Here is a 60,948-nt window from a genome sequence, read left to right as displayed (position 1 = left end):
AGTCCCTAACAATTTTTTCACTCATGTTTACTTTTTTATGCTTCTCTTGAGTTTTGTATTTGAACATCAGATGCTTTGTTTAGCTCTAGTCTTTTCTTTTGGAATGTCTGAAAGTCCTCTATTTCATTAAATATCTTTTTTTTTAACCTGTAGTATTACACTGAGTTTTGCTTGGCAGATTGTTCTTGGTTGTAATCTTAGCTCCTTTGCCTTCTGGAATACCATATTCCAAGCCCTCCATTTCTTCATAGAAGTGGCTGCTAAATCTTATGTGATCCTGACTGTAACTCCAAGGTACTTGAATTCTTTCTATCTGGCTGTTTGCAGCATTTTCCTCTTGATCTCAGTGCTGAATTTTGTCAACAATATTCCTGGGAGTTTTCATCTTGGAGTTTCTTTCAGAAAGTGATTGGTGAATTCTTTTGATTTCTACCTTGTCCTCACTCAGGTTCTAAGATATCGGATCTGGGCAGTTTTCCTTTCTAATTTCTTGAAATATGATGTCTTGGCTCTTTGTTATTGTTGTTCATGGCTTTCAGGTAGTCCAATACTTCTTAAATTAGCTCACCTCAATCTATTTTCCAAGTCAGCTGTTTTTCAGACATTTCCTATTTTCTTCTATTTTTTTGTCTTCTTGACTTTGTTTTATATTTCTTGATGTGTCGGAGTCATTCAATTCTATTTGGCCAATGATCATTTTTAAGTTGTTTTCTTCAGTGAAGTTTTGTACCTCTTTTACTGAACTCCTCATCTTTCTTCATAACTTACTTAATAGCCCTCATTTCTTTCCTCATTTTTCCTCTACAGCTCTTATTTATTTTTAAAGATAATTTTTGCTCTTTTAAAAAATCTCTTTCTTTAGGTCTTGCTTTAACTCTTATAGGAGTTCTTATTGGGCTTGTGTGCAACCTGAATTTTTTTCCTTTGAGACTTGGCTTGTAGATGTTTTCAAGTCATCGTCTTCTTCTGCCTGTGTGTTGAGCTTCCCTGTCACCATAATAGCTCTTCATGGTTGGGTTCATTTTTTTTGTTTGTTCATTTTTCCAGCCTACTCCTTGACTATGGACTTTGTGTTAGGGTTGGGCTCTGCTTATCTCTGTGGGAGAATGTCTGGCCTGAGATTGTTTTTTTATATCTTTCTGCTGTTTTTTACAGCTTGGTCTGGAGGTCTACAAGTTTTCAGTGCTTCTGAAGTAGTGTGATCTTGGGAGAGATCTGTTCACCATCCTCCTGGTCTGAGCTCTGGTCTGACCCAGGTTTGGGTCTGTCACTTTGTATGTGGTTGAGTTTCAGGAGAGTACTATTGGACTCAGTCACTGTGAGCCTATTGGGAGGTTCTGCAGGGTCAGAGCTACAAAATTGCTAGCTCCCCTTTGGCCTTGGTCTCCTGCCCTGGTTATTACACTGAAGACTTATGTGCTAAAGGCTAGAACTGAGTCATTGCTTTCCTTCATGTTCAGAACCACACAGTTAAGTTTCTGGAATTTGTTTTGAGCTCAGTATATAGCTATGGCCCAGTTTTGAGTCCTGATCACTCCTCTCTGACCTGGATCTATGACCTGAAACTGGGTAATGGGTGACCGAGCCACCAGGTGGTACCCATTCCTGTTCCTAGAGTTAGTTCAGGAGTCCCTTGGGATCTCATTCTGTCCCATGGCTTCCTTCCCTGGGGCTTTCTTATCTATCTCTGGGCACTAGAATGCTCGCATTGCTACTAATTTTTCTTGGGTTTACCAACCAGAATTCACTAGGGTACATTTTCTAGGCTATTGTGGAAGAGGTGTGTTGGGAGAGCTAGGCAAAAATGCTGACTTTCCTTCATCTTGAATCTGCCTTCCACAAGCATTTTTGTTTACATATTTTTATTTATTTCATTAAATATTTTTCAATTACATGTAAAAAAATTTTAAACCTTCACTTTAAAAAATTTTTGAGTTCTACATTCCCTTCTTCCCTCCTGCCCAGTGAGAAGGCAAGAAACATGATATCAATTCTACATGTGAAATCATGTAAAACATATTTCCATATTAGCCATGCACAACAAGCATTTTTTAAAAGCACATACTACGTGCTAGCTAGGCACTGTGCTCAGTGCTAGGGATACAAAGAAAGGCAAAAAGAAGGGCAATTTTGTTGCTACTTTGTTAAATGTAATATGCACTTTTAAAAAATGCACGTAAGTTCATGGTTTTACATATAACCCTCTTTTTTGTTCTTCTTTGGATATTGAAATGTTTGGGTTTATTCACAATTGTTCGTTCACGTTCATTCATTCGTGATTCAAGGTTGTAGTAAAAAATAAAAATTAAAGAAAAAGAAAATGACTTCATCTGTTGGGCAATCAGGAAGGAGCCAAGAGGAGGAAACTTCTCTAGGGAATTTATACCTTGTCAAGGAGACAGAAAAGGAAGTAGGAGCTTATCTGCTTTCTCCTGGGTCATACCTGAGCATGCCCTTGGCCATTATCCCACTGATCCTCACAACAATCCTGTGGAGTAGGTACCACGGGAGTATTATCCTTATTTTACAGGTGAGAGGAGAGGAAAAGAGATCTGTAACAAAATACGAGCTGCTCAGATGGCTCAGAAAGTGCAGGGCTCAGTTCTGGGCACCACATGCGAAGAGAGACATTGATAAGCTAGCTTCAAAGGAGGTTGACAACTGTGATCTTGAAGGGTCTTGTTAAGGATGGGTCAAAGGAACTGCAGATGCTCAGCCTTGAGAAGAGAAGACGGGGGCGGGGCAGAGGGAAGGGTTCAGGGTGACAGTGGGCATAATCAACCAATCAGCAAACATTAAGGTTTTTTTTTTATTCTGAACTTAATGAACACCAAATGAAATTAGCATTTCCACGTACATAGTTGACAGAGGATCACACATGGAACTGTAGTTCTCTTTTATGTACAGCTTGCTTTAAAAAAAAACGCTATATAATAAACACATAAATAAGGAGATGTAACAAATAAATGTAGGTGTCTGGGTAGTGCAGTAGATAGAGTGCTGGGCCTGGAGACAGGAAGACTCATCTCCCTCAGTTCAAATCCAGTCTCAGACACTTATTAGCTGTGTGATGATGGGCCAGTCACTTCACCCTGTTTGCCTCAGTTTCCTCATCTGTAAAATGAGCTGGAGAAGGAAATGGCAAAGCACTCCAGTATCTTTGCCAAGAAGACCCCAAAATAGGGTCATGAAGAGTTGGGCACCACTGAAATGACTGAACAACAACAACAAAACACATAAATATATATATATTTAAGTATAAACAAATTCAACATATAGCTTTTAGAGCTCTCCTACTTGTTAGAGATTCCTTCTAGGAATTTTAAAAAGATGGTTTAATAGTCCTCTTTTCTTTCTTTCCCTTTTTTCCTTTCTTCCTTTCTCTTTCTTCCTTCCTTCCTTCCTTCCTTCCTTGCTTGCTTCCTTCCTTCCCCCTCTCTCTCCCCTCTCGTCTTTCCTCTCCTTTCTCTCTCTCTCCCCTCTACCTCCTCTCCTCTCCTTTCTTCTTCTCCTCTTCTCTTCTCCTAGCCTCTTCTCCTCTCCTTTCGTCTTCTCCTCTTTTCTCCTCTCTTCTTTTCTCCTTTCCTCTTCTCTTCACTTCTCTTCTTTTCTCTTTTCTATTCTCTCTCTCTCTCTCTCTCTCTCTCTCTCTCTCTCTCTCTCTCTCTCTCTCTCTCTGTCAACAATCATTTCCTCAGGCCTGCACTTCCTGGCTTGGTAGAGACTACTAGAACTGCTGTGGCTCTAGAGAACCAAGACTCACCTTCTGTGACAAAATCAATAATCAATCAGCATTTATTAAGTACCTACTATGTGCCAGTCACTGTGCTAAGTGCTGGTGATGCAAAAGGAGGCAAAAGACAGCCCCTGCCCTCAAGGAGCTCACAATCTAAAGGAGGGGAGCTTACATGCTGAATCCTGGGTTAGCTTGCACAGTGATTACCTCATAAGGGAGTGTTCTCCCCTGGGAGGACAGATGGGTCATTCAAGGCAGAGACTGTCTCTTCTCTTCCTTACAACTCCCTGTAGAACTGAGTACAGTGTGTAATTATGCCAAGCAAGAGCATTCCTTGGGCAAGTCTCATCACTTCACTGGACCTCAGTTTCCCCATCTGTAACAGTGAGAGGGTTTGGCTAGATGGCCTCAAAAGTCCGCCCAGATCAAAGTCTCCTGCAATCCTGATTCCTATGATGATTATAAAACCCTGTGATGACTGCCCTCAGTCATGAGACCATTTTTAAAATTCTCAATTTATTTATTCATAGTTTTCAACATTCACTTCCTCAAGATCTTGAGTTCCAAATTTTCTCCCCACCTCACCCCCCCCCCATTCTGAATAGCCCTTCCCCTAATCTGCCTTCCCTTCTATCAGGGACCATTTCCCCAGAAACCTTGGGTCACCTCCTCTTGCTCCAAATGGCTCAGCACCTCACCTGGCTGCCACCTGTTATTCCCATTACGGATCTGGTCAGACAGCTGCGTCCAAGGCTGAATGGGGTTGGTTTATTTACTCTTTCTAATTAAAAGATTTCTCCCTTAAATGCTCTTGTTGACCACCTCAATTTACCTTCCCCATGCCCTTCCTTCTTACATTAAAGCCCTTTAGTTTTCTAACTTAACAGTGATTTTCTCTGTCCCCTCCCACTCAGGTTCTTAGTGCTGGGAGGGACCTTCAACGTCTAGTCCAATGCCTTTGCTTTACAAAGGAAGAAGCTTAGACCTTGTGAGTATCCTCTGGCACTGGAGTATGTGACTGAACAATAGTGTATTTACTGGATCAGAGGGTATATACTGTTCGATGACTTATAGTCCAATCCCACATTGTTTCCCAGAATAACTGCATCAAAATTCACAGCCCAGCCACTAGTGCTCTACTGTACCTATCATCCCACAGCCCCTCCAGCATTCACCATTTTTATATTCTGCCCTCTTTGACAATCTAATGGGTTTGAGGCAAAACCTTGCAGTTATTTTAATTTTTATTTCTCTTATTACTAACCATTGAGGACATTCTTTCATACAGCTGTTAATAGTTTGAATTTCTTCTTTTGCAAACTATTCTATCTTTTGATCATTTTGCTGTTCTACTACAAGACACAGCAACCTGTACAAATCACGAACAGTCAGATGTTGTCTAGTGGGCTGGCCCTAGAGTTGGGAATGACTTAGAGCTGGGTTCAAATCCTACCTCTGGCATAGTCTCACCCTGTGACAATCACTTCACTTGCCCTCTCCACTCTCAAACACTATATCATTACAGAGAGACTCTAATCAAATATAAATCTTGAAGGCAGAGACAGGCTCATTTTTATCTTTGTATCCCTAATTCCTAGTACATAGTAGGTACTTAATAAATGTTTGCTTGTTGGCCTGCTTTGGTGGATGGCACTTCCATACAGAGAGTTCTTTACATGAATGGAATCACAGATCTGAACAACATGTGGGCACCAAATTCCAATATGTAACAAAAATCACTGAGAACTCTAAACACAATTAATCAATTTATTAAGTGGTCTGGGGGTCCCTAATTAAATGGATCCAAGATCTTCCTCCCAATCAGGGACCCCCTCTTTGGTTGCTAGCTACTTTTATACACTTAGCAGAGCACTAAAAATAGAAGGAGGTATTATAATTCACTGAATGGTCAGTTCCAGAAGTGGGGAAATCTTATGGCTGACTAAAGGTAACGTCCATCAATCATAACCCCTTTGTCAACACGCTTTCCACAGGTCGTCAACTCCTGGTCATCTCATCAGGGGCATCTCTGGGCCTTCTATAATTCATAAGACCCTAACGTCTGACCATCAGTATCCTAGGGTCCAAGGAAGTTGTGGGTTTGGAGCAAAGGTCACAAGGGAGTGGACAGTAGTGATCCATAGGGGTGAAGGGTATGGTACCAGCAAATGAACTTCATTTCATTTCTCACTAACAGTATGAATCTAGCTGATATATAAATATTTTAATCATCAATAAATGGTGGATTAATCGTTCATAACTTTTACCCTAACAGCATTAACATACATAAGTAACATAAACCTAATCCTATTCTGCTTAATTCACTAATACAATCACTGATACCCATCATAAAAATAAACCGAATACTAATTAATTAATACTAATTAATTAGGGGATCAAAATTGTTATTGTCCCAAATAACAACAAAGTGCTCTAATAAATATCAGCTATTGTTATTATAACAGATAAGGAAACTGAGCCCATATTAGGGGAGAAACTCATCGAAGGTCATACAAGTTATGAACCTAAAATTGAACTAGCTCCAAATTCAGCATTGTTTGTACTACACCATCCTGCCAGGCTATGGTTGGATACCTCCAGAGACAAAGAGCTCACTTCTTGCCCAGTCACTTTGCCTTCTTACTTGCCCTGATGGCCATGGCTTATTTTGATCCTATTCAACTTCTCTGATTTCCACAGTTTACCAAAGGAAGATTGTTTTGTTTTGTTCTGTTTTTTTTTAAACCAGAAGACCTCTTTCTCTATGGAAGGCCAGTCTTCCATCTGACTTAGTTTCTGTTAAAAAAAGACTCCTTTTTTTTCCTCCTTAGCGTCCGTAACAGCCTGCCATGATGTGAGGGGCTTTCCAATTCTTGTTACTTCAGAACCTGCTTTTTTGTATTCAAGCTGAAACGTAAGCAATTTCTGAGTCGGGCCGGCGCCCTTCAGTGGCCAACCCTGAGATGTTTGTTTTCTGACACATGCACCTGGGGCTCTCTCAGGGAGCAGATGGTGGCCTAATTACCTTCCGTGTTGGCCAACAGGCAACAGGAACTCAAGCAGGTCATTGGTAATCACTGCCTGGCTGTAATTCTATCTCAGATCCTCTTTGTAAGGAGTTCAGGGCCCTCACCCAAGGTGCTACTCCATTCCATCTGTACACCAGCTTCCAGGTATCGGAAGCAGTCCGTGCACATTTGTCATCTCATCAGGGTAGAAGAACAAGGACTCAGAAATTTTCTTTTTGACAAAATAGCTAGCCAATTTCATTAAATTTTATATTTTCAATCATTAAAAGTCCAACTTTTCTCTGTCCCAAGTCCCCTCTCCCACTTAGAAAGAAAAACAAAGCCCCTATCATAAACAGATAGAATCAAAGAAAAAAATTCTACATTGTCCGTGTCCAAAAAAGAAAATCTCAGTCTACATTCTGAGTTCTTCCCCTCTCTGTCCAGAGGTAGGTAGCATGTTTCATCATGTGTCCTCGTTCAAATACTTTTACAAATGAAGAAGCCAGTGCTATAGCAAGGGGAGGGCGATGGGGACTTTCCTCCAGGGCACTGAAGTCTGAAGAGAACAGAATTTTAATACATGCTCTGATTCTGTCACTGGGGTCTAGCTCTCCTGTCTTTAAGATGAGCACTTGGGGCTTCGACAAAGCCTTTGTTAAAATGGAGGTGGAGAAGAAGAGGAACCCCAACATGTAATAGAAGAGTGGGTCCCATATGTAGAGAGAAAGCCACCTGTGGCAAGGGGGCCTGTTGTGTGGCTTCAAGGAAGGCAGAATAATCATCTCTAGCCTCTTCTCCCCCCACCTTTCATTCCTGCCAGGAAGGGAAACAGGAGGTGGAGGCCAGAGGTGATTCTGCTCTCCTCAGAGAGAGGGGATACTAGCCTAGAGGTATAGCTATCTGTTCCCTCAAAGATCATTAGTGTAGGAGATATAATTGGGTTCCGTTTGACTTGTGATCATTTTGTCATTTGGGGGGGAAGGAGGACCCCAGGCTCTATATGCAGGGATTGACCTTTTCCCCACAATGAACACAGTTCCACAATGAACCAATGAACACCCATAGTGAATAGTAAAAATACCCATTTATTCACATCATAGCAAAATAGAAATTAAGTTTAAGAAATTATATAACAGACAATAAAGAGTGAAGGAACTCTCCCATTGGCAATAAGACAACTCAGTTCAAGCAAGAGAGATTGTCTCTGATCTCACTCAAGACCTCATCTGCAGGGAAATTCTCTGCAGTGTCTAGTGCAGTATGCTGGAGATGGGTACGTGATGGGGATAACTGGCTCCTCTCATGTCTTCCCCATCTTTTCTTTCAGCATTCTGAAGTGGGGCTGGCTTCTTTCATGTTTCTTGAAACTGGAAGCCAGAAGTACCCAAAGCAACTCACTGCCTGAAGAGTCCTGAAAAAGACCATCACTCCAATAGTCCCAAAAGTGTCGCAAAGGGGACTGGTAAAGGCTGGAGATTTCTGCCTTTCCCAATGCTGCCCCATCCCTCTACAGGGCAGGGACTTCATCTCCACCAATAAGAAGAGAGTTCCATAGCAATGGGCTCCAGGATAGGGACTGCATAGGTAAGCTGTCTCTGTCAACATTCCTCTGATGGGCTGGTCTAGTGACCCCAAGCAAGAAATGGAAATAAAGTGACTTGGTCATGACCTTGTTCTAGATGAAGCCACAATGATGACTCTTTGTGATCATCACTAGACAGTAGAAGGAAAGATGCTAATTTTACCAATATCATGGGAATTCTACCATGTTTTCTTGTCTGGTAAGAGTGTACTCCTTTAGTCAAGAAACATACGAAAGTGCTCACTGTGTGAAGAGAACCCTGCTAGGCACTGGGAGAGGCATAACATTTCAATAAGACACAGAATGGGAGCACCAGTTACAGAGATGAATGGGATCTTGGAAGCCGCTGAGCCCAACACTCATTTACACCTTGCTGTCCATTGTCACTTGCAGGTCTTCCTATCACCGCCATCTCTATCCCGCCCGGTAACTTCTGCTCTTTGGAGAGTCACCTTAAAATTCTGGTAGCTATTGTTTGCCGTCCTCCAGGAAACGGCCCTTCTTTCTTAGTCTTTCTCGTTTCTCTGGCTCTTGCCTTCAAGCTGGGGACTTCAATATATATATATATATATATATATATATTATGATACTTCAAACAGCCTAAACTCCAGCTCCTCAAACTTCTAAATTCCCATGGATCTTTCTCCATCCCACCTCAACCAAACACAATGATGATCATAAGTTTGAGCTCATCGTCACCCCAAATTCCCGTATCTGATCACAATCCATTGTCATTCCACCTCTCTCCCAGCCCGTAACCCCAAACCCTGTTCTTCATCCACATCATGACCTCTAATCCCTTGACCCCTCAATTGTTTCCAAGGCCATCACCCTTGCGCTAGCTGTGCTCTTCTCCCTTCCCCATTTTGACGACACATTATTCTCTTCACTTGAGTCTCTTTCCCTTATCATGTTGCAGACGGACCTATAAAGTCTCAACTCTGGACCACTCCCACCATCTGCTGCTGCCTGTGCTCCCACACACTTGCTGTTGATTGAAACTAGACCCTAAAACCATGCTGACTGGGTCTGCTACAAATTGATGTTTCACCACCTCAACTGGGCCCTCACTACTGCTCAGCAATCCATGTACTCCTCTTTCATTGACTCAGTAGCCCTCTCTCCACAGTGGCTCTTCCACACCTCCTCCCTCTTCAAAATCCTCACGGCTCCCTCTCCCGCGACCATTTCAGCTGAGATGCTTCCTCATACTTTACCGAAAAAATAAGGCTATTCACCATGACCTCCTTCTTTTCCCCTTTTCAACTCAAATCTCCCAGATCTCGTCTGACACTTTGTTCTCCTTCACCATTGTATCATAACACAAGGCCATACTTCTCCTTGCCAAGGCAAATCACTGTACGTGCACAAATGATCCCATTCTATCCCATCTTCTCCAGCTGATCGCCTTTATCATTCCATTCTCATGGCTCTTTGATCTCTCTTTGTCTGCTGGCTGCTTCCCTATGGTCTACAAACATGCCCATGTCTTCCCCATCCTTGAGAAACTCACTTGATTTTTCCATCCCCACTAAGGAGCACCCTATGTCTCTTCTGTCCTTTGTGGCCAAACCCTTGAGAAGGTCGTCTACAGTAGGTGTCTCCACTTCCTTTTCTCTCACTTTCTCCTAAACTCTCTACAGTCTGGCTTCTGACCTCATCATTCAACCAAAACTGCCCCCACCAGGGAACCAATGATCTTTTCAGTGCCAAACCTAATTACCTTTTGTCTCTTCTTGTCCTCCTTGACCTCTCTGCAGCACTAAACATTGTTGATCACCCTCTTCTCCTTGAGACTCTCTTCTCTCTTTCCTGGTTCTCCTCCAACCTGTCTGACCACTCTTTTTCAGTGTTTCTTTTTCTGGATCTTCATCCAGGTCATGCCTACTAACCACAGGTGTCTCACAGAGCTCTGTCTCTGATTCTCTTCTCTTCACCTTCAATTACTATTTCATGTGGTGATCTCATCAGCTCCCATGAAATCAATTATCTTTTCTATATAGATGATTCTCAAACCTATTTATCAAGCCTTAACTTCTCTGCTGACCTCCAGTCTCACATCTTCAACTGCCCATTGGACATCTCAGACTCGATGTCCAAAGTGGAGATGTCCTTAAACTTAACAGACATCTTAAAGTCAGCATGTCCAAAACTGAACTCAATATCTTCCTCCTGACTCCAACTCTTCCCTCTTCTGAATTTTCTTGTTATTGTTGAGGGTACCAGTCACCTAAGCTTGAAACCTAGGTATCATTCTGACTTCTTACTCTCTCTCCCCCTCCATATCCAATCTGTTGCCAATATCTATCAATTTTGCCTTTGTAACATATCTTGAATATGCCCCATCTCTCCTTTGACACTGCCACCATTCCAAGCCTCCATCACCTCACTCCAGGATCAAATATAAAGCCCTGTGTTTGGCATTCAGATGCCTTCATAATCTGCCCCCTCCCCAACCTTTACAGCCTTCTTACACTGTAACTCCCTTCCCTCTCTCCCCTCCCTATTCACTCTTAAGCCTGCTAGGCAGTCTCCAGGCATCCTGATCTATATCTGGCCACTGGACCCAGATGGCTCCAGAGGAGAAAGTGAGGCTGGTGACTTTGCACAGCCCTCCCTCCCTCAAATCCAATTTACTTGCAAGTCATAGCATTATCTTCCTGGTGTCAGAGTCCTCTTCCAGAATGAAGGATAAGCCAAAATGCTTAAACCTAGACACTGACCTCCTTCTTGTTCTTAATGTGTGACACTCTATCTCCCAGACACCTGGCATTTCCCCTGGTTGTCCCCTGTATCTAGAATGCTTTCCCTCCTCATCTCTGCCTCCTGTCTTCCTTCAAGCTCCTTCTAAAATCCCACTTCCCACATGTAGCCTTTCCCAAGCCCCCTTAGGAAGAGTACCCTCCCTCTGTGATTATCTCCAGTTGATCTCATATGTACTTTGTACCTAGTTCTTTCTCATTAGACTGAGCTCCTTGAGGGAAGGGGGCTGTCTCCTTACTTTTTTTGTATCCTAGAGCTAAGCACATGGCCTGGCACATAGTAGATACTTAATACATGTTTATTGGTTGACTGTCAGAAAAAGAAACTAAGGCAGACAGAGGTAAGTGACTTGCCTGGGGTCACATAGCCAGGAAGTGTCTGAGACAGGATTTGAGCCCCAGCCTTCCTGGCTCCAAATTCATTTTCCTAACCTGCCTTCAAGTAGCTCACAGTCTAGCAATGTGTTGGGTCACACCCGTCAGCTCATCGATGAAATGGGGATAAAAATGCCCCATTCATTCATTGAGATGACACAGTGACAAAAGCCTTGAACTTGTAATAGGAAACCTTAGTTCCAGTTCTGATGCTGATATTGACTGGCTGCATGACCCTGAGTAAGTCTCGGCACATCATAGGTGCTTAATACATGTTGGTTGACTTGATTTGATTTCTCTCTGAGCCTGTTTCCTCATCAATAAAATGGGGGAAATGTTCTTATCCTAGCCCCCTCCTAGAGCGGATGGGAGGGTGGAATGAGGGAAAGGATGGAAAGGCAGCAGAAATGGGAGCCCTTATTATTAGTTATTCTTGACCAGCGGGTTCTGTTAGCTCAGGCACCTGAACAGAGGAGGAAGTGGAGGCTGGAGGGTGGACAGCTCCCAGAGCAATGCTATGCTGAGCTGGCTGTCTTGTTGGTGAGCTGGCTGGTGGGGGCTCAGCATCCCTTCTGCCCTACTCTCTGGTCTACACCTTTCATGGGCACACTGGTGTAGTGCAGGGGTATCCAACTCAGATAGAAATGGGAGGCCACTAAACCATACATAAGGATCCTGGCAGGCCACATATTGACTTAGAAAACCACGTATTAACATTATCTCAATCATGTTTAAACATTGGAGGCAGCAAAAGCTTTGAAATAAGTTACATTATTGGCCAAAAGTAGTTTTGGTGAAGGTTGGTCAGTCTGTAGAAACAAAAAAATGCATCCTCCCCCCTCCTCCCACCCTGCCCCCAGCTCCTTGCTTTGCCTGGGAACCTGGTTATAAAAGTTAATCATTGGATCACAGATTGTTAGAGCAGCATTATTTTGCGCAGGTCTTTGTTGACTCACCTAATATTAGCACCAGGAAGGACTTGAGAAAGCGTCATTCTATAGAGGAGGAGACTAAGGTTCCTATCTGCATGCCTTTGAAATAGTCATGCTCATAAAACAGAAAAAGACACTTGTTGACGGGGCTATCGGAGGGCAGGCACACTAATGCACTGTTAGTGGAGCTGTGAAGTGGGCCAACCATTCTGGAAAGCAATCTAGTCCATATCCCCCAAATAACTAAATTATGTCTCTGCTAGGCATGGATCTCAAGGAGATCAGAGAAAGAAGAAGGGATCTCTAAGTACAAAGGTAACCAGCACTTTTTTATCACTCAATTGGCCAGGTAAGCTTTTATCGTGCTGGGCAAGGAAGATACAAATACAGTGACTGAAACTCCCACTCTGTACTAACTTATATTCTAAAAGGAGAGAAATCAAGGCTAGACATGTTTATGCAAAATAATTATAAAGAGAATCAATTATTTCAAAGGCAATTTGGGAGGAAGGACAGCAGCACTTGAAGGAATCAATAAAGGCTTCATGTAAAGGTGGTCCTTGAGCACCTCTCTTGAAGAGAGTGGTTCTATGAAACTAAGGAGGGCCGATCAGCTGGAGGATGGTTAAATAAATTATGATATATAGATGAAATGGAATATCATTATGCCATAAGAGATAATGAAAAGGATGGTTGAGGCAACGTGAGAAGACTTGTATGAACTAGTGCAGAGTCAAGTCAGTCAACGAGTATTTATGAAGCACCTACTGTGTGCCAGGCAGAGAAAGGTAAAAAACATGGTCCCTGCCCTCAGGGAGCTCCCAATCTAAGGATGCAGGGCTGATGGAAGGAAACCATTCACAGCTGCCTCATCCCACCCCCTGGCTACTCGTACCCTGTGCTAAAAGCTTAGAATCCCTAGCTTCCCTCCATGCTCCAAGGCTCAGATCACAGGCCCTCTCATTCGGGAAGCCTTTCCTGATACCACCCCAGGGGTGAGCGCAGTCTCTTTGCTTAAATTACCTGGTGTTTACATGTATTCACTTTTATCCTCCCCTCCTCCCAAGTGTCAATACTCCTAGATTAAATCCAATGACAGCCTGAAGGGTGGACTGGTTCATCTGGGTAAACAGTCATTGACTGTGTTTGGGGTAGGGGGAAATGAGGGTTGTTTTTATTTGCCCCGGGGACTCTGCAGCATGGAATCAGGTTAGATTTCTTCCAGGTTCCTTCATCCTCCTCCAGGTTGGCCCCATGGCTTGCTAATAACTCTTCCTTCGTGTTGGAGACAAATCCGATAGTCCGTGAAGAGAATGTCAGCCTTTCCTTCCTTGGTTCCAAATTGCCGCAGGCTGAATACTTCTTGGGGGTGTTAGGCACTAACCTAGGAGGCGCATTCCCCCTTTTTAACTGCTTCTACTCGATATCCATCATTTCAAAGCAACTAACATTTAACAATAATTTGAGGATATCAATAATTATGTTGCTGTAAGAATTATTATTTATTATCTCTATTGTTTATTTCTCTTAAATTAATAGTGCTAGTTAACAGTAAAACAATTAGAAGGTCATTGCTTTAAGTACTATGAACACACCTAATAGTTTAAGCTAATATCTACATAGTGCTTTAATGTTTACAAAAGGATTGACATGTATGATTTCATTTGATCCTCACAATGACCTTGGAAGGCAGGTGCTATTATTATCCTCATTTTACAGATGAGCAAAACAGAGGTTAAGTGACTTGCCTAGGGTAACATAGCTAGTAAGTGCCTAAGGAAGAATTTGAACTCAGTTCTTTCTTTGACCTCAGGTCCATTCTAGATGTCAAGATGAGCACTGGGCCAGGCATTGGTGGAGAGTCAAGCCAGGGTGGATGGGACATGGCCCCTGTGACATTGTAGCAGTGCACAGGGGGTTATGGCAGAGACCCAAACTCATGGAGTTGACAGTGACCTTGAAGGTCATTCAGTCCAACATCCATCCAAACCAGATTAAATGAGTGGTTAGCCTTGGGGGGATGCCCTCCTGCCACCTACCTAGGCCTCCCATTCCACTTGGGGACAGCCCTTTTAGGGAGTTTTTCCTGACATTCACCTGAGACCAGCCTCTGCAACTTCCCAGCCTTGACAGAGCTAGATTTCGGGTGAAGGCAGCAGGAAGGGAAATACTAGTGGTTGTCGGAAACAGGATTTGAACTCAGATCTTCCTAACTTTAAGTCAAGGGTTCTATCCACTATACCAGAGAGGTGTCAAACACAACTATTATTGCAGACAACACCCCAGAGTGCAGAGCTGAGCCAGATTATAGAGTCAGGAGGACCTGAGTTCAAATGTGGCCTCAGACACTTGAAACTTTCTAGCCGTGTGACCCTGGGCAAGTCACTTAACCCCAATTGCCTCACCAAAAAGAAAAAAAAAACCCAAAACCCAATGTATATAATTTGGAAATATTTAACAAAATAAAATATATTTTCAGTCATTCTCCAGTCATATCTTAGTCTTTGTGACCCCACGTGGAGTTTTCTTGGCAAAGATGCGGGTTTGCCATTTCCTTCTCCAAATCATTTTACAGATAAGGAAACTGAGGCAAACAGGGTTGTTAGGTGACTTGCCCACAGTCACACTGAGAGTAAATGTCTGAGGCTGGATTTGAACTCAGGAAGATGGGCCCAGGACTCAATCCCTTTTCAATTTTAAAGACATGATCCTAAGTCAAATCTGTGGCAAGGCTAGAAATTTTTAGATGGCTTTGAGTGAAATTCAATTGCTCTGTGGCCCTAGGTTGGTGTGTAACTTTCATTGGTGGTGTTTTGGCAAATACTTGTCATTATTATGCACTATGAGATGACCAGCTAGATATCCCAGGAAATGTTTCTTGTCTTTGGATAGAGAATAAACCTGATTCCCCCAACTCCTATGATCCTCACTCCAAGGACGACCGGTGAGCCATCTTTCTCTTGAGTGGCAAATTCCTTATTTCTTTGTAGCAAGAATGTCAACTGACGTGATTCCGTTCCTTCAGCAACACACCCACCCATTAATCACTGGACAAGGCTCTCACATTCAGACCTCTAAGTGCTCTCTGGAAAGGAGGAGGAGGGATGCTGTGGGACACATAAGTGATGTTGAGATTACTCTGCAGACAGTCCAATTCTTAATATTCCCTGCCCCTTGCCCCAATACTGCAGCCGTCCCTGCCACACAGGGTTAGGAGACACTTTGTGGTGGGAGGAATATCTAGTGCCATTTAAGGGAAAGCTAAATCAAAAACCACGTGGGCCGTTTGGGGGCATCTACAGAGATCATGAGAGGGCACATGAGAGGGCACAGGTTCAGAATGACCCCAGGTTGTAAGTCTCCTAGGGAGCCTCTGAAATTGTTCATTTGGGATTTGGAGCAGTTTTTCAAATTGTCCTCACATCTCAGGGAGTTATATGCAGCCTCATCTGCAATGATTGTAGTGATCACGGAACATCAGAGCTGGAAAAACCCTTAGAACACAGAATATAAGGTCTGGGAAGGACCCTAGCACAGGTGTCAAACTCAAGGTCCAGTGGCCAGCAGTGGCCGGCAAAACTCCCCGGAGCAGCCTAAATCAGACTAAAATGTAATTGGCCAACAGCAAAATATACTGCTGCTGTTCAGTCGTTTCCGTCATGTCTGACTCTTTGTGACCCCATTGGGGGTTTTTGTGGCAGAGATACTGGAGTGGTTCACTAGTTCCTTCTCCAGCTCATTTTACAGATGAGGAAACTGAGGCAACTGGGGTGAACCGACTTGCCTAGGGTCACACAGCTAGTAAGTGTTAGGTCAAACTTGAACTTGTCTTCTAGACTCTAGGCATGGTGTTCTATGTGCTGCACCATCTAGGCACCCCTATAATACAACGTAGGTAACGTTTGTTTGTGTTTTTCTAAGTCAACAGGTCACCTGCAGGGATAGAACAGAGACTACCAAAGCTGGAAGGTATTTAGGAAATTATCTGTACACACAAGGAAACTGAGGCTGGTGACTGGCATCGAGTCATTAAAAACGTCGACTTTGGTGACTTCCTAACTCGAGCACTATGGGAAAGGGTAACGTGGTTTAAAATAAAGAAGCAGTGATGCTACGGTGCATATCTGTGGCCCTGTGGCCCCTGCCCCGCGAACTGAACGCCATGCCCCAAGTCTGAGGGCACCCCGCGGGAGACTGGTCAGATTAGCGTTCCCTTGGATTGCTGCCGTCTTGCAACACGTTTGGGGAATCCTTGCCAAGCATTTGCAAAACAAGGAACCAGTCATGCTGGTCGCACTCCTCTGGGGTGAGGCCTCAGCTCTCCTGGGAAGAGGCAGCAGGGGAGATTTGCAAGGCTAATTCTCCCACAGCCTCTATGACCATAAGTTCCTACCAGGCCCTGGGGCCCAATTCAGCCAACATTCATAAAGGACCTACTAAGTGCCAGAGTGAGCTGGTCTGAGTCAAGAAAACCTGGGTTCAAATCCCATCTCTTACCTATCCTGGCCGGGAGACCCTAGTCAAATCACTTAATCTCTCAGGGTCCCAGGAAAGTCTCCATGACCAACTTGCAGGATGGCTGCTCAAGAAGAATCTCCTCACCAAGGATTTCCTACATTGGGGTCCTTAAAGGGCAACTCTTGGGGATGGTTCTCGAGACCCCTTCAGGGGGCCCTCAGGATCAAAACCATTTCCATAATAATATGAATACATTTTAATTTTGAATGTGGTAAATGCAGAAGGAAATAAACCACAAGAATGTGAGGGGTTCTCAATAATTTTTAAGCATATAAGGGGGTTTCAAAACAAAAAAGTCTGAAACTGCTGTTCTCCATAGCTAATCCAGAAATGTCTGCATGCCTGTCTGTGTAATGGGTATTGTATTTCTTGTTTTCTCAATGGGTGGGGGAAGGCAGCGGAGGGAGAAAACACAGAACTGAAAATACAGATAAGTAGAAATATTTTTAAAAACAGGCCTGCCTAACACTAATGAAGTCACATATCTGGACAAAAAAAAGGGCAAAGCACTGTGGTAATCATGGGATACGGAGGCAGAAAACCACCGGTCCCTGACCTAAAGCTTGCCATCTTATGGGGGCGACAGGACATGCCTGCTGACAGGTGTGACATGGGGGCTGGGGATGACAACGTCCGGGTGTTTGAAGGAGTATGTGAGGACAGGAAGAGCTTGGGAGGAGCAGAAGGCTCAGGGAAGGCTTCCAGCAGAGGAGGCCCCAAAGCTGACCCTTGAAAGAAGAGGAGTCTAGGGGGCCTGCACAAAAACAAGGAGGTGGGCCAAGAGGGGCTGAATGCCAGGAAGAGTAACTAGCCCAGCTGGGCTGGGACACGACCGGGGAGAAGTGTGAACTAAGGCTGGAAGGAGGGCTGGGAGTCAGAGCCACACTGAGGAGGCACTAGGGAGACATGGAAGGTGTTTGAGGAGGGTGGGACAGTCAGCCACACACCAGGAAGGTAACTTGGGCAGCTGTGTGGAAGGTGGCCTGGAGAGGGAGGCCAGGTAGGGGGAGGAAGCCTGTCATGACAGTCCACATAAGCAGTGGGGAGGGCATGCACTAGGAACGCTGCCACGGTGGAGGGGGCATCAAACCACCTTGGCAACGGACGGATGTGGGAGGAGAGGGAGGGAAGAGTCAAAGGGACCCCGAGGTGGTCAGCCTGGTCACTGGCTCGAGCCTGGTTCTGGTTTGTTCCCATCCCTTCTTGCTAGTGCCCCAGGCTCCCCCTCTCACTGCTCCATGGCTGGATGGAAACGTGCTCACTTCCCTGGCCCAACTGGCATGCCAGCGCCTGCCCCAGCAAATGCAGACTGACCCCCAGGGCCCAGCAGGGACCTGGCTGGAGTTTGCTTTGGGGGGATAAAAATATAGGCATGTTTGGCTCCCCTCTTTCAAATGAGAACCGAGAGATGGAGGACTGGACTGGAACTGCAGAGGGGCACCCCAAGGGCTGCCTGCTCTGGGGGACAATGGCACCTCCTGGGGGGTGGAGGCAGACCCACACGGGCCTGAGGCAGGAGACAGTACAAGTTATATTTATTGGGAGACAGAAAGGTGGTGGTCCCCAGAAATGCCAGGCTTCGGGGGGGGGCAGCTATTTGCTCCCAATGTCCAGTCTTCCTGCAGAGCTCATTCGTGGGACTTGAGGGCCACCGCCTCACCAGGGACAGGCCCAAGCCTTGGGGAGGCAGGGCCTAACAGCAGGCCCCAGGTGGACATACCCGGGCCATTTTTCCTTCCGGGAGCCGTGCTCTTTGGCACTAAGACACTGGAAGGGCCCCCTGCTCCCCATGGTCCATATTCCAGAGACGGTAAAACTCGGCAAAGTCTACATAGGGCTCAACCCGACCGTCCTCATCGGGCTGCAGGGAGTGGGAGGGGCGGGTGCGGAAGAGACCCCCATCAGAACTGGAGCTGCTGCTCTGGGTGTGAGTGTTGGTGGACTGGAGGGTCATGGTCGGGCTTTGGCTGCAAAGACAACAGGACAAGAGATGAACCCATTTTCCCAATGCGGGCCTTCTGCAGCACGCAGAACCCAAGCCTCCCCAGCTGCGATGAAATGGCCTAATGCTTTCCCAGGGTCCTCCCTAAAGGAATTCCAAGCATTTGTAACCTCACAGAGGAAGGGAAGTGGGAGGAGGGGACCAAAATGGCAGAACTGATGGACTTTTCCTAGAGAAGTCAGGTTTCCTCACCCATCTAAATGCTCTTCCCACCACATTCTACCTTCTTTGATGGCAGACAATCCCAGGACCACCCCAGAGACTACCCAGTCAGAGGGGATTGGGGGGGAAGGGAGTGCAAATGCCCTGGGGACTGTCCCTCTACACACAGAGCCCAGGACGGTCTGGGGACACTATTCTTAGGAGGCCCCCCCCACACGTGGAGGAAGACAAGGCAAGAGCCCTAGGGACACACAAGAAAAAGAGGAGGGAAACCTGGCCACTCCCCGCCCAGATGTCCTTTTCAATGGCGGCATCCCACTGTGAGCTAGTTGGCAGAGGCCACCATCCCAGAGTGGGCTGGGGGCCGCATCTCTCTTATTCAGTAAGGGACTGGAATGTGGAAAGCAGACTGGGTAGCCAGCCTGGCCTGAGCATCTGAATATACATTCCATGCTGGGCAGGAGGCTGGACTGAAAGAAACCTGTTGGACAGGTCTGCCGCTGTGAGGGGCCCCTTCCTCATGCCCCGATCCCTGCCCCATCCCCTAGACTTGCTCAGCGACTGTTTATCTAAGCTCAGAGCTGTCACTGCCAAGTCAGAGGCCCCAGATTCCACAGCAGCAGATCAGCCAGCAGGCCAGCCAGCAGGCCCCAAATCAAGCCCAGACCGCTGCCTACACGCCTGGTCCCTTTATCATGGGACCACAGGCAGAAAATACTCAGGGAAAACTAGGAGAAACCACTGCCTAAGGCCGTGCTGTGTGTCTCAAGCTAGGCCAAGCCTTCACTCCATTCCCAAACGCTTTGCCTGTGGTGGTCCAGCCCTGGGAGGAGGGAGCTGGGGCCGGAGCAGCGGCCAGGGATGGGAGAAGGCTTCCTCCGGGATTGGGACGGGCCTGGACATAGGCTAGCACGTACTTGGTTAGGGTGGGCGTCACCTCATCCAGGGTGGAAGCGCTGTGGGCACCATTGACCATCTGTCCCTGGGAGGGCATAACTAGGGACAGCGTCACGCTGGTCTTGCTTGTGCTCTGGGCGCTGGAGTAAGGCACCGAGACGGGACACACGCGTCCTCCTAGAACAAAGACGCCCAAAGCCTGAGCCCGGGTCTCCGGCAGGGCTCCCTCTGCCCAGCCCTCTCCTCTGTCTGTCAGCAGTCTCACCCGCACTCCCCCACTCTCAGGCCCCAGGGTCAGGGCCCTTGTGGCCTGAGAGGTGACCACCCAGGGGATGCTGATGGGGAAGCGCACCCCTGCCACTGTACCCCATCTACATCTGACTCACTCTGATGGTCCCCACAGCCACCGAGATGGCTGGTGCCGGCTCCCAGCAGCCAAGAGCCCCACGTGCCCCCAGTCCTGGCTCTGAGGACCTCCAGCATCAGGAGCCCCCTGATCCCCGCAGCCTCACCCAGCGCTCCCAGGGTGCTTCACACCCACCACTGTGTCGGACCCACCAAGAGCACGAGGCATGGAGGAGAGAAGCCTAGAGCAGAGCCCCGGCTGCCCTGTGATGCTCTGGGGGCCTCAGAGCTGCTAAACAAGTCAGGACACCCCAAGAGCTGGTTTACAAGAGGCTCCTCCCTGACTCAAGTGTCTTAGGATTCTTACAGTGACCTTACAAGGTGCACACATAAGCTGACAGTGTCTCCATTTTACTGGCTGAGACGCTGAGGACCAGAGATGGCCCCCCCCACACGGCTGGCCCTGAGCTCTCCCACATGAAGGCAGATGACCGCAGGGCTGTCATAAAGACGGGCAAAATGCAAGCAATTCCCTGGCTGGCAAGGAGCTCCAAGATGGCCTCCCACCCAGAGCGAGGCACGGAACGCTCGCCCGCCTCCGAAAATGGAAACTGACCATTCCCAAGAGGGCCTGAGCCGGACGAGGAACAACGGACAGACGTGGAGCAGAGAAGATGAGCGGGTCACGCCCCCCGCACGGTGGCAGGGACGGCCCGACCACTCTGGACAAACATGGACGAGGGTCTAGAAGGTTCTACAAGGGATGGGCTGGGGGAGGCCCCACTGGGGGGCACCACAGGGAGTCGGGAGGAACTCGGACACTGACTAGCTGGGGCCCCCTCCTAAGCACCCTCAGGGAGGTAGGGAGGATCCCAGGAGGTCGGCGCCCAAAGGCCCACATAAATGCACACCAGTGACCCCATCTGTGAAATGGGCTGAGAAGAGCTCCCCCGCCCCAGTGCAGGTGCCCATGGTGCCACTAACCCCACCCGAGTTTCAAAGCCTCAGGTCTAGAGCCAGAGAAGTAACACGAACCTCTTGAGATGCTACCGGCCTGTAATAATCTGTCAAAAAGTCAACGGATGGGTTCCCAAAACAAGATCAACACCCCAGCTTCACAGGGCAGGGGCAAGAGCTCAGACCTTGGGCTCGGGAGACCTGAGGGGGCCAGGCCTGGAGCCGAGGAAGAGCACCGGGGAAGCCTGAACATGGACAGGGAGGGAATCCTGCATCTCCATCGGACATGGGCCTCTGCTGGGCACCACCGGCAGGCGTACCTTGGGCTGGGGTCAGGGCAGGCTGGCTCATCTCGCCCAGCGAGTACCCAAAGTTCCTCACCAGCAGGGTCATGTCCTCGTGCCGGGGGCAGAACGCCGAACGTTCCCCACCGCTGGCAAAGGTGTCCCCGTGGATACGTTTCACCCGGTCCACCACGGCCTGGGCCACCGCATCCAGGGAGGTCTGCTTGGCAAACTCCGTGTCAATCATCGCCGCAATCTCCTAGAAAGAAGCATGAGGAGACCCAGGCGAAAGCGAAGCAAAGAGCAGCTGTCACCTCCAATCGAGGAGAAGAGCCCCCAAGTCAAAGCTGGCTGGCTGGGGGAGGGGGTCACCCCCAGCTCTGCTGAATACCCTAAATGGTATTCACAGCTAGGTAGCCCAGGCCCTGGAGTCAGGAGGACCCAAGTTCAAATCTGACCTCAGACACTTACTAGCTGTGTGACCCCAGGCAAGTCACTTAACCTCAGTTTTCCATTTCTGAAAAGTGGGAATAATAACATAGCACCTAACTCCAGGGTTGTTGTGAGGATTAAAGGATATTATAATTGGAAGGCACTTAGCATAGTGCGGATTCCTAGTAAGCCCTCTATAAATGTTAGCTATCACCACCACCACCACCACCTTTCTAAACAACTCCTTGTACCTGGCAGGGAGAAGCCTCAGACACAGGACGATGAAAGGAGCTCTGGGAGCACAATGGCCCAGGCGATACGGACCCTGATGGGAGGCTGGGCAGCCCCCACCCCCACCCCAGCCTCACCATAAAATGGAAACGCTTTGTTAACCACCTGCTCTTCTCACAATGAGGAGGAGCCCTGCCCTGTGCCCGGAGGCTCCTGTGACCCCAGATAAGAAGCCCAGGTTCCAGGGCCTCAGTTTCCTTATCAGTAATGGGGATCACAACACCTGCCCAGACCCAAGTAATAATCCGAGATAACAGAAACGATTCAGAGACTGAGGGTTATTATTCTGCAGGTGAGATTTTGTGTTTACCTTTCATAGCTGGGAAAAGAAGGGACGCACACACGCATGCACGCGCACACACACGTGCACACATACACACATCATCTGCTTAAAGACACATGGGACTAGGAAAAGAACCTAGCTATCCTGACCCCATGACTCCCACCCGTACAGAAGAATGATGTGATGGGGCAGGCTGGCCTCCTGGAGGGGTCCTGGCTGGCTGTCCTCCTCTCTGAATGCCCCAAGCAACTCTCCAGGTCTGCCCAGGGCCCTGGCTGCGGGGGCCGCCTGCTCCCCTTCAGGTGTCTCGGTAGGGTGGACAGTGAGTCCCTTACAAGAGCCCCCATAAAGCGGGAAGCAGGAGTAGTATTAGCCCCTTCTACAGATGAGCAATTCGAGGCCAGGAGAGGGGACGGACCGCAGCACCCCAGCCCGCCTCTCCCCGGTGTTCAGGACAAAGGGTGAGCCCCACCTGCCTGGTGTCTCTTTGATCTCTAAGTTCTTCGGGCCCAGGAAGAGCCTCTTACGTGGCACCCCTGCTTCACCCCAGAGCTGTGGGTTTCACTTCCTTGTCTCGTGTGTGTGTGTGTGTGTGTGTGTGTGTGTGTGGTGTGTGTGTGTGTGTGTGTATGACCAGCCCAGGGATGGGGGCTGGTCACAGAGAATACGGATGACCCTAGGAATGGGCCCTGCTAGGCCGCTTTTCCAAACACCACTCCCACTGTCCTCTGTGGGCCACCAGGGCACCAAGCAGCTCCGCCAGGCTGGCTTGAGGTCACTCAGCACCAGCCTGACACCGCCCCGAAGCAGCTCGGCCAGGCTCCAAGCTGGACACCCCTCACCAAGCATGGAGTCAGGGGAGGGCTCACCTGATTGGCCTGCCCTGGCCCGTGGGCCGCCTCCAGGGCTTTGTAAAGCCCCTCAGACATCAGCACCAGGAAGCCGCTGACGCCCTCCAGGGACTGCCCTCCATGGATTTCTGGCTCAGCGATGATCGGCTTCGACTTGGCAGCACTGTCGGGAGAGAGCCGGGAGAAGGTTTAATGCTTTCAGGCTGGTCGTCCCCCAAACAAGAGCAAAGGAAGGACGTGGGAGGAGGGGAGGAGGAGGCGATGGAGCTGGTGAGGGCAGCAACTCAAGCTAAAGGGTTGAGGAGGCCAGAGGCCGTCCTGGGCCTTGCAGAGCGGTCCTCGGGGGAGGGGCCCCTGCACACCCCGCTTCTACCCACGGGAGGCAGCTCATACCACTCTGGGGCAGTGCTCACTGCTGCAAGGCCTTCCTGGCCCTGGGCTCGGCCCGGCCTCCAGGGCCACACAGAACAAATCATCACTGCTGGCAGACGGCTCTGCTGCACCCTCTCCAGTCCACGTCCTCAGGGTCAGCGGCCCACATCCTCCGGCCGGTCCTTGGACGGCACGGCCTGGTGGCCCTGCCCACACGGGCCAGAGTCAGTGCCCCCAGGCTGTGTGATGCAGAGACCGGTCAGAGGCAGAGCTTCTTACCTGAGCAATTCGATGTCACTGTAGCTGTATTTGATCTTGTAATCCCCGATACGGCGGGTACTTTCCTGGCCACCAATGGTCCCCACTTGCTTGATCTTCCCTGCATCCAGACCTGCCAGGGGTGGGGGAAAAAAATCCCATCAATTCCTCGAAACCAGAAGTTCTCCAGTGTGGTCTGGGGCCTCTGAGGGGTTCCTGTGAGGTCAAAGCTATTTTCACAATAATACTAAGATGTTTTAGTTTCTAACACAGCAGATACTGATAGATATAACCCATCTAAACAAAAATATCTTTGGGGTCCTTGATAATTTTTCTTTTTTGGCTAGGCAGTGGGGTTAAGTGACTTGCCTAGGGTCATACAGCTAGTAAGTGGCAAGTGTCTCGAGGCCAAATTTGATCTCAGGTCCTCCTGACTTCAGGGTCAGTGCTCTCTATCCACTGCGCCACCTAGCTGGCCCATTCCTTGATAATTTTTAAAAGTATAACAAGGTCCTGAGACCAAAAGGTTCAGCAACTGATGCTCTAATCATTCATAAGGAAGAGCAGAAAAGGCACCCTGAGATAAAGATGTAGCAACGGGTCCCCACGGAGACTGCCATGGGGAAGGGGTAGAGCCCCAGCCTCACAGGGTCCCCAACCAGATTTGCCAGGAATGTGAATCCATTATCATCCCCAGTGCACATCCCACTTAGACCAACCCAGTGAGGAGCATCGGCACCGCCAGCCACCCAAGACCACCTCCGCGCGCTCTGCCAGGTTCTCCGCTGCCCACTGTTGGCCTGGTGCCCGGGGAGGGCAGAGGGCACGTACCCAGCTGGGACAGGCGAAAGAGCTCATCTTCATTTTCCGTGGTGTGCTCGGAGTTTAGCTGAGTCACCTGCAGCCCGTCTCCGGTGGCCTTGCAGAGCAGCGCTCGGTTTGTACCTGGGACCAAAAGAGTCGGTCAGCAGCCAGCTACGGAAGGGGAGGGGAGGATCCGAAAGGAGAATGATTAAACAGAAAGGATGGAGTGAGAAAGAGAAGAGCAGGGGAGAGAGAAGGCAGGCATCTCAATACACAGCCGCTGTCTGAAAAGACAAAACAAATCGGGCAAACACCATTCACGTCGCTCAGGAGGAGACTGTCTCCAGATCCACCCCAAGAGAGAAGACCAAATATCTAACCTTCCGCCATTTTCTTTCTTTAAATAAAAAAAAGCACATTGACATCTTTTACTTTTCTATTGGTCATGCCTTAATACGCCCATCCCCTTCTTCTAGGAATGGTCAAATGCAGAGTTCCAAGCCCGCAGCCCCCAGCTCTCCAACCAAAGGAGCCCCCTGACTTTCCCAGAGAGCGAAAGTAATTGTAACCAGCCTCTTCTGGGAAGAGCCCAGACCCCACAAGGGCCAGTTCCTCAGGAACACGCCCACAAATGACCTCAGCAGAGGCTGAGTCTGAGGCACAATGACTCCCCAGCAAATCGGCCTGACTTCTGTCCCTCAGAATTCCCAGGTTTATGTTCTCACTCCCCCCACCCCACCAGGTGGAGACTTACCAACATTGGCGATATAAAGCCTGTTGCTGAGAATGATCGCCACCACAGCCATCGCGCCACCGGAGATCTCTCTCTCCAACACCTTCAGCCGCTCCAGGATCTTCTGGTACTGAGATGGCAGCTGATGCTGAGGGACCCCCTGTAACACAGAGAGGGCCCGGACGGCTCAAGACAAACCCAATCGTCCCACCAGAGACTTCACAGGGGGCGATGAGAAGGCGGGCCTGAGGCCTGAGGTCAGCACTGCAGCACAACGTGGATTCCTGGCTGCCCTAGGTGGGACCCCTGGCTGCAGACCCAGAGCCTTTCAAGGGTCACTGAGACAGACCATGTGGGAGACAGGAAAGGATGAGGGGTCTGAATCTCAGCTCTGCTCTCCAACACTTGTGTGAACTCAAGCAAGGCCCTCTGTCTCTCTGGGCCTCAGTTTCTCCCTCTGTAAGATGACACAGCTGAGCCAGATGATCTCTAAGATCCCTTATGATGCTAAAAGCTAAACCAACCTGTCACGTTCTGTAGCCTCACCCGGCTAGGCCGGTCACCTGATGGGAAACAGCGGAGTAGTGTGGGACCAACAGGGGACCGAGGGAGAGAGAACTCCTTGATTCAGTCAGGACCCCAGGCTCATCCTCACTGGGGAGGTGGGGGAGTGGGTAGGAGAAGCTGTTACCTCTGGCAGCTGGGATTGGAGGCTTGCCTTCTCAGCTAAACCATCATCAATGGACTCCAGAAAGCTCCTTTCCACCACATCAAAAGCCTGGAGAGCAAAGGACAGGAAGGCGAGTCAAAGCAAACCCTGGTCCTGCTCCTGAAGCACTCACTAATCTAATTTCCCAAATTCTTTCCTTAGGTAACAGCATGATTAACTCTTCAGGGGTATTACAAGGATGAGGAACCCAATGAAGTCCAGGTCACTTCACTCCAGGCTTAGAAAGTCACAATCCTAAAAACAAAGAGTATGCCCATCTGGCTGGATGCTGGGGGACAACTGGGGCCGGAAAAGGGCTGTGTCAGCCCAACAACCCAGGGGCACTCACTTCCACAAGCTGGCGCTGCTCAGTGCCATGTCTTACAAAGATCAGGGGCTCAGTACATGTGTGCTGTGTGACGAAAGGTCACCCTGAATGGGGTCGTGGCCCTCCTCCAACCCCACGCCTATCCTCGTAAAGACAGCATGGCACAGGAGAGGGTGCTGCCGCCTCCACGGCCCACCGGTTGGGTGACTCTGGCCAAGCCTGGACCCCGTCTCCTCCCCGAGAAGAGGGCTATCAACACACTTGTATCTCACGGGGTGGTTGTTGTGGGGAAAGGGCTGAGAGCTCAGGGTCGGATGGCCATCCGTGAGCAGAAGGGGACCACCGGGATCTCCGGCTAAGAGCCGGGAATGCTGGGCCCGGAGAAGAGCAAGCTTGCAGGAACAAGAGCATGGCACAGCTTCACATGCCTGAAGGATGGCTTTGTGGAAGAGCGAGACACTGTTCTTTCAGGCTCTGGAGGGACAGGCAGAGCAGGGAGCTCGGGGGATGCTGAGAGAAGCATTTTTTGGCCCAGCGTGAGGAAAAACTCTTTGGAGATGAAAACTCTCCCAGAGTAGAAAGGACAGATAGATCAGGTAGTGAGCCCTCCATCAACACTGGTCTTCAAATGCGAGATAGCATCAGAGTCCACCAGTGCTCAGGAGGCTCACCTCCTCTTCTCCACTTCCTGGCTTCCTCAGGCTCAGGTGGAATCAGCCCTCTTCAGGGAAGGCTAACGCCTTCTGTGGAAATCTGCTTTGAAAGCATCTTGCAGCTTTCACCTGTCTCCCTAGTTAGCCTGGGGGCTGCCGCAGGGCAGGGGCTGTTTTTGCCTCCCTTTGTGTCTCCAGCCCTGGCTCAGGGCCTGGCGCATGCTTGCTGACTGTTGACAGACTGACCTGACCCTGCCCTAATTCACGCAAGTCTTCCCAGGTTTCCCTGAACCAATCGCCTTCATCCTTTCTCAGGGCACAGTAATATTTCATTCCATCTGTCCACGTGCAATCCTCTGTTCAACTATTCCCCAACAGATGCCCCCCACCCTGGAGCTTCCCAGAAGCACCCTCTTCCTTCTAGGAGAGAAGGGACCAAGGACCACCTTCTAGAGGATGCCTTTCCTGAAGCCCTCAGCTGCAACGGTGCTTGGAGGAAGCAGGAAAGGAGCTGCTGGACCGGGAGAGTTTGAAGAGGAGAGAGAGAGTTGGGATGGTGTGGGGGCAGTCTGTTGACGAGGCCAGGAGGGGATGAGACCAAGGGCCCATGGAGAGGGGTTTGCCTTGGCAAGAAGGGCCACCTCCGTGCCTGAGAGAGGAGGGAAGGAGCTGGTGGGGGAAGACAGCAGTGAGGGGAGAAGGGGGAACCTGCGGAGGGGGAGCACGAGGGTATAGGAAGGGTGACGACGGGCGCCCTCCAGGTCCCTTCCAACAGTGGCAGGGAGTCTGTAACAACACAGGGCCAGGGAAACCTGCGTGGCTGACGTCAGCCAAGGCCTTCTCTCCCAGCTCCGTCCCCGGGCCCCCCCTCTCCCGCAGCCATCACCTGGAGCAGCACCCGCCTCACATCGGCCTCGCTGTGGTCGGCGCTCAGCTGGCCCAGGAGCAGCTCGGCGGACAGCCTCTGGCCCACAAAGTTGGCCGCTCGGCTGCCGTCGAAACCGTTGAAGACCCCATAGAGGAAGCAGTTGTTCTCACTCCTGTCGGAAAGGAAGGAGAGGTTTAGGCCGGTGTGCCCACCTGGCACGGGGGAGGGGAATCGGCGCAGGGGCTGGGAGAGACTAGCCAGGGAGGAGCTCTCCAGCTCCACGGCGTCGGCCATCACCTGGCGCGTGGAGGAGAGAACTGGGTTTAGAACCAGAAGACCCGGGACTGCAGCTGGGCTCACCTACTCATAGCAATGCAATCTTGGTCAATTCCTTTCCCCTCTTTGAGCCTCAGTTTCCTTCTCTGTAAAATGAGGGGATTCTATTTGATGCCCGCACATCCTGTGACCCCGTGCTCCTCGGCCCTGTTCCCGCCCTCACGATCGGCCCTGACACATCCCCCTGGGTAGGTGCCTGGGGCACCTTCGTGCAATGAAACACGCTCGGTAGGGGGCAGCTATGCCAGGCTACATCCCCGAGCCCACAGGCAGTGACTCACCACACCAGGGTCCTGTGGGTGCCCCATGTCGGTAAGTCACTGGGCTGACTCCTACACTCACAGGTAACTCTGAGATGGGTTCATGCTTCTGCTCGGGAGCCTCCCTCCCAGTGCAGGGCAGCAGCCCCGAGCCTCTCACCTGAACTTGAGCCAGTGATCCTCCAGCGGATGGCTCTCGGTGCCCTTGCCATCGGCAGAATAGGTACGATTCGGAGCAGAGCCAACCCCTGAGAGCTGGCACAGAGGCAGGTCATCGGTCCAACTGGGCTGCTGCTCCTAGGGAAAGACAAGAAAACTAGGAGATACGCCTCCTCTTTCTTCCATGACCCAGACTGGTCTTCCTCTTCCCAAAACAAATCCAGCAGACCGAGCACAATCCTCCCTCGACCATCCCTTCTTCCATCTCCAGAATAACGACTGTCAGACGAACAGATACCACAGAGGGACCTGACAAGCTCTTTCAATGCTATGTCTCTGCTTTTTACACACCTTACACTTTATAAACACTATAAACACGCTCACCAGGAAGGTGTCTGTGCAAATACTGGACTCTGGGCCAGGATTTTACGGCAATAGGTGTGTTAGGAAAACACAGGAATTGAAACAAAAACAAAACAAAGCACACGAAGTAAAACTTCCAACCTTCAGAAGTTTGAAAACAATTAAAAATCTCTCAGGTCAAACAATCAATAAACATTTAGGAAGGGCCTCCCTCCCATGTGCCAGGCACTGTGCCTTAGCATGCTTGGGATACAAAAAGAGGCTAAAGACAGTCCCTGCCCTTAGAGAGCTTACAATCTAAAGGGGGAGACCTCAAGCAAACAAACATGTAAGAACAAGCTCCACACAGGATAACTAGGACGGAATTAAGGGAGGGAAGGCACTGGAATTAAGAGGAGTTGGGGAAGGCTTCCTATAGGAGGTGGGATTTTAGTTGGGTCTTAAAGGAAGCCAGAGAGGTCAGTAATCAGAACAGAGGAGGAAGGGTGTTCCTGGCATGGAGGACGGCCAGAGAAAAGGCTAGGAGCCAAGAGACGGAACACCCAGGAGGCCAGGGTCATTGGAGCAAAGAGTATGTGTTGGGAGTAAAGTGTAAGAAGACTGGAAAGGTTGAGGGGGAGAGGGGAGGAGAGAGGTTACGAAAGGCTTTGAATGCCGAGCAGCATTTTGTATGCGATCCAGGAGGTGATAGGGAGCCACTGAAATTTATTTTACGTGTATGTGGAAGGGAGGTGGCAAGGTGTCATGATCAGACCTGAACTTTAGGAAAATCTGGAGGAGACACCTGAGGCAGGCAGACCCCTCCTCCCCCAGCAGCCATCACAATAATCCAAGTGTGAGGTGATGAGGGTCGGCCTAGGCTGGGGGCAGTGTCAGAGGAGGGCATAGTTGACAGATGCGGCAGAGATGAAGTCTCAGGCCTTAAAGCAACAGCTTGGACATGGGCAGTGAGAGAGTGTGAGGAATCCAGGATAACTCCTGGGGTGGATGGTGTGGGAAGATAAGAGGGAGGAAGGTGGGAAAGAGAATGAGTTTAGTTTCGGATACAGGAAGTTTAAGATATCTACTGGACATCCAAAGGCAGTTGGAGATAACAGACTGGAGATCATCAGAGAGACTGGGGCGGGAAAGGGAGATATGAGAATTAACAGCACAGTAATTAAATTAAATTAATTAAATCCTAGGGATCTAATGAGATGATCAAGTGAAATGGTCTGTCTCCAGCACGGGGCCTCATCCCTGGCCCTCGGGCTAGCTGCTTAACAAATACCAAACTGGGCAGGCAACCTGCGAAGCCCCTGAGGCCACCTGTGGCCCTCTAGGTCCTCAAGTGCGGCCCTTTGATTGAATCCAAACTTCACAGAACAAATCCTTTTATTAAGAGTGCCTCATGCGGCAGCTAGGTGGTGCAGTGAATAGGGCTCCGGCCTTGGAGTCAAGAGGACCTGAGTTCAAATCCGGACTCAGGCACTTGACACTTACTAGCTGTGTGACCCTGGGCAGTCACTTAACCCCAATTGCCTCATCAAAAAAAAAGCAAAAAAAAAAAAAAGAGTGCCTCAGGTTTCCCACCCCTGGACTAATAGCCTACACTGTCCTAGTAGGCAAGGAGACACAAGCTAAGACAGGCTTCCTGCCTTCGAGAAGCTTCTCTCTCTAGTCAGGGGGACACAACATGTATTCAAATAGGGGACATAACATAACATCTATAGATCAGAATAGAGTGAAAGAGGATGCAAGGTACACAGTGTTATGTAGGGTCATGGGAAGGAAAAATCCATCCAACTGAGAGAATCAGGGAAGTCTTCACACAAGGATAGTTAGCATTTGATCTGGGCATTAAAGGAGTAGGATTTGAAAAGCCAGAAACAGAGAGGGAAGGAGGGGAGAATCTGCACATTTTGGGCAAATGGGCATAAGTATAAAACATTTATCAGACACTTACTCTGTGCAAAACATGGGGAATACAAACAGAGAAGTCAGACTGTCTCTGCTATCAAAGAGCTCACACTCTAATGGAGGTGACACACACGCGGAAGGCACGTCCCACGGTCCTTAGGGTGCCAGGGTAAAGCAGATGGTCAGGCCTTGTCTCCAATGTCATTGCCAATGATGACATCAGATCATTTTATGGCATTGGACCATTGGCCAGGGCCAAGGACTGCGGTAAAAAGAACTCTCCTTTCTGGGTCTTCTGGAGTTGTGGCTGCAGACTGTGCAGGAAAGAGCTGCGCCCCCAGCTGCCCCTCCCCGGGGGGGGCTTCCCAGGATGGTGGCCGAGGGCTGGGCTCGTAGCATGGCTATTTCCAAGACTCATGGGCTCGGGCTCCTGGGCTGTCACCATCAGGGTCTAATGGGGGATGATGGTCAAGGTGGTAGCCTGACCCCTGCTGCCTCCTGTCTCTCCCTCACGGGGCCCTGATGCTTCGGTGAGGCTGGCTTGCCTCTCCTGTGTGTGTGTGACAGTTGATGGGAATGGCTGGCTCTTTCTCCACAGAAGTTGCTCCCCAGGTGAAGACCTGTCTGGGAGCAGGACGAATGTTCTGAGAAATTACATGTACGGCATGTCCCTGTCATGTAGCAGGGACAGAGGGCAGTGCGGTTTCCCTGAAGAACGTGGAAGAAAGCAGGGTGGAACTGAGAAAGATTATCCAGACATTCTTATTTTATTATAGCTGCCACAGGCTACAAAGTGGCTGTTGTCTTTTTCTCTCCTTTCTCAAACTTCTTAATACTTTTGGGAAAGCTTTTCTATTTTCTACACATGTGTTCACACAAACCCACCACTTCACCCCAGCCCACATGGCTACAAAATATTCTCACATCCTGACTACACACCAATGTGTGTGTGCTTCCCAATGTGTAAAGAGATGATGAATCTGTACTAATCACAGCCTTGTCACACATGGGTTTGAGATAGTGTAAATACACATAAGCTTGCTTAAAAACTAGGCATGTTTTAAGCACAGAAAACAGGCCAAGAAAGGGAACGGTTCCACAAACACTAACCAAGCACCCTCTGCCTATGAGGCCCGGCCAACAGCGACAGAGTCAGAAGCCCTGAGCTGCCGGCCCTCCAATTGAGGATGAGTCAATTTTGCCTCTTTGCTCTCCGCTTTCTCATCTGTAAAACCCAACTGCATGAGGAAAACGAGGATTTCGCATTGAAATTTGAGCTGTGATTCTCATTGTGAAGCAGCTTCCTATTTCATTGCATGACTTTGGAATGATGATTGATTTTTCAAATGTCTGCTTTAGAAGCATCTTACCTAAATACATCTCCATTAACTGCACTTTTTCAAGGAGCCCTGCTTTCCTAGCTGGGAGGGTTCTACTCCCACCAGACACGCAAATCCTGTGCCCACGTCCAGATGGGGCCCCAGTGGCCCAGAGTGTGCTCTCTGACCACAGCCACCAGGAGGCGCCAGAGGAGGCCATCACACAGTGTAATGTACGAAACAGATTCAGTGACACTTCCAGCACCTCTGTGAAACCCAAGATGCCCATAAACACCAGCCCAAAGGGTCATCTCACACTCCTAAACGGTACAGAGGCTGGGAACACGTGGCTCAAAGGGCAACCGACACCTTGAACATCAAGTGCAAAAAACACGATGTTGGTAAAAACATCCCAAATTCACAGAGACAACCGTGGGCTGGAGGAAGAAAGGTGTAAAGGTGAACCCGAGATGAAAGGCTGGCATCGGGACAGAGACAGCTCCAGGCTAGCAGCTTTACAAAAGTGCACTTTTTCCTGCTGTCCTTGTCTCCCTGAATGTCCCTTTCTCTCACTCCCGTCCCACCACCTGCTAACCATGAAGATTCCTCCAAAAATACCTAGGATACATTCAGGCTGCTTCTAGTGTGCCTGGAAGAGAGGAGTGCTCTGGCCCTGATACCTCCTCACAACCAGGACTTTGCAGAAATGTGGGTGAGGTCATCTCATCAATCCTCACACCTTTAGGGAAGACTACAGGTAAAGTCTCTCACACAGGGAAGTGGCCAGAGAGGATGCCTGGCTGCCCTCACAAGCACACTCCAGTGGGAGTAAACTCTGCTTTCTGTCTTGATCTCCCTGATAATGCACAAGGTCTTCTTCCATCCTCCGTGGAGTTGAAAACAGGCGGTCCCTGAAATCTTGGCATTTGTGTGACACTGGCCAGCTCTGAAAGTTCTTTCATGCCTGTCAACTCCTTTGGACCCGGTAACAAGCCCCATGAAGCAGAAGAGACCGTCCTCATTTCATACATGAAGAAACTGGAGGCTCAGAGAGGGTAATGCAAGACTTGCCTCACAGACAGTTAGGCCAGAAGCTGGGTATGGAAATCAGCTCTCAGTCCTGGGCCCCTAAACTACCCTGCCTCCAGCCTCCTGCCTGATCATGCCAGTTTACATAACCACGCCTTTTAAATAGTAATTTCCAACTCTGTGGAATCAAAGGATCAGGAGATTTAAGGACAGAAAGACCATCTTGTTGAACCCTACATTTTAGAGGTGAGGAAATTAAGGCCCAGAGAGGAGAAGGGCCTTGCCGAAGGTCACACAGGTTAGGAGCAGGTGGTAGGCCTTGGGCCTACTGACCCCCGTCCCTTCCTACTACACCACATCCATCCATGACTTTCCAATAGTCTTTTGGACGTCTGCGTACGCAGCAGGGCCTGGACTGGGTGGCCCAAGAGCTGGGACTGAGATCTGGCCCTGCCAATTACTAGACATGCCACCACTGGGAACAAATCATCTCTCATCCACTTCCCCCCTTCCTGTCAACACGGGCCTGCACCTGCACCTGCCTCACAGGGAGACAACGACCATGATCATCAACATCCTTCAGTGAGGCCTTCCTGCCATGAAGTTATCCGATCACAACGTGGAGAACACGCTGGGCTAAGTGACTCCAAGGAATCTCAGAGCTAGAGGAGGCCTCAGAGGTCGCCTAGCCCAATTCCTGCCTCCAAAAGAATCCGCTTTACCACAACCCTGTCAAGGAGCCACTCACGTGTGCCCATGGAGCACGAGAGTGGTCAGATTTGGCTTTAACTCTCATGATCCTAGAGAGCCCAAATCTGCCGCTGGCCTCAAGGCTGACCGAGAGGCGCAGTGGAAAAGCACCACTGGTAGAGTTGTGAACTGATCCAACCATTCTGGGGAGCAAGCTGGAGCTATGCTCAAAGGGCTATAAAATTGTGCATACTCTTTGACCCAGCAATACCACTTCTACGTCTGTATCCCAAAGAGATCAAAGGAAAAGGAAAAGGATCTATCTGTACAAAAATATCTACAGCAGCTCCTTTCATGGTGGCAAAGAATTGGAAATCAAGGGGACGCCCATCAATTGGGGAATGGCTGACCAAGCTATAGCACACGATTGTGATGGAATACTGTTGTGCCAAAAGAAATGATGAGGAGGAGAGTTTCAGAAAAACCTGGGAAGATGTACACAGACTGATGCAAAGTGAAGTGAGCAGAACTAGGAGCTCACTAAGCAACAACAGCCGTACCGTATGGTGATCAGCTGTGAATGACAGCTCTTCTCAGCGTTACACTGATCCGAGACAATCCCAAAGGACTCATGGTGGAAAACGCTTTCCACCTCCACAGAAAGAACTGATGGAGTCTGAAAACAAAGTGAAGCCGACTCTTTTTTATTTTTCTTGTTTTGTTTCTTTTTCTTTTGGTCTATATTTTCTTTCACAACATGACTAATATGGAAATGTTCTGCAAGACTGCACATGTATAACCTGTATCTAATTGCTTGCCTTTTCAATGAGTGGGGAGTGAAGGGAAGAAGGGAAGGAATTTGGAACTCAAATTTTTAAAAAATGAATGTTTAAAAAATTGTTTTTACATGTAAGTGGGAAAAAATAAAATGTTAAAGCCAATACACTTTCTACTAAAAAAAAAAAGGCATAGTGGAAAGAGCACTAAATATGGAGTCTGAGGCCCAAGGCCCAAATCCCAGTTCCACCTCTTACCACCTTTGTGACCTTGGGCAAGCCTCAGCCACCTACCAGGGACCGATCTTCCTTGTCTGTAGGACTTTTTCCAACCTTCAGCCTATGATTCTGCGAGGCAGCTGATGGATTCTTTCTAGCCATGGGAACTTCTCAAGATCAGATAGAAGCTGCAATCTATCTCAGTGGAGGAAGAACCTGGGATTCCCAAAATATTAAAGTATTATCAGCAGATAATAGCAGAGACTGGCTCATAAAAGGCCCAGACTCTGACAGGGGATGCCTTCCTCTAGCACCCCTCAACCCCCAACAATATCATGTCTGTTATCCTGCCCACATCGAGTTAGCAGCTGCTGCTCACCCCAAGCACTGGAGAGTTTCCTCAAAAGAGGGACAGACACACACAGTCACACCCCGAGAGTTCCGCCATAAAGGACCACAGATGTAGGGCTAGAAGGGCCCTTAGAGATCATCTAGCGAAACATGAAGGCCCAGAGAAAGTGATTTGGCTAAGGCCATTTATGTCAACCACAGCCCTGCTAGGTGACCATAAGAACGTCACTTCAATGGAACAATTGAACATTTATTTGGTTTCTGCTTTTTCCTCATACATTCTTAATGGCTGAGTGCATAGAGACAGAGCAAAAGCGTGCTGCCTGGGTTCAAATCCCACCTCTTCTAACTCTGTAACTGTGCAAGTCAACGAACCTCCTTGGGCCTATTTCCTTGTCTGCAGAACAAAAGGTTGGCCTACAAGACCAACGGTTCTCACAGTGTGGTCGGAGGCCCCTGCGGGATCCACAAGATGCTTCAGGGGGTCTATGAGGCTGGACTATTTATTTCACAATAAGACATCATTTGCCTTTTTTCATTCTCATTCTCTCATAGGTGTAGAGTGGAGTCTTCCAGAGGCTACATGATCTGAGAGTTGAAGACTGAGCCACAAACATGAATGAGCTAATATCTCCTCTGCGCAACTGTACTTTTGCCTTACAGACAGACAGGTCTACAGGTGGCTGGACTTGCTTTGCATGTATTCATCCGGCCTCAGGACCACTTGATCACAAAAGAAGATATTCTGGGTGAACATCTGGCTACAAGCACAAGTGGTGCTGAAATATCCAAAGTGTTGAAGCATTTCTGTGAATCTCCTGGCTTATCCTGGCACAGCTGTGCTGACATCCACACTAACTACGCAAAAGACCATGGAGGGTCCAAGAGCAGTACCGTAGCGCAAATGGCGGCAGTGACACCAAGTGGGCCAGACCTCGCATTCCCAGGAGAAAGCAAGCCAGTTCCACCTAGGAATATCCCTGATGGAGCATTATTGCTCCATCATCATATAAACACCATTACTGATGGTGTTTATACACCATCAATCTTATCAAATCTTGATCTCTGAATGCAAATCTTTAACACAACGGAGATCAGGAGCAGGAATACCCCATGTATGCAGCACACCCCAGGGTTGGTGGCACAAGGAAAGCACTTGTGCAGCTGGGTGAGCAGAGATCACTTTTCACTGGGTCACTGTTTTTACTTGAAAGAAAGACCCACAAACTATGGTTATTCAGACTTGGGCATTTGGCAGACATTTTCTCAAAAATGAATGAAGCAAACCTGTCACTTCAAGGAAAACAAATGATAGAATTTGTTGCCAATGATAAAATTTGAGCTTTCAAGCAAAAATTGAAATTTTGGAAAATTTGAATCTGTCACCTTGAGTTTGACACCTTCCCGGTACTTAGAGGCTTCAGATGAGACGGGTGGTGAATTTAACACATCTGACCTTGGGATATCGTACAATAAAATGTGTCAGCATCTGGGAGACTGACAGCTTGGAAAGCCAATGTTGTCCAAATGACCAGTTTGTGAGGTTACGAGCTCATTCATGAGTAAAAGAGCCATTCAAAGCACAAGGTGGACCAGTGGACGTCAATGTGACACAGGCTGGAAAGTTCATTCATCGGGTTTCAGCAGCTACATTGCTACTACCAATTGCGGGGTTTTGGTGTAATCTCAAAGAATATCACAGCAATCTAAAAGAGCTCTTCAAAAACTCCTCCCTTTTCCGGCTACATCTCCATGTGAGGCTGATTTTCTTTATCTATTTCAACCAAAACAACCTATTGCAATAGACTGAATGCAGAAGCAGACAGGAGAATCCAATTGTCTTCTGTGAAGCCGGATGTTAAGGAAATAGGCAAAAAGATAAAACTATGCTATTTTTCCCACTAAATTTTTTTGTTTTGGAAAAGTTATTTTTCATTAAAACTCTATGTCAATATGTAGTAAATCTATTATTAAATGAACTAATAACTATTTTAAAATGTTATCAGTTTAAATCTCTAATATGATAAATATCAACAGATATAATCCACACAAGCAAAAACTCTGGGGAGTCATCAATAATTTTTAAGAGTACAAAGAGATCCTGAGAGAAAAAAGGTTGGAAACCAATGAACTCGTTGGCACTTAAGGTCCCTTCTAGCTAAAGAACTAGGCTCTTATAAAACATTGGCATCTGCCCCCTCATCCTTGCTGCTTGTTTTTTAAAAATTTTAGCAAGCACCCTGACATGAAGAGAGATCCTCATCTGACAAATGCTGCCCTTCAGAAACTCAGTTTCTACTTTATGCCAGGTTTGATTCAGTGGGGTGGCGTTTCCATTAACATTTTCTCCCTCTGAACCCTTCTGCACAAAGCTTCATTTTTTTCTCTCACTACAGAGCTCTGATCTCTGATCTCCCTGATCTCCCTCTACCAAAGCAGATCCTGCAACTCAAGGGTCTGAGAGATTCAGTGGCTTGCCCACGACCATGTGTCAGAGAGCAAACCTGAAGCCGGGACATCCAGGCTCTGAGGCTGACTATATAAATACACTGTTTCTTAAAATGTGCTGGGCTCTATTGTTCTCAGTGACTAGCAAGACAGGTCGAACCTCACAAGTTAGAACAAGCAAGCCCCCCCCCAAAAAAAAGAGAGAGAGAGACAGCAGTGGATAGAGCACTGAACCTGGAATCAGGAAGACCTGAATTCAAATGCAGCCTCAGACACATGATGCTCACTAGCTGTGACCCTGCCTCACACACAAAAAAAATAAAAATAAAAAAAAGGAAGAAAAAAGGCAGCATGACACCATGGAAAAGAGTGGGTAGACCTGAATTCCAATCCTACTTTTGATGTTCATCATTTAGGTGACATTTGGCAGGTCACGTTCCCTTTCCAGACCTCAGCTACCTTTTTTGGAGAATTAAGGGGGTTAAACTAGATGGTCTCTAAATTAGCCTTTTCCAGACCCAGGTCTAGGATTCCCTCCATCCTCATCAGGGGACTGTGAAAAGAACGTTGAGTTTGGTGTGCGAAGGCCTCTGGGCAGGTCACTTAAGACCTCCCTGGCCTCAGTCTCCTCTTCTGTAAAAGATGGGGGTGGGACTTGGAGTGTAAAGCACACAGCCCACGCGCACCTGCACACACTCCAGAGTGGGCCCTGAACCAGACTACAATATAACTAGGGAAACGTTTAACAAAATAAAAACAGGACACAATGTAGATAATGTTAATTTGTGGTTTTCTAAGTCGAGCTGGGGATCCCTTTCTATTTGATTTTGACGCCACTGGATGTCCATCTCTGGAGCTAAGATCCCAAGTGTCAGAGGCTGTGCTAAGCTCAGAAGGATGCCAAGACCGTAGGAAGCAGGTCCCGCCCTCGAAGAGCTTCCACTCCATCTCCTCCTGTCCCTCTTCCCCAACCTCCTGGCTCTGCCTCCTCTAACACAGCAACGAGCACGTGGGCTTCCGCTAACCACTACAGCACAAGGCGCATGCGCCGCCGGGCGTGAGAGGGAAGGGGGAACCTACGCACCACTTGTCGTCCTTCCCATCCCCGCCACCGGGAGACGCACGCAGCCCGGAGTCCAGCCCCGCGAGACCAGAACGCCATCAGCGCGCGAGGCCCGCCCCTCCCACAGCTGAGCAGTGCGCCTGCGTGCGAGAGTTCCTACTCCCGGCCCCTCGCGAGGGGGCGCGCGAGACTGCTCCAGAGTGGCGCGAGGTAAGCCGGCGGCACCAGCGCGCACGCGCCAGGTGAGGGGGAGGGGCGCTGTCCGTAGGCAGGGGGAGGGGCCGCGGCGACGGGGATGGGATGAGAAGGGGAGGTGGGGGTAGCCTGGTCAGGCCGGGTTAAAGAGCGTCCTCCCTCCCTTGGCTGAAGCGAAACGGCTTCTCCCTCCCCCCTGGCCCAGCCCATCCCGGCCCCCAGCCCCGAGGCCGGACGGCGCCGGCCCGCGGGTGGCTTCCTCACACTCTGCAGCAGGCTCCTCCTCTGCGCCGCCATCTTGGAGGGAACCAACCCCACCCCCCCCTCCACCACCACTGAAGCCGAGCCGGCGGGCCTAGTGAGTGGCTAGAGCGGCCTCCCACGTTGGAAGTGCGCATGCGTGCATGTAGGAGACGGGACCGAAATGGGAGGGGGGGGGTTGGGACTGGAAGAAACGACGGTAGGCTCCCGCTATGGCGCATGCGCGCGGCGCCCCCTGGCGTCCCTCCGGGGATTGGCTCAGCGTGGTCCCTGCCCGTCTCGGTTTGGTGCTCGCACAAGCTCTCTTAGGCATACAGAGGAAGTGCTGTATCCCCCATTTTACAGATGAGGATGTCGAGGCTCAGAGGGTCACAGCCACTGTAGGAGCAGGATTTGAACTCGGGGCTTCCTGCCTCCAGCCCTGTTGATTGCCCTCTGTTTTTGCCCGGTGATAACTGTCTACACCTTCCGACCCTGGACGCCCCCTCCCCGGTGCAGGGATCATTTCCTTGTGTATCGTGGCCCTCTTTCCTCATAAGATGATGATTAGGTGGGTACAGTGTGCCAAGCACTTTCAGGTTTGCAGACTGCTTTACCGATGTCCTCTGTGACACCTGTGACCAGGCAGGGGTTGTTCTGTTTGTCCCCAGGAGGCAGAGTCACAAAGCTAGTAAGTATCCGAGGGAAGGGGGCCAGCGTTTATCGAGCACCGTGCACGCTGGGCACTGTGTCTCCTTGGATCCTCTCGCCAGCGCGGTGAGGGAGGTGCTTTGTTATCCCCATGTCACGGGGTCACACAGCTAGTGAGCATCTGAGGCACGATTAGAACCCAGGCCCAGGTCAGAGTTGGAGCAGCCTAAAGGAATCTGTAGTAGGATTGGGCCCTCGGATAGCCAGTCCAGCCAGGGCGGAAGAGTTTAATCCAGTGCCGTCCTTTCGCAGAGGGGGAAACTGAGTCTCAGAGGAGGGAAGTGACCTGCACGAGGTGAGCCGGAGTTAACAAGTGGCGGAGCTGGGATTTCCTTCCATGTTTCTGAGTCCAGATTTGGCGTTCCTTCTCTGTCGTACTGTTCTGTGTTCTCGCCGTGGTCACCCGCCAGCGCTTGGCTTCCATCTCCAGCCTGTCCCACGTTGGCTGAGCGCCTGACTGTGGACGCAGCAGATGTCTGGGAAATGGTCTCGCTTCCTCCATCGGGGCTGGAACGTTGTTTTCCTTGTAAGTAAAAGTCAGAGCTGGGGTGAGCTTCCCAAGACACTGGAGGGCCAGGAGGCCTGGCTCTCACTGGGGGGCTGGAGGAGCTTGCCTGCTTCTGCTCATTCTCATTTGTTTTAAGTACGGTTTCTAATGGGTTTGCATCCAGCAGACACTGTAGAAGATGAGCGTTGAGAGGCTTGGATTAGGAGATCCCGGCTCTGACGTTTCTCGGATCTGACCCCTTCCTTCCCCTCTGAGCAGGGGCAGAACCTGCGCTGTCCCAGGCCTGCCTTCTCTGCCTTCTCTGTCCGCTGCCAGGTGGTTCCCTTTCCTCTTGGGCTCTCTTCAGGACCAGCTCTCTGTGCCTTCCGAGGTAGCAGCTAACTCGGTACAATAGAGAGGGCCCAAGTGACTGTAAGCATGTGGAATCCTTCCTTGGGGTTGCATCACCGAGCATCAGTGAAGCTGAAGTTAAGGAAAAATTCCTTCTGTTCAAGTTATGTTTCAACCACATGTTCTGCCTTGCCACAATGAAAGGGTTTTGCACCAGAAAGTTAAAAGGAGCAGTGTCAGGGAATAAATAGGAAGGCAGATTCTGAATTCAAGAAGCAGCTCTGAGCTTACGCCGGTCAGCATGATCTGCAACGGGATCCCTCTCTGGCAAATTTTAGTGTGAGAAAAGTGGTCAGACTGGTTAAATATTCTCCAGCAAGAAATTTTCTTTTGCAATAATCTTGAAATAATCAAGAAAAAAAAAATAGAACCATAAGCCACTTCGGACTATAAAACATGCTGGGACACATTAGAGAAAATGAGGGAAAGCTTTTTAAAGAGCCTGAGTCTGATAAACACCTGAAACTCTGTGACTTATGGAAAGAAGAATATTATGAAATGGTCATGGATGTATCAAATTGCTTGAAGACCTTTCAGCCGGCAGTTGAAGCATTAAGAAATCATGATGCAAATCTCTTAACAGGGGAAGGTATTTTTAGGGTTCTTTTTTAGTAGTTTGGAAGAACAATTCTGCTTTGAACAGTATGCTTTTAAAAGAAATGAGAAATGAACTGATTAAATGTAGGAATAAAGATTTAGTATCCCTCATTTAATGTTTAAACAATGTTAATCATTTATAACAGGTGTAAAAGGACTACTTTTTGGCTTTGGCAAACAAGAATGAAATATCTTTTTCTTTTTTTTGTACTTACTAGTATTTTATTTTTTTCCAATTACATGTAAAGATAGTCTTCAACATTCATTTCTGTCAGATTTTGAGTTCCTAATTTTTCTCCATTCCTCCTTTCTCTCCCCCCTCCCTAAGACAGCAATCAATCCAGTATAGGTTATACGTGTTCAGTTATGTCAAACATATTTCCACATTAGTCGTGTTGTGAAACAGTAATTGGAACAAAAGGAAAAAAACACAAGAAATAAAAAAACAACAAAAAAGTTTAAAAATGGTATGCTTCAATCTTCAATCAGGCTCCATAGTTCTTTCTCTGGATGTGGATAGCATTTTCTATTGTAAGACTTTTGGAGTTGTCTTAGATCCTTGCACTGCTGAGAAGAGCCTAGTCTATCAAAGTCAGTCATGGCACGATGTGGCTGTTACTGTGTACAACGTTCTCCTGCTTCTGCTCACTTCACTCAGCATCGTCCATACAAGTCTTTCCAGGTTTTTTTGAAGTCTGCCTCCTCCTCATTTCTTATAGCACAGTAGTATTCCATGACATTCATATACCACAACTTGTTCAGCCATTCCAAAAATGAACTGTCTTGACTCACAGAATCATTAGTGAAAAGATTTTTTTAAAGGGAAATGCAAAAGAGAAGAGATGAATGGTGTGGGATACTCCGATGTGAAATCAGAAACAGCTCTAAAATCTGTATTGCAGAGGCAGTATCAGTTTTGATGGCAAAACCAAAATTGAGCCAAGCAGACAAAATGTTTTCATCATTAAAGGAAATGAGCTTGTATGAATAAAGCAACATATACCATAACACCCAGCTCAAAGTTGCTTTTGGGCGCACATTTGAAAATTTGACCAATGTCAACACCAGATGAACGAATTTTTTTGTCTTTTTTTCCTGTGGAATTTTTGTCACAAAACAAAGATTAAGACTACCTGCATATTTTAAATTTTCATTTTAAGAATAACTTTTGAATATTAAATATTTGTAGTATCATTTAATCTTTAAGTTATCTTTATTTGGCATTATTTTGCATAATGTTCCCTTTTTAAATGTTTTCTATCATCAGATATCTACAGTGTTGTCATAACATATTGGTTTATAATAATAATGTCATGCATTTATTATCTTTTTTTTACAGAAAACTTCCAAAACTTTTAGTATAACTATCATAGAAAATGATTCACTTTTTATTGTTGCAGTCACTCATTATTATTTAAAAATAAGCAAATAAAGTGTTATAAAAATAGAGAATAACTTGTGGTTTGGGGAGTTCCCTAGAATTCCTGGGAAGTCTAATTTTTCATCCTTGCATCTCAAAGATTAATATGTTAGGAATTTGTAAACGCTAGTGTGGAGTCAAAGAACCTAGGTTCAGATCTCAATAATTATGGGCAGATCCCTTCTCTCTGGACCTGAGTTTCCTCATCTGTAAAAGGTCAGGGCTAGGCTAGATGACTTCTGAGATCTGTATCCTTTGAGTTAATTTGATAGAATACTCTGCCAGTGGAAAAGGCCTGAGGCCTTCCTTCAACTACCAGATCACATGGACATTTTCTCTTGTATAAATAAAGCATTTTTGTGTTTTTTATCTTCTGGAGATAATGGCTTTGGGGTCTAACCCCAAGGAGAGGCCCCAGGCCAGGAAAGTGGGAGTGGTGCAGTGGATCTAGCCTGGGAGGTTTTGAGACAGAGGGGGCCCTCAGATCATATTATGCAGGTGTCTCCCCACTCTTCTGGGGCCTAGGACTGACCCCTATCCCTAAGATCTTGTGGGCTCTGTAGACCAAACCACCTGGATGGTTGAGAGCAATTATCCAATCTAATCAGCATAGCCCAGGGACAGGTCCCTGGGCATCTTGGAGGGTCCTGAGCCTGCTCTTGTTTGAGACAGTTCTCTCCATTTAGAAAAGAGCCTGGGGCCATCTCCCCAGAGCCTTGCTGCCTTCCCTTCTTCATCCCAACTATCCCATAGGACTCTACTCCAGCTTACTCACCATGTTCTAGTTTGTATTATTATTATTATTATTTTATTATTATTATTATTATTATTATTATTATTATATTATTATTATTATTGCCTCTTGAGAGACAGCATTGTATAGTGGCAGTCCCCGGTCAGTCTTCTCTCTCTCTCTCTCTCTCTCTTTTTAAGGCAATTGGGATTAAGTGACTTGCCCAGGGTCACCCAGGACACCTAGTAAGTGTCAAGTGTTTGGTCTGAGGCCGGATTTGAACTCAGGTCCTCCTGACTTCAGGGCCCGTGCTCTATCCACTGCGCCACCTAGCTGCCCTGTCAGTCTTCTCTTGAAGGTACTTTGTATGTACCACATAGGCCTTTCATTTTGTATTTTTTTATGTTGTATCCCTGTAGAATGGAAGATGAGGGCATGGGGTTAACTTCCAGTTTTTTCTCGGTATTCCCAGCACCCAGCACACTGTCTGGCACACAAGAGGAGCTTAATAAATGTTCAACCGGATGTAATTGAATCTCTGCTTTTGCTGGACCCTCCTCTCCCTGTCCGTGCCCTCAGCTGTCTTTCTCATTCATTCTGGGTTTCGGGCGTCACCTTTATGCAGGTGACTGCATCGGAACTGGGTTCCAAACACAGCACTGTCACTTATTAGCTCGATGACTTTGGAAAAATCACTGTATCCCTATAGGTCTCAGTCTTCTTTAGGGTAGAATGAGAGGATTAGAGGCGATGATTCCTAAAGCCCCTTCAAATTTGATATTATAAATCCTGAGATTCTCTCATCTCTGCCTACAGCCCACCTCTTTTCAGAGCCCTAACCCCCATCTCCACAGGATATTTCAACTTGGATGTCTCCCCTGCACCTCAGATATGTCCCAGACTGAATTCAGGATCTGTCCTCTCAATCTGAGACTCTATCTAACTTATCTCTGTTGCTGGCCCTGTCATCTTCCTAGCCCCCAGGAATGAACCTGGTCATTTTAAATTCCTCACCCTGGACACATGTTTGGGGTCAGGCCGGACTCAGGCCAGTCTAGTGGTTCAGGCTCAGAGTTGGAATGAGACACTCATAGATTCTCCAAACATTTAACAAGAAAGTCCTTTTAATAGCAGGAAAAGGATACTCAGCACAGAGACCGTTAGGCACTGCTCCTGGTCAGAATATGTTCACTTATGCAGCGGTGGGAAATCTGTTGAGTCTGAGGAGTACTGACTGACTGCCATAGGCTAGATTTTTAAGCCCTAGGTCAGCAGATTGAGCCTTAGTACCCTGGGCTAAGTCTTAAAGATGGATTTATTGTCTTTTTAGGGGAAAACTAGTTTTTGTGGCAGGGCCCTTTTAGACTTATTGCCATGGTCACATCCAGATTAAATGTTGTTTTCTCTTTCTGCCATATTGCATTGCTGTCTCTCCATTCCCCCTGTGGCTGTTGCTTAATGCAAGCCGTTGTCTCGGCTCTTCTGACTATTTTAATAGCCTGCTTACTGGTCTTCCTACCACTTGTCTCCTTTCTGTTTGATCCATCATCCACATAGCTACCAAAATAATTTTCCTGATGCAAGGGCCTGATGACTCCTCTGTCCCAAAATCTTCAGTGACTCCCCATTGATTACCAAATAGAAGTATAAACCCCTTAGTTTGCTATTCAAAGCCTCCATCATCTGGTCTCAACCTACCTTTCCAGCTTCGTCTATTACTGTTTTTCTTTAGCTCTTCTCCAGTCTGTCTAAACTGGACAACTCGCTCTTCCCTCATTCTCATCCTCCCCTCTCCTGGTTTTGTGCCCAGGATCTTGCTACTGCCCCTTCCCCGCCCCCAATCCCAGAATGGACTCCATGACACCCTGCCAAGAGGTGATATGTAGGACTCACAGGATGTCAGAGCTGAAGGGAAGAAATCTATTTGGGATGCCTCTGTTTGGGCCCAGAGAGACTGCTCTTGTCCTTGGAGCCACTGCTCTGGGGAATATGCAAAACCCATACTCCTTCTCCCTTTAACTTCTTTGTCTGATAGCTTTAGAGGTTCTGTTCTTCCCTCCCTTCCTCGCCCCTCCCTCTCAGCTTGGGTATACACTCTGTGCTTCCAGAGATCAGTCACCACCCAATCCAGGCCCTCTCTTCTGTTCCTTCCCCTTTTCCATTAGGCTTCAGTGAGGCCACTCACCTTCCCAGGAGCGGGCCTAATGCCCCATAGGGTTTCCCCATCTGTCAGCAGATCTGTTCTTCCACCTGGTTGTCAGAGTCAATATCTCCCCTTTAAAGAGTTGCAAAAAGTTCCCTTTTACTACTGGCTGCCATCTCCCTGCTTAGACTTCACAGCCCACCTTGATGGGAGTGGGGGTGGAGGGGGCTGTGTGTGTGTGTGTGCGCGCGCTCATTTATAAGGACAATTGGCAGAACCCAAGACTGGGCATACAAACTGAGTCCCTCCCCCCATTTTTGCCATCCCTTAATATATTTTTCAATTTTCTCATTTTGGTTGGATTTCTTCATTGTTATAATTCTTGTTATATTTATCTTCCTATGTCAACATTCATTCAAAAAACACTGAAGAGCCTACTGTGCTGGGTGCTAGAAGAGACAAGGTGTAGCTAAGACATGGTCCCTACCCTCCTAGAACCTATGCAGAAGGGAGAAAACAAATACAGATAACTGCTCCAGAGTGTTGTGTGAGGCCAGGGGGAAAAGACTTATTTATCTTTTTTGGTAGGGGAGGGGTGAGGCAGATGGGGTTAGGTGACTTGAGGGCCACACAGCTAGTAAGTGTCAAGTGTCTGAGGTGGATTTGAACTCAGGTCCTCCTGACTCCAGGGCTGGTGCTCCATCCGCCTAGCTGCCCTGAAAAGACTTATTTATTAAGAAATACATGGAGGATCAGGAAACACTTCCTGGAGGAGGTGGCATTTCAGGTGGGCTTTAAAGGGTGGATTGAATTAGGCAGCTGAAGAAGGTGCAGTGGACAGAGTGCTGGGCCTGGAGTCAGGACGACCTGAGTTCAGATCTGGCCTCCAGTACTTGTTAGCTGTGAGACCTTGGACAAGTCACTTGGTCCCTGCCTCAGTTTCCTCAACCATAAAAATACCTTTCAAGGTTGTCATGCTGATGGAATAAGATATCTGTAAAGTGCCACCTGCCTGGAACATATCAGGTGCTTAATAAATGGTTGTTTGCTTCCTTTCTTCTTTCTCTGAGGGCAAGGACTGTCTTATTCACGTTTCTGTCATTGGTGCTTGGCAGGGAGTTCTGGACGCAGGCACTGGGGAGGCCCCGAGAGAAGGACCTTTACACAGGACCTTTTTCTTGACAAAAGGGGACTCCGTTTCAGAAAAAGCAAGTCCACTTCTTACAATGGGAGCGCTCTCCCACCCCCCACCCCCCGCCTGGTTCATGCTCCTGAGGCCCACTGAAGAGGATGGTGTCTCCCAAGGCCAAGACATTGCCCTGTTCCTCTCACGAGAGAAACAAATTACTCTGTTCTGCACTCAAATCCAGCTGCATAATTTCAAAAGCAAGTTATTTTCCTCTGGGTACAAAAAGCCTGTTGCGGGCTGGGTTCAGAAAGGATTGTTCCTTTTGAATTCTAAATTCTGTAACTCTTGTGTTCCTGAACCAAGCTTTCTTCTTTTCTCCGGTCCCCCATATTGTAAGCCAGAAGCTGCCCCTACTCCCCTAGCCCCCTCGCTTCCTCCAAGGAAATACTGGAAAGGTCCTTGCTGGCTTTAAGAGTCTACGAGCCAGGACCATCTGGGTAATTCCCACGGGGGTAGGAGCACACTGCAGAGCCCAAATGCTGTCTTCTCCAGCAAGCCTTTCCAGATAGCCCCAGGCCTTCCAGAGCATTTTATCTTGCCCTTTCCAATGCAATGTCATGTACTATTTTATACTATTATTGAGTACTTATATTCATCTCCCTATTTACCGCAAGCTCGAAGACTCATCTAAACCAGGTATCTTTCTATAGAACACAGGCATGCTACACGAGTGAATGAGGTAAGATCTCGAAGAAACGTCCTGTGCTGCCCTAGCGATTAGAGCTGGAAGGATCAGACCAAGATGAAAGGGTACTTTGAGATCATGTCATCCGATATCCTTTCACAGAGGAAGAAAGAGGCCCAGAGAGGTCATTTGCCCACTGGTACACAGGTAGAATCTGAACCCAGATCTCTCCGACTCCAAATCAAGGATTCTTTCCATTCTAGGATATAGAAGCCCTAACACAAAGGAACAAGAGGCTGGTCTGGCTGTGTGGTGGATCCCTTCTAATCTAGGCTTCTAGACACAGATTTCATTGTTGGCAAATGTGGAAAATAGGAGAGAGAAGTTATAGATATTCCCACCCCCACCCCCCATCCTTGCTCTCCTCCCCCTCCCCCATAGCACCCTCCCTCATGTCCAGGAAAATCAAGAGCAATGTGGCTCGTGGCCCACTATCGGGTTTGGAACACCACTTTATTGATATGTCACCAGTAGTCACCACCTTCACTTGGTTCAGCACAAATATAAAGGACAGAGCCAACACAGGTTCTGAGAGTCCCTCTCAGGCAACCAGATGGGGTGGCCAAGGGCTGGTGGGTAGGGGAGGGGTCTGGATACACTGGGGAGAGCCAGATGAACACCGTACTATGGGATCTGCCTGGAGCTGACCATCCTTTACCACTCTCACATTCACTCTCTTCTCTCTCTGTCTCACACACACACACACACACACACACACACACACACACACACATACACACATATATATTTGTATAGCCTTATATTATACATCTTATATATATAAAATATATATTTATACTATACACAGGCAGTAATGCTGTGGGGAGGGGGGAGAGGGAAGTAGGGGACACCCAGTTAGGACTATAGACACCCCAAGGATGCAGTCAGAGGGAGCAGCATTAGGAGGCAGAGTGACAGGTGCCTGTCCTCCCACAACTCGAAGTGGGGAGCATTGCCCTGAAGTGGCCCTTGAGGCCACCCTCTGTTTTCCATGAAGGATTCTTGGACCCAGATTTAGCCAGAACCACAGCAGAAAGGCAAGGTCTAAGGAGGGGAAAGGACTGGGGACCCTTGGTGAGTTGAGGGAGGTCTGAGGGGCAGCAAGAACCTAGAAATAGTGTGAAAGTCGGGAAATAGGTGGGTGGGGGCAGGCCTAGCCTCCTAGAGGTAAAAACCTTGGGCTCACATTGAAGAAAACAGATAGTTGCTATAAAGTCATCACAGTCCTGTCAAACCGAGCTGGGACCTGCTAGAGGCACCCCAGGAAACCTACAAGTCTGGAGCCCCTCAGGGACCTCCTGGGAGCTAAGTGAAGAAAAATCCAGGGTTAGGAAGAAGGGAGCTGTCAGTCAGCTGAGGCTGACTGCTTATAACAGCAGGGGCAGTCCATGTGGGGTTGGTTCTGATCGAACAGGGAGATCCTGGCTGTAGTTGAGGGTGGGTGGGGGGATGAGGAGTTGGAATCCAGCAAGGAGAGAAAATGATCACCCATAAGCATCACCTTCTTCCACCACGGCACCCCCCCCCGAAGTCCCCATCAGGTTGAGTGCAAACTTTAACTCAAAGGATCCATCCCTCTTAGAGCTAGGAGGTCATCTGCTCTAGCACCTTGCCTTCAGGTAGGTAGGTAAGGTGGCACTCCTATTTTATAGATGAGGCGGCTGAGACCCCAGAGACTAAGGGCTTTGTCCAGGGTCTCCTGGACAGTAAGCAGTGTCAGGAGGATCACAGCCCAGGAATTCTGCCCCCAAGTACAAGGTTCCAGTGGCCTCACTGGAGGTAATCATGGGACAGGATGTGTGGGGGAGTGCTGGGGTAGGAGTACCCCCAATGAATCTCTCACAGATGAACATCATTTTGAATGTTTTTCACACCAATTACCTTGTTTGGACTTCACAATATTCCATAGGTAAGGCAGACAGAGATCAAAACCCTCATTTTGCAGATGAGGAAACTGTGCCTCAGAGAAGAGAACTGGCTTATCTGGTGAAGCAGAATAAATCCTGGTATCTAGCCCCCTCCCTGCTTCTGTCAAGCCTTCATACCCAGCCACTGCTGGAAGGCTTTTAGTGACAGAGGGCTCAACTACCTTCCTGAAACAGACCATTCTGCTTTTAAACGGCTCTGTCCCTTCTGTTGAGCCCAACTACACTTCCCTGTAATTTCTACTCATTGTAAACCCACAAAATGTCAGCATGAGGAAGACCTTAAAGGTCCCCCAGTCATCACTGGAGGCTGTCCAGTACGCCTTGTCATTATATAGGTGAGGAAGTGAAGGCTGAGATGGGGAAAGGGCATCTCCAAGGCTAGCTAGTGTGGGATCTGAATCCACGTCTTCTGACCCCAAATCCCTCGCTCTTTTCACTACTGCCCTTTAATGCCTCTTCCCTCTAACGGCCTTTTAGACACACACACACAAAAGCTTCATTCTGTCCTAAGTTTTCTCTTCTCCCCAGTCCCTTCGCCTGATCGAAACAGGATGCGGTTTGCAGCCCCTTTCCCTCCTGGTCACCCTCCTCTAGAGCCCATTCCGTGACCTTTCTAGCCCTGGGAGGAGTGGGAAGTGGGGGGAGGCTACAGCTGGCATTTGATGTTGCTTCCCGAGCAGCCTGGTTTGCTAGAGGAAATCCATCCTCCAATGAACCTTGTTGCTTCCCTGAGACAAGGGGCCTATCTGTGGACACTGGGACCAGAATGGTCTGGAAAGAGCCAGCCTTCCCCCCCTTCTCTACTTTGTCATGTGCTGTTTGACATCAGGCACATTGCTCTGACTTCTCTGGGCCTCAGGTGCCTCTCCTGTGATTAGAAGCAATGGGAGTATAGTGTAAACAAACTGGGTTTTGGGTGGAGGAGCCAGGTTCCAATCCTGCCCATTAATGACCTTCCTGACCTCGAGAAAGTCACTCCTTTCTCTGCACCTAAGGCTCCTCCTCCAATCTCCAAAGATTGGGTGAGGATGAGACAGACACTGGACACTTCTGAGAAGCCCAGGCACTCTGGGATGTTGGGACAGGACGGGCGAGTCTACAAGCTCTTTGCCCTTGGACAGAAGGTGAGGGAGGGCGTGCAGCTGTCATTCAAGGCTGTCTATCAGGCTTCAACCTGCCTTTCCAAGCTTTTCTCCCCTTCCACCCCTCATTCCTTTTACTCCAGCCAAAGGCCTCGTGCTCTCCAGTGAGAGGCAGCGTAGCCCAATAGATAGAGAGCCAGCCTCAGAGTCTAGAAGACCTGGGTTCAAGTCCTATGTGTGACCCAGGGCAAATACTTAACTCCTTAGGGCCCCAGGAGTGCTCTCTGGCTAAGATGCAGAGTCAGTACATGTCTACATGTTCTCCTTCTCCCAACATAGGGGAGGGAAGTCTTCCCCAGAGCCCTCTTTACCAGTGAAACCACCAGTCCAACGCAATAATCTGATGTTCTATGTACAGGCATGCCTTCCCTCTCCTCCCTGACCCTGCCTACTGTGGGATCTTGGTGAGGTCCATGAGGACAAGGACCCTATCTTCCTCAGCTTGAATCTCACACTCAGTATCTAGTGCAAGGCTGAACCCAGGAAAGATGTTTTGGAAACATTTGGTGAATGATTGATTGATTCAGAATCCAAATGCTCGACACAACCAGCCTGTTTATTGTCTGGCCATATAAAAGCCAGCCTGACTTGCACAAAACGTGTGTGGGATGGCTTAAATGAGGCAGTGGGATAGACTTTTCTTCAGAAGGGCCTTTCCAACCCTAGGCCTTTGAGACACAAAAAAATTGAGTTGGATTTTTTTTGCGGGGGGGGGAGTAGAGGAGGTAGATGAGGTTGGGGATTGGTGAAAACGTGGAGGAGGCTCCTCTGGTTTTCCAGAGGGGAGGGATATCCAGGCAGTACCCACTGTTCCCGTAGGATGCTGGGATCCACACCTGGGTCATTGCAGTTCGACATAGGCTGAAGGAGCCAGGAACGTGCAGGGGGGAATGAGCTCAGGACGAAAAGAGGAAAGGAGTTCTTTGAGGGGCGCTTGAGCAGCACGGGAACAACTTAGCTGAGCTCTGAAGGGAGGTAGGAGAGTCCCTGTGTGGGCATTGTTGGGCAGGAAGCGTGATGTCCCTGTACCCTGGAGTTAGTGAGCCCAAGAAGGTGCCCAGTGCCTTGGCTTTGATCTGGAAAGCACTGAAGCCAAAAGGACACGCAGATCAGCAGAGACCCTCCAGAGCTGGGACGGATCCTGGCACTGGCACAAATCTGTTCTACCCTGGGCACAGAAAAACCTGTTAATCCTTCCCATACGAGCCAGGTGGGACCCCAGAAAGGGTGATAACACTGAAAGGGCCCCACAGCACCAGGACCCTGGAAAAGGAGCCCAGGATCTGAGGGGAAAGGCTGTGATGGGGTTGGGAGTCAGACCTCAACCAATAGCTGAGCCGGAGGGACCTAAGAGGGCAGGCAAAAAGGGTGACACCTTCATTTTACAGGCGGGGAAGCTCTTTAACCAAGGACCCCCAGGTCTTCTCACTCTTGAATCCAGTGGTCTCATCATTAAAGTGCCCTCTGCCAACACACTTGACCCTTTCACCAGTGGAACCCCTCCATACCTGCACTCCTTCACCAACTTGTAAACCCTGCTCTCCCACCCATCATATCCAAGCATTCTTACACTTTCTCAGCTCCCTCAGGCACTTCCACCTTCTGGTGAGTGTATTCATACACAGACATATTTGCACGTGCATGCACACTGTGCACATATACACACACAGAAACACACACTCCCTCCCAACCATACCATTCGCCCCGAGGGCGGACACTCCCTGGCTGGTCAGCTCCCACCCCTGGATGTCCTGTTGCTTTCTCCACCCTAGCACCCAGGGGGAATTCAGAGACATTTCTAGTAAAATTTAAGAGGGGTAGGATACACATACCTCAGCAAGATGGAAATATACTCCATTCAGCTAGAGGAAATGAGGGCAGGGATTGGGAGAGAAGAGTAAGTGTGGAGTTTGTGTGTGCGTGAGTGTATAACAGCTGGAGCTGGGGGCTTAGGACTGAGAAGGCAATGGGGGTGTCTTTGCCTCTGGCCACTGAGGTGGAGAGGCCAAGGGGAAGTGGGTGTGGGGGCCAGAAGGGATTTGAGGAGGGGTCCATCACTGGCTTAGTACCCCTGTGTCTGGTAGCCCTGTGTCTCAGCATCAAAGGCGTTGGCAGGCTGCTGGTAGGAGCCGCCAATGTCGGGCCCAGCCTCCGGCTCACTGGCATAGGGGGCATAAGGCATGCTTGAATCCTGGCTTGGGTCCGTGTAGTCCTGGGAGAAGAGGGCTGAGTCGGCGCCGATCCGGTACCTCTGGAAGGCCAGCACCGCCTGGCCCACCTTGGGAGGGGGTGGATGGCCAAAGGCAGGAGGGTGGGAGAGGGAACACCAGGGAGGGGAGGAGACACATAGACAACAGCCAGGTTAGTCTGTGTTAATGGTTAGTACATGCACCATGCTACTCTGCAGGGTTAGTGCCCATAACATAACCAGTGAGCACCTAACAGAGAGCAGAGATGACAGATAAGGAAGCCTGCCTTCTGAGAATGAACCCACTGCAGCCAGCCAGCCTCCTGGTCGAGGGTAGTGTTGCCTGATGTCAGAAGCAACAGGTCAGGGAAGAGTTGTAATCTCCCTCGACCGATTTCCTCATCTGTAAAATGGGCATGCTATTATTTAGGTTACTTTCTCTGCAGGATTGTTGTGAGGCAATTGCCCTGTTAAACCTGACCATGTTGTACAAATGTGTCCTGTTGTTACAACTGTTTGTCTCATCCTGAAAGAAGATCCAGAAGAGGCAGCCTCAGCATGATTGTTCTTCTGTGGGCTCCCCTTTCATGCTGCCAGAGGGCAGAGGGGCCAAGGTCAGGAGATGTTCTTCCTGAGACAATAGGAATTTGTGTAAATCCATGAGAAGTATCCCCCTGGGACAAGCTTATCTATGAGAAGAGCCACAGCTTTGCTACTGCAGTTGCTAAGAGGCATCATCCCTAGACCCTACAAGTCAGGGGGCTGGAAAGAAATTAGACTGGCCTTAAAGAAAATGTCTAACAGGCTTTGTCATGGCAAAGGGTTCCAGGCACTGAAGGTGCTGTCCCCAATAGTCCTGGCAAGTGTGGCAAGTTCTGAGGGAAAAGTGGAGTTGGGCACTGCCCATTGACTGGACAGCCAGACCTAGAATGGTTTCTGTACCCGTAGGGCAAGCTGCCTGATGGCTAAGGAAGACAGATGGCCTCTTCCTTGCCCAACTCACCTGGGAGGATCCCAGGAAGACCCAAAGAGATGCTGCTGGGGTTTTGTAGGCACAGGTATCATGAGTCACCTCCCTCCCTCCCAGCTAGGAGGCTCAGCTAGAGCCAGACTTTGACAGGGAGTCTGGGGCAGGAAGGCAAGATGCTTCAGAGACTCTCAAAGCTCACAAAAACATGGAAGAAGAGCAGGACAGCAAGCAGTGGCTGTGGCTGCGGGTGGGGATGCGAAGAGAGTGTGTGAATGGGAGAGGGGAGTCATGATCCTGAGAGATGGTCAGGATGCCCCAGAAAGGCAGCTCCTCACAGAAGATACAAAAGAAGATCTCCTCACCAGCCAACAAGAAAGTTACTGTCAGACCACCTGAAGGGACCAAGATTTTTAGCCCAGAGAAGAGAAAACCCAGAGAGGACATGAGAAGACCATCTGGAAATCTATCTTATGGAAAAGGACCCAAGTGCTAGAAGGAGAAGCAGAGGATAGAGCTTGTAGAGGGAAATCTGCCTAAGCCTTAGAGCTGGCCCCAAGAAGAACAGGCTGCCTCAGGACATGGTAAGCTCTCTGTTGGCCAAGATTCCCAAGGAAGGTCTAGTGACCACTTGTCTGTGATGCTGCAGAAGGAATTCCTTCAGGATCACCTGTGAGGAGGCTCCGAGATGCCCTGGCTGGCCATGGCTTATCTTTCTTTAGATCCCCTTTCCTTCATCCAGAGGGCATTTTCTCTCTTTCTACACCTCAGTACCCTCCCAGATGTAAGCTCCCTAAAGGCCCAAAGAGATCATATCCTGCCTCTCCCCCTGCACCCACCCTTCACACAGTGGGCAGGGATGGTAAATCAATGCTATCGATTAGTGATGAAAGCCCCCACTATGGAAGAGGCCCTGAGTGCGGGACATCTGCTGTTGTCATTCTGAAGGGAGCACTCCCCCCACCTCGCAGATGACTAAATCAAAGATTAAAGGGAAGAGGTGTCAGTGATAGGACAAAGGGGCTTCCTTTAGATCCCAGTGGGGAACACTGATCTCAGCATAACACCCATATAGGAGGAGTCATGGAGATTCTGGTATATGAGGGGTGAGTGCGCCCAGGAGGGAGGGAGAGTCTGCTCAGAGTCCAGGCAAAGAGGAAGAGCTGGAGAAGGAGAAGATATCCAATGTTTATCCAGTACTGTCCAGGGTAGAGGGGGCTCTGGCCCACCCACCTAGGGATGGCTGATAGGCATGAAGATGGCTCACAGAGCCTCAGGCTACTGAGACTGAGGAACTCCCAGATGTGGCACCTAACTCCCTTACTCTGACTCCCTCCGACCTCACTACACAGCTCTGTTCTGAATTGCCTCTCCCCAAGCAGATTGTCCTATTGGGAAGGGATGTGTCAACCAGCTGTCACATATTTTTAACCTACTTGGCCCTTCTGTTGATCTACAAAAATGGACAGAATGGTCCTCTGGTCTTTCTTGGAATTTAGTCATTGTGAATCCACTCTCCAGAGCTCGATCATGCCTTGGAGAGCTGAGGAAAGTGAATCCTTTAATTAGCAGGGATGGGTGCTCTATCCTTGACCCCACCAAAGTGCAGGTATGGACACCCTATAAGTCAAGCTCAGGGTGGAAAGGAGCAAGTCAACTTCTCTCTGACCCATCTGTGTTATGACTTCTGCCCCTGCATGTGCCAACCCCCTCTCCCCTCCAACCCCAAGCCAGTGACACAGAGGTCTGTGTAATAAGAGCCACAGTGTCTGTCCTAGGGCCTGGGGAGGTCAGGTAGCTGGGGGGAAGGGGTATTATGGCTGAGGTGGAAGAGATGTGGGGAAGAGCGAGCTGTACTCCTCCTGAAAGGTGATATCCTTGAGTCTCCGGGAGGCCAGGAATGCGAGCATGCTCTGCAAGGAGAGAGCAAGGTTGAGTGGATGGGCAAAGAGCCTTTAGTTCAAGGCCCCATTTTTACAGATGGTGAAATGGAGGCTCAACAGAAGGCAAATGAACTGTCCAAAGTCCCTTAGGGAATAAATGGTAGTGCCAGGATTCAACTGCAGGTCCTCTGCCTTCATATGTGGGACTCCTTCCACCATCCCACAGTGCCTGCCTGCTTAGCTGGAGGGTAGAATGTCCTTGGCCCAGGGCAGGGAAGGGACTTGCCTCAGGGCTTATAGGGAGCAGTCACCCAAACCAAGAGGGAGACCCAGGTCTTCTGCCCCTGGCTTCTTTTCTCTCTCCCTCTCCCTCTATCCACTGTGCCACCTAGCTGCCCTTCCCCCACCCTGTGTCCTTTCTCCCACCACAGGGATGGATGCCCACACTAACCCTTCTGGAGGAAGAAGCTTGAATACAAATCCATAGAACATAAGTCTGACCAGGGGCTTCTGGGAGCTGTCTCCCTCACTTCTCTTCTTCCTACCCTGGCCCCCAAATCCCCAATGAGGTTATGGTAGCTAGGATTCTGGTTGCTGCTAACCAAAAGGTTCTTGGACAAGGGAAACCTCTGGTTTCAGTGGAGATGTCTGAGTACTAACAGGAGGAGCCAGGGTGAAAAGCAGGAGCAGACTAGGCAGGCAGCTGCCTTGGGCACAACAAGACGGGCTTTTGGTTCCCATTTCATCTTCTCTGTTAGAGTATAAACTCCCTGAAGGCAGGGGCTGTGGTGCTTTTCATCTTTGCAGCCCCAGCACCAAGGACAGTGCCTTGCACATTTGGGAAATGAAGCACTGGGGGGGATGAAGTGAGCGCAGGTGTCTTTGGACCCGGAAAATCTAGAGACCAACAGTAATGGCTTGTTTCTCAAGCTAGTGGCCAAAGCCAGCGGCTTAATAACCTTGGGGGTGAGTGACTGCCCTTTCCCATAGGACACCGAGCTCTCCTTTTGAGACAGGTCACTTGAGCACTGGCCCTGGAGTCAGGAGGACCTGAGTTCAAATCCGGCCTCAGACACATAACACTCAGTAGCTGTGTGACCCTGGGCAAGTCACTTAACCTCATTGCCTAACCAAAAAAAAAAAAAAAAAAAAGAAAGAAAAGAAAAAGAAACAGGTCATTTGATCCCTGTCCAAGGACTCTCTGGCATTCTTCTCACATCTGTACCTCTTCTTCCCACCCCCCTCCCCCATCTCCGTCTCTATCTCTGTCTCTGTCTCTCTGGCTTATGGTAACACTGACCATAGCCCCGTCCAGCTAGAGAAAGACATTCCCAGAGCCACAATGGTGGCACTTGCCAGTAAGGACAATAAGGGGCTGGTGATCACCTGGACAACTGGATTTGGAAGGCTGGCCCCAATTTTAGGACTTCCATTAGCCCTTGATATGCTTAGCTGCTTCATGGCCCCTAACCCCTACACTTAATGCAGAGACACGCTGTGGCCAAATGCTGATGGATAGGTGGTGACACGTATGGCATGGCATCAGAAGACTGATGCCCAGTATACTCTGCCTGCAAATAGTCAGCTCCTGCTGAAACCAGCCTAGAGGAAGGAAAACATTATTTCTGGTAGCTGGACCAGAAGCAAAAAAAAAAACAACAACTTACCCAGGTAAAGATGGAGAAGAAGGAGAAGGTGATGGCGGCTCGAGCTGCGTCTGTCCCTTCATTCATAGGATTGTCCTCAGGTTTGGAGACCTGCCACTGGTTGGCCAAGAAACAGAAACCAACGAACCAGAGGAACGCCCAGAAGGCTGCAGGAGCCCAGGAGAGGCAGTGTCAAAGGATGGGAAGGGGAGAAGAGGCATGAGAGGGTGGAGAAAGAAGTACACACACACACACACACACACACACACACACACACACGCACGCACGCACACACATTCATGCATGCATGCATGCACATGCACATATACATGTGAAACACGCAGAAAAGCAGAGAGAGACAGAAGAGAGAAACATAGTCATACAAGGGGAGAGAGACCCAAGATAAAAGAAAAGGAGCAGTGGGTGAAATCATTAAAGCACAGGGCAGGAGACAGAGGCATGGGTGTAGATATAAATAAGTCATGGTGGAGAGACAGAGATGACAGAGATGAGACGGAAGGACACAGACAGAGACAGAGACACAGAGACACAGAGAGATACAGAGAGAAAAAAAGTCAGTCATGTTTCTTGCATTCTTTTTACCTCTTCTGAGTTCTGAAAATTCCCCAGCCAAAGACTCTTGACACTCTCACCTCCCACCCCTGTACACAAGCTGTAACTAGGACCCAAGAGGAAAGTGAGGGGGAGAACCCAGTCCATACGGGAAAGCAGCTCTGCCCTTACAGATCTCACCATCCCTTCTCCTTAGGGTGTCTCAGACTTAGAAATACTATTCCTATGGCCCGGTCTCCCCCAGATGTCCACAGAGGCACAGGAGGAAGGCTTACCCCTCCTCTGAGGACATCTTCCGTTGCCATGTCACCCTGAAATACTGTGTGCTAGGACTAGACCCTCAGAGTTGAAAGGGTTCTCGAAGGGCATATGTCTAGCCCAGCTTTCCACTTATTATTTGAACCCCAGTCCCAGATTCATTGACAGGCAGGTGTCCAGCCTTTGCTCAAATACCTCAAGAGGCAGGTAAATTACTACCTAACCAGTCAGCCCATTCGATTGTTGTATAGGTCACTCCATTTTGAAGACTTCCTCTAAAAGTCAGTATGTCTCAGAAGCAGGATCTCAAATCCAGCTCTTTAGCCACCAAGCCACACTGCCTATCCTTAGGCACTTTGAAGTTTATAAAACACTTTTCTCTCAACAACCCTGTGAGGTACTTAGCACAAGTGCTATGATCCTCATGTTACAGATGGGGAAACTGAGGTTCAAAGAGGTGAAGGGTCTTGCCTATGGTCAAGCAGCCTCCTACTGGAAGAGGCAGCTTGGTGGAAAGAACATTGAGTTCTGGAGTTGGAGAACCAAGAGAGAAAGACAGAGTGCTGGGGGTGGGGTGGGGGAGGGGTGAGCTCTCTATCAGTTTACCACAAGCTGTTCTCTAGCAAAGGGAACTTTGGTCATGAAACTGAAGAAGATTTTAGGGGCACATGTGGTTTGGGTTGCTTTTTTTCATTACTGTGGAACATTAAAGGCAAGTTAACAGCTAGTTTAGAAAATGCATCCGAAAACCATTCACCTCTGGATAAACTGTCAAAGGTGATGAAGAAGCATTTCTGAAAAGAAGAATTACAATAACCAGATTGTGCCAAATCACTAATAACAGGAAAATGCCAATCGGAGCCACTCTGAGGTTTCACCTCACACCCAGAAAATTGGCAAAGATGGCAGCAGTACATGGTGGAGGGACTGCGGGCAGACAGGCACACTGTTATGCTGTTGGTAGAGCTTCGGATTTGGGCCAAGCTTTTTAAGACATGACTTGGAATGATGCTAAGAAAATGACCAAAAAGCTCATGTCCTTTGGTGCAGATATCTCATTGCCAGGCATGTGGCCAAGGAGATCAAAAAATAGAAAGAAAAGTCCTAAGTACAACAAAATATATATAGCAGCATTTTTGGTAGTGGCCAAGAACTGGAAACAAAGTAGATGCACATCAAGTTGTGATATGTGAGTATCAGCTAATATTCCTGTGCTGTAAGAAATATGATGAATATGATGATTTCAGAGAAACATTGGAAGACTTAAATGAACTGATGCCAAGTGAAATAAGCAAAGCCAGGAAAGCCATATATCCAATGACCACAATAACGTCACTGGAAAGTACAACAGTAACGATATCAAAATGTGTAATGATAATGACCAAGCTTGGCCCTGAAAAAAAAATATGAGAATGCACCAACCCCCTATCCTCATCCCTCACTTCCTAAATTGCAGAGGTGGGAGGGTATGGAGGAGGAACCCAACACACACTGGCACACTTAATTCATATTTTAGTTAATTTTGCTGAACTGTTTTCCTTTTTCTTTCTTTCTTTTTCCTTTTTCTTTTTTTTGTCTTTTTGCTAGGCAATCAGGGTTAAGTGACTTACCCAGGGTCACACAGCTAGTAAGTGTCATGTGTTGTCTGTCTGAGACTGGATTTGAACTCAGGTTCTCCTGACTCCAAGGCCAGCACTCTATCCACTGCACCACCTTGCTGCCCCCTTTTTCTTTCTTTCTTTCTTTCTTTCTTTCTTTCTTTCTTTCTTTCTTTCTTTCTTTCTTTCTTTCTTTCTTTCTTTTTTTTTTGTTTTCCCTTCTTTTAACATTTTTTTTTAATTATTAGGAATGGCTTTCTAGGTGGGGGAAGAGAGAACAATATATTGAGAAAGGAAGGTGATTTAAAATATATCTTTTTTTTTAAGATAGTATTTGAGAACAGGAATTAGATTTCAGGACCATGGCTTAAAATATAGGAATGACAGCCTCCTGAAGAAGAGGGCTAGAATGCACTTACAAAGGGCTGGGAAGAATCCATTTCCTGGCTGTGCTTGGTGGTATCCACCTGTAATCCCTGCTGCTGGCCATAGCTGAGATGAGGAAACTACAGGAGGTTAGGAGTTCTGCAGTATGAATAAAGCCAAGCAGGTACCTGCTTGGTCCAACACCAATACGGCGTGTCATTAAGAATGGGGGCCACCAGGCTGCCTAAGATATATAAAAGGTTGAGGAGAACTGAACAGCATTGTATGCATATCAATAATATGTATATATTCAATATGAATTTAAATATATATATAGATGTGTGTATATGTACACATACGTGTGTGTGTGTGTGTGTGTGTGTGTGTGCATTCAGGGCAGCATATACAATGCCAGCTGTGAAGTCAGGAAGACTTGAGTTTAAATCTGGCCTCAGATACCCAATAGCTGTGTGACCCTGGGCAAGTCACAGCCCTTTTTACCTCAGTTTCCTCATATGTAAAATGAGCTGG

The 60,948-nt window shown here is 48.5% G+C and overlaps 2 protein-coding genes and 1 long non-coding RNA gene across 10 annotated transcripts in view; 1 reads left to right on the top strand and 2 right to left on the bottom strand.

Annotated features, from left to right (window-relative positions):
- Window positions 1-18,434: 18,434 nt before the first annotated feature.
- TAB1 (TGF-beta activated kinase 1 (MAP3K7) binding protein 1) lies at window positions 18,435-39,592 on the bottom strand. 2 transcript variants are annotated; one of them, XM_020982639.2, is made up of 11 exons: window positions 39,517-39,592; window positions 28,902-29,038; window positions 28,164-28,317; window positions 26,279-26,365; window positions 25,609-25,747; window positions 24,882-24,995; window positions 24,072-24,183; window positions 23,439-23,583; window positions 21,600-21,822; window positions 19,998-20,154; window positions 18,435-18,883 (listed from the first exon to the last, which is right to left on the bottom strand). In XM_020982639.2, the coding sequence occupies exons 1-11, from the start codon at window positions 39,547-39,549 to the stop codon at window positions 18,676-18,678; spliced, it is 1,509 nt and encodes a 502-aa protein (XP_020838298.1). In that variant the 5' UTR covers window positions 39,550-39,592; the 3' UTR covers window positions 18,435-18,675. The 2 variants fall into 2 exon arrangements, with proteins under 2 accessions (XP_020838298.1, XP_020838297.1); XM_020982638.2 differs by lacking the exon at window positions 39,517-39,592 and adding an exon at window positions 39,079-39,171.
- LOC110205799 (uncharacterized) lies at window positions 39,189-43,487 on the top strand. 4 transcript variants are annotated; one of them, XR_002323699.2, is made up of 3 exons: window positions 39,189-39,267; window positions 40,456-40,729; window positions 40,875-43,487. It is a non-coding gene; the product is annotated as an uncharacterized LOC110205799 (long non-coding RNA). The 4 variants fall into 4 exon arrangements; XR_002323697.2 differs by lacking the exon at window positions 39,189-39,267 and adding an exon at window positions 39,520-39,610; XR_002323696.2 differs by lacking the exon at window positions 39,189-39,267 and adding an exon at window positions 39,572-39,658.
- Window positions 43,488-48,302: 4,815 nt separating this feature from the next.
- SYNGR1 (synaptogyrin 1) overlaps window positions 48,303-60,948 on the bottom strand; it is a 37,814-nt gene continuing 25,168 nt past the window's right edge. Inside the window, exons 3-4 of one of the 4 annotated variants that reach the window (XM_020982641.2) lie at window positions 57,644-57,789; window positions 48,303-53,216 (exon numbers count right to left, since the gene is read on the bottom strand). In XM_020982641.2, the coding sequence (XP_020838300.1) occupies window positions 53,001-53,216; window positions 57,644-57,789 (362 nt within the window). In that variant the 3' untranslated portion in view covers window positions 48,303-53,000. The other 3 variants (XM_020982645.2, XM_020982644.2, XM_078147468.1) reach the window with 3 other exon arrangements.

Source organism: Phascolarctos cinereus, unplaced genomic scaffold (assembly GCF_003287225.1).
Source record: "Phascolarctos cinereus isolate Bilbo 61053 unplaced genomic scaffold, phaCin_HiC Scaffold_1;HRSCAF=81, whole genome shotgun sequence".
Lineage (NCBI taxonomy): Eukaryota > Metazoa > Chordata > Mammalia > Diprotodontia > Phascolarctidae > Phascolarctos > Phascolarctos cinereus.
This window is presented reverse-complemented; position numbering and strand designations above follow the sequence as displayed.

Excerpts from the sequence above, each read along its gene's own strand:
- TAB1 (XM_020982638.2), bottom strand. The coding sequence starts at position 39,156 with ATGGCGTTCTGGTCTCGCGGGGCTGGACTCCGGGCTGCGTGCGTCTCC. Across the intron at positions 25,748-26,278 it reads TCCAATCCCAGCTGCCAGAG|GGGGTCCCTCAGCATCAGCT; the intron begins GTAACAGCTTCT and ends TCTGTGTTACAG. Across the intron at positions 24,996-25,608 it reads GCTTTATATCGCCAATGTTG|GTACAAACCGAGCGCTGCTC; the intron begins GTAAGTCTCCAC and ends TTTTGGTCCCAG.